This window comes from Nicotiana sylvestris, chromosome 7 (assembly GCF_000393655.2).
Source record: "Nicotiana sylvestris chromosome 7, ASM39365v2, whole genome shotgun sequence".
Classification (NCBI taxonomy): domain Eukaryota; kingdom Viridiplantae; phylum Streptophyta; class Magnoliopsida; order Solanales; family Solanaceae; genus Nicotiana; species Nicotiana sylvestris.
Genome location: NC_091063.1, coordinates 132,083,151 through 132,155,239, shown reverse-complemented (window position 1 = coordinate 132,155,239; position 72,089 = coordinate 132,083,151). Strand labels below are relative to the sequence as shown.

The 72,089-nt window shown below is 38.8% G+C and overlaps 3 protein-coding genes and 1 non-coding gene across 16 annotated transcripts; 2 read left to right on the top strand and 2 right to left on the bottom strand.

The window, feature by feature from the left end:
* Positions 1-1,742: 1,742 nt before the first annotated feature.
* Positions 1,743-6,405, top strand: LOC138873793 (uncharacterized). Its single transcript, XM_070152271.1, has 5 exons — positions 1,743-1,999; positions 2,654-2,941; positions 3,388-4,214; positions 4,819-5,032; positions 5,814-6,405. The coding sequence occupies exons 1-5, from the start codon at positions 1,743-1,745 to the stop codon at positions 6,403-6,405; spliced, it is 2,178 nt and encodes a 725-aa protein (XP_070008372.1).
* Positions 6,406-29,483: 23,078 nt separating this feature from the next.
* LOC104245318 (protein trichome birefringence-like 34) lies at positions 29,484-34,023 on the top strand. Its single transcript, XM_070150753.1, has 5 exons — positions 29,484-30,058; positions 30,933-31,110; positions 32,338-32,534; positions 32,716-32,874; positions 33,592-34,023. Exons 1-5 carry the CDS (start codon positions 29,580-29,582, stop codon positions 33,941-33,943), a joined length of 1,365 nt encoding a protein of 454 aa, XP_070006854.1. The 5' UTR covers positions 29,484-29,579; the 3' UTR covers positions 33,944-34,023.
* Positions 32,076-32,146, bottom strand: TRNAK-UUU (transfer RNA lysine (anticodon UUU)). Its single transcript has one exon. It is a non-coding gene; the product is annotated as a tRNA-Lys (tRNA).
* A 750-nt stretch (positions 34,024-34,773) lies between the features above and the next one.
* LOC104245317 (uncharacterized) lies at positions 34,774-54,838 on the bottom strand. Of its 13 annotated transcripts, none has more exons than XM_070150397.1 (7): positions 54,506-54,838; positions 54,296-54,430; positions 50,056-53,486; positions 49,444-49,633; positions 37,465-43,378; positions 35,131-35,464; positions 34,774-35,045 (listed from the first exon to the last, which is right to left on the bottom strand). In XM_070150397.1, exon 3 carries the CDS (start codon positions 52,666-52,668, stop codon positions 51,187-51,189), a length of 1,482 nt encoding a protein of 493 aa, XP_070006498.1. In that variant the 5' UTR covers positions 52,669-53,486; positions 54,296-54,430; positions 54,506-54,838; the 3' UTR covers positions 34,774-35,045; positions 35,131-35,464; positions 37,465-43,378; positions 49,444-49,633; positions 50,056-51,186. The 13 variants fall into 13 exon arrangements, 12 of the variants coding, with proteins under 12 accessions (XP_070006498.1, XP_070006501.1, XP_070006500.1 ...); XM_070150400.1 differs by having other exon boundaries at positions 35,131-35,194; XM_070150399.1 differs by lacking the exon at positions 37,465-43,378 and having other exon boundaries at positions 35,131-35,194; positions 35,260-35,521.
* Between the last annotated feature and the right edge of the window lie 17,251 nt (positions 54,839-72,089).

Sequence of the window (72,089 nt, the reverse complement as noted above, 5' to 3'; positions counted from 1 at the left end):
ATCCACAAAAATTGCAAATAATGAAAAGAAGTTATTTTGCTTTGAATTTATTGGAGTAATTCATATAAGGCAAAAATCACGTGCTCACAGAGGCATTGATGTATTCATGATTTTCATTCGAGTCTATATTTTTATTTTTCTTTGTCCGAGTCTGTTAGTCTGTTTTCAAGTCTGTATTTTCATCTTTCTGTTGGAGTCTGTTAGTCCCCCTTTTCGAGTCTGTAATTTTTATGATTAAATTCTATAGGATGAGTCATTGTAATCAAGATGTTTTTATTTTATGAAAATTTGAAAACCCCAAAAAATGTTTTTTATTTATTTTATCCTTATTCCCAGAACTACGTTTGGTCTGATTCATGTGGCATCATGATACGTAGGCAATCCCCATGGGATTCGATCATAACCGTGAAAAAAAAGGAAAAAAAAGATAGAAAACAAGAGAATTGTGGGAGGAAAGTAATAACAAAACAAGAGAGAAAATGAGGGGAAAAAAGAAAAACAAGAATCAAGCAAAGAAAAGCAGGAATGAAAAAAAAAAGAGAAGTTGAAAAATGAAAATTAGGGAAAGTCGGGATGACGCAAGCAACCGATCAAATGCATAATAGAAATGGTTAACTGCTTAGGTGCATTGCATCCCCAACGTGTGGTTGCCTATATGTTAAGCCCTAATCACTAACAAGCTTGTTGTTGATTCAGTCCAGCCAGGTGGTTAGTTTGTTTGGCATTCTGGCAACTCACCCGTACAACACCAGGTCTAAAGACAAGTTGATCATGGCTAACCAAGAACTGGATGCAAGTGTTATTGATCCGTCAAGAGAGGGGTAAGAGTCTGATGTTAATCTGAAAGAGGAGTTGTATAAGCTGAAACGCCAGATGACAGAGATGTACCAGGCATGGGTAAAAGGGCATCCACCACCATCCTACCCCGTCAACCCTGCTTTCATCTCGTCGTTGGCTCAATCCCAGGAACCTCCCACTGTTGATTCATCTCCAGGCTTTCCCATTTACCACCACTACCAAGGCACCACTTCCCAGAATCTACAAGCTCCACCACCCAAACCAGTCTCGTACCCTTCTCCACCAGCCACCCTTGTCTTTGTGGCACCCCCACCCGCTACACTCCATCGATCTTTCGGTGGCCTTTATTCCAGACCCAAGATAACCAATATTATCCCCCGGAGCCTACTTTCAAGGCCCCCAAACCTTACTCTTACACTCCTCATTTCGACCTCCCTGTTGAGACTGAGAAACCACCTAAAAATCCAGAACAGGAGGAGATGTTCAGGAAGGTTAGAAGCTAGGAACAATCATTCAAAAATATGCAGGGATTAGGAGGCCAGGTGAGCGTGGCCTACAAAGATTTGTATCTATTTCCTGATGTTCAGTTGTCGGTGGGATTTAAGATGCCAAAGTTTGACTTGTATGATGGGCACGGAGACCCGGTGGCCCACTTGATAGGACTCTGCAGTAAAATGAGAGGAGCCGGCTGGAAAGAGGAGCTATTGATGACATACTTTAACTAGAGCCTGAGTGGCTCGGCATTGGAGTGGTACACTCGTCAGGATCACAGCAGATGGTATACCTGGGACAATTTGGCCGAAGCATTCGCCCGTCATTTCCAGTACAACATTGAGATTGTTCCAGATCGTTTGTATTTGACTAAGATTGAGAAGCAACCTAGTGAAAAATTCATAGAATATGGTTTTCGATGGAGAGAACAAGCGGCAAGAGTCAACCCTCCGATGGAGGAGAGTGAAATGGTGGAGTACTTTTTGCAGGCTTTAGAGCCCACCTACTTTGGCCATCTGATATCAAACATAGGCAAGTCGTTCAATGAGGTAGTGAAGATGGGTGGCATGGTGGAAGAAGGGCTTAAATCAAGCAAAATCATGAGCTACTTGGCTATCAAAACAACTACCCAAGCCATTCAGAACGGTACTGGGGGAGTGATTGGAAAGAAGAAGAAAGAAGATGTGGCAACAATTGATTCAGGATCATGGTTTGGAAGGGCCCGTCATACCAATATACCCAGCCTCGACCCCATCACCGAACCTACAACCAAACCCCATATAATCCGTCCCAATACTACTTCCCATCACCAGACCCTCATATTTCTGTCCACCATGCCCAAACATATACTCAACCTCCTGCCTATGCATAATGGCGTGCCCCAGCCCCACAAAATACCTACCCAGCTCCACAAAATGTTTACCCACCCCACGAGCCTACCGAAACCCTACCGGCCCAGGTTTCCGACCCAATCCAGCATTTAAAAACGAGAGGATGCAGCGGAAGAAAACCTTTACCCCGTTGGGGGAGTCTTATACCAGTTTATTCCACGATTGAGGCAATTGGATATGCTGAGGCCAATTGAGTCGAAATTGACAAACCCTCCTCCAAAGAATCTTGATTATTCTGTAAGTTGTGAATATTGTTCTGGTACCCCGGGGCATGATACGGAGAAGTGCTGACACTTGAAAAATGCCATCCAGGAGCTCATTAACACAAACCGGATTAAAGTCCAAACTCCGGAGGCACCTAACATCAACCAGAACTCACTACCAACCCATCAGGAGACAAACATGATTGAGATAGTACATAAGGGAGGGGAGCCCAAGAATCCTTCATAGACTGTCATGATGATTTGGTCCAGTGAAATCAAGTCAGTCAAAAAACCAACGGTTGAAGGATCAGTGAACAAGTTGAGCATGACAAGCGGTGAACCTTCTATGGTAGCTAAGAAAGGATCCCCAAGTGATGTTATAGCAAAGCAAGAAAAGTCAAAAGTGGTTTTTCCAGGAGTGGCCAACAAGCCTATCATAATTGTGGAGGGTGCCCGTACGGATCCCATCATCATCAAGCCTGTAACCCAGTTGCCGGTAATCAGCACCAAGGCCATCCCATGGAACTATGAACGGGTGATATTGACCTATAAGGGAAAGTAAGTGAAAGAAGAAGTCAATGAGGCCCAGGGATTAACTCGTTTGGGGAGATGCTTGCCCCGGAAGAGTTAAGGAAGGCTAAAACATCCAGAGATAACCCAGTTCTAGTGAAGAAAGCAGTGACTGAAGAAGAGGCGGAGGAGTTTCTGAGAAAAATAAAGGTACAAGATTATTCCATCGTGGAGCAGTTGAGAAAGACGCCTGCTCAGATTTCATTATTGTCATTTTTAATCCATTCAGATGAGCATCGTCGTGCCCTGATGAAAATTCTGAACGAGGCTCACATTCCCGACAAAATTTCAGTGAACCATTTGGAAAAGATCGCCAACAAAATATTTGAGGTGAATAGGGTCACGTTCTCTGATGATGAGTTGCCTGTGGAAGGTACTGAACACAACAGAGCTCTTTATCTTACAATAAAATGTGAAGATTTTGTGGTTACCAGGGTATTAGTTGACAATGGGTCTAGTGCAAACATCTGCCCACTCTCTACTCTAAACAAGTTGAAAGTTGATGATGAAAGGATTCACAAAAACAGCATATGCATTCGAGGTTTTGATGGTGGAGGAAAAGACTTGGTCGGTGATATAGTGCTTGAGTTGACAATGGGACTGGTGGAATTCACTATGGAGTTCCAGGTGTTGGACGTGGCCGTCTCCTACAATTTACTGTTAGGTCGCCCTTGGATTCATGCCACTAAAGCACTCTCGTCCACTCTACACCAGATGGTCAAGTTCGAATGGGATAGGCTGGAGATCGTCGTACATGGCGAAGATAATTTGTGTGCTCACAGTGATGGCTCTGTCCCATTCATTAAGGCTGAAGATGAAAAAGGGCCCTGGGTCTATCAGGTTTTTGAAATAGTGCCGGTCGAGAAAGTTCCAGAAGGTAAATGTGTTCCAACTCTAAAGATAACCTCCGCATCAGTCATGGTGGCCTTTGAAATGCTGAAAAATGGCTTCGTGCCCGGTAAAGGTCTGGGTGCATCTCTGCAGGGTATCATACAGCCAGTGTCCCTCCCTGAGAATTTGGGTACGTTTGGTCTTGGATTCAAACCTACAACGACAGATGTGAGAAGGGCTAAAAGGTTGAAACAGAAGGCGTGGGCACTTCCAAAGCTTGTTTCACGTCTCTCCAGGTCTTTTGTCAAGCCCGGTGCCAGGAAACGCCCAGAGATGACAGTTCCGAATTCTATGGTTGACATTGATGAGGAGTTAATTGAAAAGTTCCAGAGGTTGTTTGATGATGTGAACATGGTGGAAGTTGGAGAAGGTTCTAGCAAAGCGGACGTGCAGTTCGTCGGGCCGAATGCAAAGCTTAACAATTGGAAGGCTACTCCTCTCCCTACCAGAAAGGAGTCTTGGTAGTTTGTTTTGTTTTCCTTTCTATCTGGGTCATTTCAAGGTTGTGACCTGGATTTTTATTTTTCGTTTGTTGATGTACAAACCATGTTATCCTTTATTTTCAATGAAATATAATTTCCCTTTTCTATCATTCCTGATAGTTTTTGTTTTTCTTTTATTCTTTGTACAGTTCTTTTTATGCTGGTTTCAATAACATGACATGCATGAGGAATCTTCGGCCCAATCTTAAAAGTCAATCTAATTCTGAAACAATAATCCAAGAAATAGAGTGTGACGATGAATCAAAATATGACAAGGATGAGGCCTTTGAAGAGATTAGTAAGGAATTAAGTCATTTTGAAGAAAAACCCAAGCCTACCTGAATGATACAGAAGCAATCAATCTAGGGGATCCAGATAATGTCAGAGAAACCAAGATAAGTGTCCATCTTGAACTGTAAATCAGGGAAGAAAAAATTAAAGCACTGTTTGAGTATAAGGATATTTTTGCATGGTCATATGATGACATGCCAGGCTTGAGTACCGATTTGGTGGTCCACAAATTGCCGATCGACCCAGCTTTCCTGCCCGTCAAGCAGAAGTTGAGAAAATTCAAAACTGACATGAGTGTGAAGATTAAAGAAGAGGTCACAAAGCAGCTTGATGCAAAGGTTATTCAGGTCACGCGATATCACACGTGGTTAGCCAATGTTGTGCCTGTTCCAAAGAAAGACGGTAAGACCAGAGTGTGTGTTGATTACTGTGATCTCAACAAGGCAAGTCCAAAAGACAACTTCCCACTGCCAAATATCCACATTTTGATTGATAATTGTGCCAAGTATGAGATTGGGTCTTTTGTGGACTGCTATGCGGGGTATCATCAGATTTTAATGGATGATGAAGAAGAGGAGAAAACGGCATTCATCACGCCGTGGGGAACATATTGCTACCGGGTCATGCCTTTTGATTTGAAAAATGCCGGGGCAACTTACATGAGGGCAATGACAACCATATTCCATGACATGATATATAAGGAGATCGAGGTTTACATGGATGATGTGATCATAAAGTCCAAGAAGCATTCTGACCACGTCAGAGATTTGAGAAAGTTTTTTCAAAGGCTCCGCAGGTACAATCTCAAACTCAATCCTGCAAAGTGCGCATTTGGTGTTCCATCGGGGAAATTGTTGGGATTCATAGGCAGTCGACGAGGTATTGAATTGGATCCGTCAAAGATCAAGGCTATCCAGGAATTGCTACCGCCAAAGAACAAGACCGAGGTGATGAGTCTGTTAGGGAGGCTAAACTACATCAGTAGGTTTATTGCTCAGCTCACGACAACTTGTGAGCCCATCTTTAAGCTGCTAAAGAAGGATGTTGCGGTCAAATGGACTGATGAGTGTTAGGAAGCATTTGTAAAGATAAAGGGGTATTTGTCAAACCCACCTGTGTTGTTTCCGCCAGAACCTGGGATACCTTTGATTCTTTATTTGACAGTCCTGAATTCATTTGGATGTGTATTGGGTCAGCATGACATCACCGACAGGAAAGAGCAAGGCATCTATTATCTTAGCAAAAAAGTTCACATCGTATGAGGTTAAGTATACTCCCCTTGAGAGGACTAGTTGTGCCCTGACTTGGGTAGCACAGAAGTTGAAGCATTACTTATCATCCTATACTACTTACCTCATCTCTCGCCTGGATCCTTTGAAGTATATCTTTCAGAAGTCCATGCCCACAGGAATGCTTGCAAAGTGGCAGATCTTGCTCACGGAGTTTGACATTTTATATGTGACTCGGACAGCAATGAAAGCCCAAGCTTTGGCTGATCACTTGGCCGAAAACCCGGTAGATGAAGAATATGAACCTTTGAGGACTTACTTCCCTGATAAAGAGGTAATGCATATCGACAAGGTCGAAAAAGAGGAAAAGCCCGGTTGGAAACTCTTCTTTGATGGGGCCGCTAACATGAAAGGTGTTGGGATAGGGGCAGTGCTTATTTCTAAAAAAAGGCATCACTACCCTGTTACAGCTCAGCTTCGATTTTACTATACCTACAACATGGCTGAATACGAAGCATGCATTCTAGGTTTGAGGCTAGCTGTAGATATGGGAATCTAGGAAGTCTTGGTCTTAGGAGACTCGGACCTTCTAGTGCATCAGATTCAAGGAGAATGGGAGACGCGGGATTTAAATCTTATACCGTATCAACAATGTTTGCATGATCTTTGTCAACGGTTTCGATCAATAGAATTCAGGCACATTCCAAGGATCCATAATAAGGTTGTCGATACTTTGGCTACCTTGGCGTCGATGTTACATTATCCAGATAAGGCTTATGTTGACCCTTTGCATATTCAAGTCCGCGATCAGTATGCTTACTGCAATATGGTTGAGGAGGAAATTGATGGTGAACCATGGTTCCATGACATCAGGGAGTATATCAGGATGGGGGTGTATCCAGTACAAGCCACAGGTGATCAAAAGAGAACAATTCGTCATTTGGCAAGTGGATTTTTCTTCAATGGAGGAGTTTTGTACAAAAGGACTCCAGATCTTGGTTTGTTAAGATGCATAGATGCTAGAGAAGCCACGGCTATCATGACCGAAGTACATTCTGGGGTTTGCAGACCGCATATGAGTGGGTATGTTCTGGCAAAGAAGATTCTCCGAGTAGGTTATTATTGGCTCACCATGGAGCGGGATTGTATTAGTTTTGTGCGCAAATGTCATTAATGCCAAGTACACGGAGATTTGATTCATTCTTTGCCATCTAAATTACACACAATGTACGCACCATGGCCCTTTGTTGCTTGGGGTATGGATGTCATTAGACCAATTGAGCCAGCAGCATCCAATGGGCATAGGTTCATTCTGGTAGCCATTGACTATTTCACTAAGTGGGTTGAAGCTAAAACATTCAAATCTGTGACCAAGAAGGCAGTGGTCGATTTTGTTCATTCAAATATCATATGTCGGTTCGGAATCCCAAAGGTGATCATCAAAGATAATGGTGCTAATCTTAACAGCCATCTGATGAAAGAAGTGTGTCAATGGTTTAAGATTACGCATCGTAATTCCACCCCATACCGCCCCAAGGCGAATGGAGTAGTCGAGGTAGCCAACAAGAACATAAAGAAGATACTTCGAAAAATGGTGTTGGGTTATTGCACTACTATTTGCACTTTAGTAGGTGCAACTCCCTATTTGTTGGTATATGGCACAGAAGTAGTGATACCCGCGGAGGATAAAATTCCATCCCTTCGGATTGTTGCTGAAGCCGAAATTGATAATGTTGAGTGGGTCAAAACCCATCTGGAGCAATTAAGTTTGATTGATGAGAAAATATGGGCAGCAGTATGCCACGGCCAGTTGTAGCAAAAGAGGATGGCAAGAGCATACAACAAGAAGGTGTTTCCCCAGAAATTTGAAGTGGGTCAGCAAGTATTAAAACGCATCCTTCCACATCAGGCTGAAGCAAAAGGCAAATTCGCCCCAAATTGGTAGGGGCCGTTCATCATAACGAGAGTGTTGTCCAATGGTGTTTTGTATTTAACAGATATAGAAGGCAAATGTGTAGATATGACTATCAATTCTAATGCGGTCAAAAGATATTATGTATGATTTCTTTGGTTTAAATTGTGTTGTTTGTACTTGGCATGTTTTGAAGATTGGAATGACGAAGGCATTTTGTTCTGTTATCTAAACACTTTATCCTTTGTTACCCCTTTGAGCTTTATTTATTTCCTTTCATACCCCTCTTTTGGAATCAGTATCAAAGTTCAGAAGCACGAGCGCAAAGGGTTAGTAAAGAATAAAAAGAGAAAAGAAAAGAGAAAAGAGAAGGAAAAGAATGGAAAAAAGTGAAAAAAGGAGAGAAAAAAAAGAAAATAAAAGAAAAGGAAAAGAGAGAAAGAAAAGAAAATAGAAAAATCACAACAACAAAGTAATTCCTATGATATTAACTATGTTCGACCTGATTCCTTTTAAGGATACGTAGGCAGCCTCACGGTTCGGTCCCATCAAAATAAAAATTTAAAAAGTCCCCAAATAAAGAAATTGGGGTAGAAAGTTGTGGTTGTTGTAAGAAATCTGATTCCAAAAGTTGTAATTTTGAACCCATTCAAGTTGTTTTGAGCCTTTATGATACCCTTTCTTTCTAAACCTATCCAAAAGCCCACATTACGGTCTAATTCAAACCAGTCTTCGAGAGATGCCGAGTCGAGTAAGTAGAGGTGACTCATATCAGGGGCAACACTACGTGCTGATTAAAAAAATGAAAAATGAGAGAGTCTTATTGGTGAAAACCCCCATGGGCACTGTAAGGCGATGGGAAGCTGAGAGAAATTAAAATGAGAAAATCTTATTGGTGAAAACCCTCACGGGCACCGTAAGGCGACAGTGAGTTGAGAGATGAACAAATGAGAGAGATTTGTTGGTGAAAACCCTTCAGGGCACCGCAATCCGAATAAGTTTGTTGACTTGGCAAGGGAGTTAGATCATGGGAACCACAGGCATAAAAGTGCGAAGACTAAAAGAAGATTGGTTGAACAGGCTGGGATGATTAATCCGAAATGCATGTCATGATCATTGGTACCAACTGCTCCACTTAGATAAGTCTCTTTCCCTTTTCTCTTTCAAACATGTCATCCAGTTTTGGATTTTCCTCTTTATTCCTAACTCTCAAAGTCATTGCATTTCATTTCTTTGGGTTTATTTCTCTAAGGTTTTTCAAAATGTCAGCCTTGTTTAAGCAAGAAAGAAAGGATTTAAAAGCTTACTACCAAACCTCCAAATTGCACAAAGCAAAGTGCGGTCAAAGCATTCCAGAGATAGCATGATGTAAAGTGGGAAATAAGGTGTCAGTGAAAGTTCCATTGGTCGAATGGTTAGTAATCTTGTGGGAGATACAGAGGTTCAGGTAGAAGGGTCGGAAATGTAAAACAACGGTTTGGGTGTAAAGCGCTCGGTTCATCCAAGGTCCTGCGGTAGAGAGTTAGTCAGAAAGTCAAATAGTTCTTGGCCAGTTCAAGGCAACCAGTCAAAGCAAAGCACGGCAGCAGAGAGGCCACCTTTAGCAAGAATACCACAAACTAGCCACCATATTTTAAACTGACAAGATTTTTCTTTGATTTGAAACAGGGGCAGAAAATTTCGTTTGTTTCAAAGAAACCCTCCGTGAGGAAAGCAAGTACCAGACAGGTTCGACCGTAAATTCTCAGGACCCTCCTGGATAATGGGATTTAATTTGAAGTTCTCAGGACCCTCCTGGATAGTGGGACTTAGTTAAAATTCAAAACATTCATGAGTAACAAGATCTAGCATAAGCTCCACTTGATAAAATATAAGTTGGTTTTGAAGTTTTCATTCTTAGGACGAGACTCAATTGGAAATTTTCAGGACCCTCCTGGATAATGGGATTTAGTTTAAGACCTTCATAGATAACAAGATTTAGCAGAAGTCATACCTTTAGAAAATATAAGTTAGCTTTAAAACTATCATTTTTCTAGGAGTTTTTAGGACCCTCCTGGATAATGGGATCTAGCTTTCAAATTCTAAGAGATATTTGGTAACATGGTTCAATTAACACTCACGGATGTGCCAAGCTACCAAATTGGGGCAGAAAATTTTCTTTGTTTTGTCTATTCTGTTGTAATCAGGTGCCCACCTGGAGAGCGAGGGAAAACAACACGAGTTTTGAGAATAGAAAGCAGTCCAGGGTCAAGCAATCAAGCACCCACCTGGAGAACAAAGGGAAAACAAATCAAGTTCCGAGGAAAGGCGGTTAAAGTATTGGTAATCAGGAACCCAACTGGAGAACAAAGGGAAAAACAATTCAAGTATTGGTAATCAGGAGCTCACCTGGAGAACAAAGAGAGAGCGATTCAAGTGTTGGTAATCAGGAGCCCACCTGGAGAACAAAGAGAGAGCGATTCAAGTGTTGGTAATTAGGAGCCCACCTGGAGAACAAAGGGAAAAGCAATTCAAGTGTCGGTAATTAGGAGCCCACCTGGAGAACAAAGGGAAAAGCAATTCAAGCATCGGTAATCAGGAGCTCACCTGGAGAACAAAGGGAAAGCAATTCAAGTGTTGGTAATCAGGAGCCCACCTGGAGAACAAAGGGAAGCAGTGTAAGTTTCAAGGAAAAGCAGTGCAAATGTTGGTAATCAGGATGCCCACCTGGAGAAAAAAGGGAAGCAGTTCGAGTTTCGAGGAAAAACCGTATAAATATTGGTAATCAGGAGACCACCTGAAGAAAAAAGGGAAAGAAGCAAGATTCAAAGCAAGACGGTGTAAGTTCGGCAATCAGGCGCCCACCTGGAAAACAAAGGGAAAACAAGTCAAGTGTCGGCCGAAAGGAAGATAATTCAAATGTTGGTAATCAGGCGCCCACCTGGAGAACAGAGGGAAAGCAGCAATGTTCAAAGGAAGATGGCTCAAGTTCAGCAATAAGGCGCCCTCCTGGAGAACTAAGGTAAAGCACCTCATAATACAACCCAAGTCAGCAACAAAGGAATTTCACTTGGAGAGTACAAGTCAACAGAGCAACAGAAACTGCACGATCAAGTTTGAAGATATAGATAGGACTCTTGTAATTCATAGATCATAAGTTTATCTCGCTTATTTTATTATGTCTAGGTGTAATAAGGGGTTCAACAAGCAGTAGCAGCAGCAGCAACAGTGAAATCACGGCTTCCTGGTAGTCCCAACTACCGAAAATTTCCGAACTACACTGACTTGATTTTTTTATAGCCAAGGATATGTAGGCAACCTTGGAAGCAGAGTGCAGTCAAATCTTTCAAAAATGCTTCCCACGGAGTATTCAAACGGGCAAAAATCGCTCGTATCCGCTCACTTTATCTTTGTACGAAAACTCGTCGTGTTTCCGAGCAAAGAGGGGTAGCTGTGAGAATGTTATTTTTTTCCTATATGAATTACTTCCATAAATTCAAGAAAATAAATTTTTCCCATTATTTGGAATTTTATAGATTTTTTGTAGAAATTTTATTAATTATTTGCATTTTTGTGCATTTTTAATTTCCATTAAAAGTCAAAAATACCAAAATATCACGCATTGCATTTAGGATTTATTTTTACATTCTTAGGTTAATTAGTAAATTAGTCGTTTTATAAAAATGAAAAATCACAAAAACTGGTTCATTTTTGCATTTTTATCCTTTTAATGTTAAGTTAGCAATTTCTTCTTTTAATTTAGGAGTAATTAAAAGATTTTAATTTTTGTTAATTAAGTAATTAAAAAATACCTTAGTAGGTAATTAACTTAATTTTGCAGTTTTTTTAGCTTTAGAGTTTAATTTTTGTTAATTGAAAAGGAAAAGAAAACAAGTGGAAAAAAAAAGAAAATAAAAGTGAGGGGAAAATGAAAAGGGTTGTTCTTTTTTTAAAAGAAACCAATTGGGCCAATGGGTTGTTAAGTCCAAATCCCTTCCTAGTCGTCCAAATTTCCCCTAGCCCAAAGACACGCCCGCCCGTCTGCCCCCTAACTCGACCCAGCCTCAAATATACACACGCAAATACAGAGCCCTAATCTCTCAAGATCTCAAATGATGCCTCATTGTTCAATCGTCTCTCTCGCCCAAACCAAGCCCAAATTCAGTCCAAATTCAGGCGAGTGAATCCAAACCTGCACCACGCATCTCTCCCATCTCTCCTCCTGCCATAGGTGTAACGATTTTTGACACCAAAAATTCCCCCTCCTCTCACTCGCCCGATTTTGAACGATAGTACGCGATTGGAAGGTTCTAGAGGACGATCGTTGGATGAGTGTGAGGCATTGGATTGATTTCACTCAATCTGAGCCCCACATTCATCAGGTGTTCGTTTTCAAAAAGGGACCTCATCCGACTTTGAGGGCAGAAATTTTGGGAATTATTCGGAGGATTTTTTTTTGGAGAGGATTTTGGAAAAGGATTTGAGTGAGATTTCGGAAGAAAGTTAAAATTAGGGTTCGAGATTTTTCTTCTTCATTTTTTTATTGTTCTTTTATTTCTAATACTAGAACAACAAAAAAATCACTGAGTGTTCTGTTATTTCATTTCATGTCGATTATTGTTTAAAATTTTTCTAAATCTCTAGATTCATTCTTCTTCATTTCGACTCTGGATTTTGGTTTAAGAATGGAAGTAATTTGAGAAGTTCTAGGTTGTTGCTACTTGAGGGTTGACTTTCAGCTGCTATTTGCTTCGTTTTGGTCGATTTCAGTGTTGTATTAATTCAGTCTCTTAATTCCAGGTTCATTTCTTTTCTTCCATTTAGTTCCCGTTGTGAATCGATCTCTGAATGAAATATAAAATGTGCTGAAGTAAAATGATACCTGAGATTTGTGTGGTTATCTTGGTTTCGTTTTGCTGCTCTGTTCTTCTTGTTTTCAGCTTCTTCCATGATTTCACATGTGTGCTAACGAATGTCCATATAATCCTCTGGCCTCAGAATTGGTTGTTTACCAGTCGAATAAGTTTGAATGGCTCGTGTATTTGTGAAGTTTCATGCTTGTTTGTGTACTAGGTGCCAATCAGTCGAGTTAGGAGTAGTTTTGTTCATACCTTAATACTGAAATGTACAGACTATCTTGACACTAGTTTTCCAATCAGTTTGCATTCTCTGTTTACTTGTTCCTATTCCCAGTGATTTGTTTTTCATCTTTGAATAAGATTGGATCATCTCAGCTCTAAAACACTGATTTCCTTTAGTTAGATGGAGAAAACGTGGTAGCTTTCTGCTTCTCTGTAGATTCTGTGTAAATTTTCTTACTCAAGACGGGATTGAATTGGGATTTTGTTAGTGTATTGTTGTTTTTGCTAAGCTACTTATCCATATAATTTTACACTCGAAGGAGAATCGATATGCTGAAGAGAAAATCAATCCATGAATTAGGTTTAGCGATTGCTTCTTGGTTCCTTGTTCATTCTTAGAGCCACAGATTTCTTTTAGTATCGAACACATAGCTGGTGAATGTGTGCTTGGATCTCGTACTACTGCAGCATTACCATGATGAGTTTTGCGCTTGGCTGCTTGAATCTGCCAAACCTTGGTATAGCTTAAATGTGATGAGCCTTAAAACAGACCTGCCTAGTCTCATTTAAAGTTTTCAGGCAAAATAAGTTCACTGTTCTTGTTTGATATTTGTTCAAATTAAGGGAATCTGGATTCAAGTGTCGGGGTGTTTTTTTTATAAAACCGGTGCATCCATTGGTGATTGACAAGAGTTCTTGTTATATCCTAAATTTGTGGTAGCTGCAAATATGTTGAAACGTTGAATGAGTTTTTTTAGTTGGTCTATAATAGAGGTGAGCATCGCTTATCCATATGCTATCAAATATTGTCCATGTGTGAGATATTTCTTTGTAATAACCTAAGATTTCAAGATCTATGATTACTAGTTCATTCACTAGCTTAAAAAATGAAATCATCGTTACAAAATTATTATTGCTTCTACTAAATAGATGCCTGCTTTTATGAAGAAAGTTTGATTCCCTTTTAATCAAAAACCATGGAGTTCTGTTTCATTTTTGGGTTTGCAGAGTAGAAAGGGCACGTCATTTTCCTAATAAGAAAACCAGAAAAGCAGATGATTGTGCAAAATTCTGCTTTGTTTATTTATTGCTTTGAGAGTCAGCTATGTTTTCGTTTGAATTCAAAGACAAGTCTTTCTAGTTTTTTCTTGGGTTTGTGTTTTCTTTAAGTTTAAAATTGTGCTTTAGGATTGAAATCTTAAAAAGAGGCATTCGGTTGTGCACCTTCTTGACTCTCATGGCTAAGGTACAACCATTTTAGGATAATAGAATTGTGAATCTCGTAGTTTGCTTTAGGCTCGTCATTAAAACATCACGACTACGGGTACGGTTCCCGTGACGTAGTTGTGACACTAAATTTCGAATTAGCTTTAAATATGAATAAACTAATTCATTTAGTTGAATAGTTTTGAGGCGTGTCATTCATACATTTGAATCATATAACCTATGGCCCTCACATAAATACAAAAATTACTATAGGAAAATGCCTTGAACTTTCATAGTTTGCTTTAGGCGTGTCAATTAAATAATTGTCATGGATGCGGGTACGGTTCCCGTGATGTGGTCGTGACACTTAATTTCTAAAAAGTCGGGGGTACATTTATGTGATCCGGCCACAATTCCTTTTTGTTAATAAAATAAACATGTTTTGGATCGTGGGTATGGTTCCCGTATCATGTAATCAAATAATTAATTGTATAAGAATTGGATTATTAAAAGCGGTTCTTAAAAAAGTGTTTTAAAATGCACAGAGGTTTCAAAGATGTTTTAAAATCAGATAAATAGGCCAATAATAACAGTTGAGTGATCGTGCTAGAACTACAGAACTCGAGAATGCTTAACACCTTCTCCCGGGTTAACAAAATTCCTTACCCGGATTTCTGTGTTCGTGGACTGTAAAACAGAGTCAATCTTTCCTCGATTCGAGATTTAAACTGGTGACTTAGGACACCATAAACTAGCACAAGTGGCGACTCTGACTCTTAAATAATAATCCCGTTTCGATTGTCACTTGAATTGGAAAAAAACTCCCTTATACCCTTTCGGAGTTAGTAAAAAAGAGGTGTGAAAATTGGTGATTCGGATCTTCTGGTACATCAGTTTCAAAGAGAATGGGCTATGAAAAACACCAAGATACTACATACTTGTATCATGTGCAAGATTTGATGAAGAGGTTCACAAAGATAGAATTCAAGCATGTGCCCAGAATTCAAAATGAATTTGCAGACGAACTGACCACCTCGTCATCAATGATACAACATCCAGACAAGAATTTCATCGATCCCATCCCAGTGAGGATCCATAATCAACCGGCTTACTGTGCTCATATTGAAGAAAAAACGGATGGAAAACTTATGATTCCACGACATCAAGGAATATTTGGCAAAAGGAGAATACCCAGAACAGGCAAACCATACTCAAAAACGCACACTGCATAGGCTATCCAATCATTTCTTCCAAAGCGGAGGAATTTTGTCTAGGAGAATGCCCGATCTATGACTATTAAGGTGTGTTGACGCAAAAGAGGCTTCCAAATTGCTCAAGGAGATACATGCCGGAACCTGCGGTCCACACATGAATGATTTTGTTGTAGCCAAAAAGATACTCAGAGCTGGTTATTTTTGGATGACCATGGAACCAGATTGCATCTGGTACGTCCAAAAATGCCACCAATGCCAGATACATGCAGACATGATAAAGGTACCACCAAATGAACTCAATGCAACAAGTGCACCTTGGCCTTTTGCTGCCTGGGGAATGGATATCATCGGTCCGATCGATCCCACTGCTTCAAACGGACACCAGTTTATTTTAGTGGCCATCAATTACTTCACAAAATGAGTGGAGGTTTCATCTTATAAAGTTGTAACCAAGAAAGTCGTCGCAGATTTTATCAGGGATCGTATTGTTTGTCAATTCGGGGTTCTCAAGTCCATCATCATTGATAATGACACCAATCTCAACAGTGATCTAATGAAAGCCATATGTGAAACCTTCAAAATCAAGCATAAAAACTCTACAGCATACATGCCTCAAACGAACAGAGCTGTGGAAGTTGCCAAGAAGATACTAAGGAAGATGGTAGAAAATCAGAAATGATGGCACGAGAAGTTACTCTTTTCCCTATTGGGGTACCATACCACAGTCCGCATATCAATTGGGGCAACTCCCTATTTACTGGTTTATGGTACCAAAGCTATTATTACAACCGAGGTAGAAATTCCTTCTTTAAGGATCATACAAGAAGCCAAACTCAGTGATACAGAATGGATATGGAGCCGCAATGAGCAACTAGCCTTCATAGATGGAAAAAGAAGGAATGTAGTATGTCACGGTTAGCTTTATCAGAATAGAATGTCCAAAGCTTTCAACAAAAGGGTCAAACCAAGACAATTCGCACCGAGGCAGCTGGTGCTGAAGCGGATCTTCCCACATCAGGATGAAGCCAAAGGGAAATTTTCACCCAACTGGAAAGGTCCCTACATGGTTCACAGGGTACTAATAAGAGGAGCACTCATACTTGCAAAAATGGACGGAAAAGTTTGACCAAAACCTATCAATTCAGATGCAGTCAAGAGATACTATGTTTAGATCGTTTGCCTTCCTTCATCTGATATAACTGAACTACGCTTGACCTAATTCCCGTTTAAGAGGGGATACGTAGGCAGCCCTGTGGGTTCAGTCACATCTTAATAAAATCTTCATTTCCCCAGAACCAGAAACTGGGGCGGAATTTTGAGGAGGACACTCAAAATTCCTAAACAAGTTCAGTCAACGCCATCATATGCAAGACAGTCACAAATTAATTAAGTCACCGGGGCAGAATTTTGAGGAGGACTCTCAAAATTCTAATGCAAGGAAGTTGCGATGTCTCTAAAAGTGTTACAATCATTAGTTCACCTAATTTACCTAATATTATTTACCACTATGTTTCATAAAATGATTCTATAAATGCACATTTTCAAAAACTTTATTTCTGTGATAGCCAGGTGTTACCCAGGGTAACTCGAATAGGGTGTTTAGAGCAAAGCAAAGCAAAACAAGCAGACAAAGGCACGAACCAACCTCCCCGCAAAACTTACGATCCTTCTTTAAATGCAGGGACAATGAATCACTACAAGTACGTACGCCTTAAAACATTCATAACAATCGGACCGCCAAGCGCAAATATATCCCCAGCTAAGAAATATTCTACTCTTATTTGCTATTTGTTCACTGTATAAGGCTAAGCATTGCTTTCTCTTTGCATGAGACTAAGTCCTATCTCAAATCTTGCATGAGGCTAAGCTCTGCCTCTATATTTGCATAAGGCTAAGCATTGCCTTCTCCTGTATGAGACTAAGCCTTGTCTCAAATCTTGCATGAGGCTAAGTCCTACCTCCATATTTGCATAAGGCTAAGCATTGCCTTCTCTCTGCATGAGACTAAGCCTTGTCTCAAATCTTGCATAAGTCTAAGACCCGCCTCCATATTTGCACAAGGCTAAGCATTGCCTTCTCTCTGCATGAGACTAAGCCCTGTCTCAAATCTTGCATGAAGCTAAGCCCTACCTCCATATTTGCATAAGTCTAAGCATTGCCTTCTCTCTGCATGAGATTAAGACTTTTCTCAAATCTTGCATGAGGCTAAGCCCTACCTCCATATTTGTGTAAGGATAAGCATTGCCTTCCCTCTAAGAGAGCCTTGTCTCAAATCTTGCATGAGGCTAAGCCCTGCCTCCCTTTTCTTGCATGAGACTAAGCATTGTCTCCCTTTCTTGCATGAGGCTAAGCCCTGCCTCCCTATTTGCATAAGGCTAAGCATTGCCTTCCCTTGCATGAGACTAAGCATTGTCTCCCTTTCTTGCATGAGGCTAAGCCCTACCTCCCTATTTGCATAAGGCTAATCACTACCTTCCGTTGCATGAGACTAAGCATTGTCTACCTTTCTTGCATGAGGTTAAGCCCTACCTCCCTATTTGCGTAAGGCTAAGCACTGCCTTCCACTGTATGAGACTAAGCATTGTCTCCTCTCCTTGCATGAGGCTAAGCCTTGCCTCCCCAACTATATAAGGCTAAGCTCTGCCTTTCCTTGTCTAGTGTTGAATGTTACACTATCTGAAACCTAGCACTATTTTACCTTTTCCAGGGCTATGCTCTATCCCGATTCTATGAAAGACTAAGCTTTGTCTTGTTTGCTTATATGATCCATCATCATGTCTCTATCTGAAGGCATCATAGTCCAAAGGCATCATTCTCATAGCCTAAAGATACCATGTCATGTCCTGAGGATCTCTCAGTACTTCACATCATTATTCAAAGGCGTCATGGTTCAGAGGCACCATTTTCATGGCCCGAGAACATCATTTCATAGCCTGGGAATCCCCCATCTCAAGATTCATGGCCCAGGACGTCATGGTCTAAGGACGTCATCCTCTCTGTCCAAAGACAACCTTCATGGTCCAATGGGAACTTGGAACATGTTTAAATTCCTGCAGTAGTTTATACACTTGCATGCATCGTGTTTTAAGTTTTGCAGGAAATCCAGGAGGTAGCCGTTCTTCAAACAGGAGCAACTATTGCTCTGGTTTCCACTCATACCATTTTTATATTGTTGTTATCTCAAACATAACTGATTCTCATCAATTACTCACCTTTACCCCATGACCGTTCAGATACTTGACCTGTGATACATCCGTTATGCTTCAGACTCATATTCATAACTTCGCATAAACCCATCTGATACTATCCTCCCCAAAAGGAACCCTTTCCAAAATATACAATCATTCCTATAACATTTCCATCAGTTTCATTCACCATTGGGTCCAGAACTACACATGGTCTGATTCCTGTAAAACCAGCGATATGTAAGCAACTCAGAGACCAGGGTGCGGCCTATATTTTTCAAACATCCCATTCGGCCAAAATAGGTCATCATTTCTTTATCCGACAACTCTTTCATCCTTCCCAGGTAAAGAGGGGCAGTTGTTAATACTCAATTTTTCCCTCATATATTTTAAATATGCATATATATTTTTAAAAAATAGTGCACATGTATTTACAAACATGCACAAGTATTTCTATAATTTTTAAAGCTTTATATCAAGTTATTTCTGCATTTTTTTATTATACAAATATCCAATAATTATCCCTCATATAATTTTTATGATGATTTAGTCATCTAAATTTATCATTTAAACCCTTATAGTGCTTAAATATTTTTATTGTATTTTTATAATTACATTTGCTAGAATTGCATATTTTGCAATAATAGCCCATATATATGCATAATTATATTATCTATACAGAAAATGACTTTTTATATTTTTTATAATGTTAAGTAATTATTTTAAATCATTTTTAGGCACAAATGATATTTTTGTTCTTTTATTAATTATTTTTATAAATTATTTTACTGATTTAATTGGGTATTTAAAATCTAGCCCTTATTAATCGATTTTTGGACCTAGCCCAATTATATATACCAGCCCAAATACCCACTAACCCGGACCCATACCATTTAAAACCCGACCCAGAACCCTTGAATCAGGACCGTTGATCTCCGAAATCAATAGTCCGCAATCGCCCAGCCCTTTTTAATATACCAAACGCCCCTAACCCTAATTCATTCGCCCAAACCCACTGCCTCTGTATTCTGTCATCTCCTCTCCTCACCCTCTTAAAACCCTACCGCTGTAACCCTAATTCCCCCTTCGATTTCAACCAGATATGGAATCAACCATGGATTCCCTTACCTTATTGGTTTCTCCTCACCATTGGCTACTCGTCTATGACCCTATTTAGTTGCTTGCCTAACATGGCAAGCAAATCTTGTCAAAATCAAACTAAATCGGTTCAGCTCTTTGATTTCTGTGGCTATTCCGTCTATATTCATCTCTGAGTCTTTGTGAGTAACAAACGTGTTCATATCTTTTTTGATTCTTACTTACCCCAAATAAGGGTTTCAAATCCTCTTTGATTTGAACCAAATCTGGTTCAAACTCTATTTTTTTAAAAATATTTTCTTCATCTATATTTGCTCTATTATTTGTGGATATGTTGATTTTTACCGATTCTGTGATTTACTTGAATCTAGGGTGTCAAACCTTTTCTTTTACTTGAATTAAAACTGATTCGACTATGAGTTTCCTTTAATAAACTCCTTTATATGTTTATTTGGTACAAATCTATGTTATTTTCTTTTACTCTTACTGGTTTGAGTGTCTTACCTTAAAAGAAGGGTTTCAGATCTTTCTCTAGTCTGATTCTTTATTACTTTTGAATAAACCTCCGTCTATGGTCATTATACATAGTATATGATTTTTTTGCCCTTGTTTCTCTGCCGATTTTATGGTTTACCTAAAACTAGGGTTTGAGACTTTTACTCATTTCTTTCTCGTATAGTACTGATTTTTCCTTATTTGTTCACTCTACCTTGTTCCTTTATTTCTTCTCCTTGTTTGCTGATTGATAATTGATTTTATATGATATTTACCTTATTTTGAGTGGTACTTGCCTGATTACGCATTAATTGACTGTTATACTATTTGTCCCTAAACTAGACTTCAAATTGATCCTGGAATTATTTCTTTACCTTATTTTGATCTAGTACTTGACTATTGATTGATTCCATATAATGCTTTCCCTAAATTAAGTGGTACTAGCCTGATTTTATGCCATTATGTCATGTTAATTGATTGAAGTCGATTGTGAAGTTATTCTCATGCCTTATTTGTGTAGGACTGATGCATTACCTTATTTGTCTACCTCATTGAGTATTATTTAAACCCTTCCTCTTTCCCCCTTTAGGATAACGAACTCTCATATTCTCACTACTAAACTTAAGCTCTCTCTCTTGCTCCTGTTCTGATTTCTGTACTAAGTGGCTATTATTTGGCCGGCTGAAAGTCAAGGCCAAATTGTTCTGGAACTTAACTGCTACTGCATCTTTACTTTCTTTCTTCTCAACTAGCATTCCCTAAACTTCGCAATTCTTTTCTCTATGTATTGTTTGATTAACATGTTTCAATTCCTGGCATGATTCTGTCCTTCATCTGGTTGTCTAATAATACAATTAACTTACGACTAAGGCATTTAGAATAACAAGAATCCTCTCATAAGTTAGTTTAAGGTTTGATTTGTTTGTCAGCTTTATACCTGTTCTGAACTCTAAGCATGTAATCAAGTATGTTTGTACTTAACTCATATGTCCTATCTATTCAATTCAAATGTCTTCTGCCTAATTGCTTCTGTGACTGAGCCATGATTGTTTCAAATGCTAGCATAAGTATTTAGCTTAATCAGACTTCACCCTATTTTAATTGTATGCTGAACCTGAACTTTGTTTGTTTCTTGGAGCAGTTCTGCCTGCAAACTCTATATTCCGAACTTTATCCCTTCTAAAACTTTAAAGTATTTCAAAACTCACCCCTACCCCTTATGCACTGACTTTCCAAACTCCTACTCTTAGTCATTTAGGTTCTCACATCCCCAGTGTGAGCACTGCCTAGGGTCTCTGAGACTCCTTTGAACTCTGACACATTGGGGTTGGTTTTCTTATGAATTCTATGTTGAATGTGTGGTTCTGGTGTGAGCATTGCCCGGGTTCCCTGAGGCTCTTTGGGAACTTTGACACACTAGAAGCATGGTTTAATGTGTTGTGAATGGATCACTCCTATTGCTTCATAGTTGTTGTGCTTGAAGGCATGGTTCCTAGGTTTAGATTGGGCCTATAAAGACTCTCTATAGTGCAATTATTACTATTATGTAATTTATTCATTATGGGCTGTAATAATGTGATAATCTCTTTAATAAACAGATCTGGGTTTATTAGTAAAAGATGGGGGGAGTTTCTATATCTTTGCTTGAAACTCGGGTAGAAATCCTGCCTATACGTTTATTGGGTTAATTATGTGAATGTTACTACTCGTTTAGAGATCTTGCCTATAGAATGTTTTTTGATTGTTTGTGACTCTGCATTTTCACATTTTTGGCATACTAGAGACACTTCCTATAGGTTTTTTTTTAATTCTGCATTAGAAATCCATGTTTATAGGATCCACATATATTTCCAATCTCAATGTGTATTAGTGATCATGTATATAGGATCTTATTTGTGTGAATTAATAAACTTTCCTGGCAATTTGCTTAAAATTCCGCCCACATGTGATTAATAGATTTCATGTGCCTATAGGAATAAAAGGAATCAGTTTCAAAACCTAGAAATTATGTCTATAAGATTCAAACTAATAGATGTAATGCTTGTAGGGTGAAATCAGTTTGTAAACTTAGAGATCATGTTTATAGGAGTTTAGGTCAAGTCAACACTTAGAAATCATGTCCATATGAGTTAAATTAATTCTGCAAATTAGAAAGTATGCATATAGGATCTAAAGAGATAAAACCTGTCTTTACGAGTTACAATCAGTAATTCGCTTAGAAACCGTGTTATAGGTATATAATTAACAGTTGTAGATACCATGGCTATAGGACTCTGTTAATCACTTAGGCAAATCTGTAGGGTTATTAATGATTCTGGGGTCTAAAACTATGATATCTTATTGCCTGAAAGTGCCCAGATTCAAGGCTTAATAAAATCAGTAGGCAAATTGATGGGTCCCGATGCTCGCCTTAATAAACTGCTTCTTTATATTCTATTCTCCTCATCTAGATATCCTGCCTATAGGATCCTAAATTAACAAGTTTGTTGATTTAATTGTGTGCATTTGTTGTCTACTTGTGGAGGTCAATGTGAGCCCCTATTTGTTCTTTACATGAAATCCTATCTGAATTTTTTTTTGTCGCCTAGATTTTCTCATTTTAAGCAACATAGGTCAGTCTAGAACCATCCAAAATAGAGGTCCTAAATACCTCCAGGACCATAAGTAAGGGACGGGTAGTGCACGCATAGGGTATTATTTATAATCAATTATTGCGCTTAAGTAACAACTTAAAGATAGTAAAAGGGTAGTAAAGGAAATGATAACACATGCGCTAATGCTATGAGTAAAACCACGACTTGAGGGAGTTGCAAAGCATTGCATGGAATGATCCTATAAGCTAAAAAACTTAGGACCGCCCGCTATACTCTTGTGTAAAAATAAGTTGAATATTGTGTCTGTCCAAATTATTTTCTCCCCTTTTAAGACTAATTCGCTTAATTTAAGTTTGTCCGGACCCACCGTTGTGGACCTCGAGGGGTTCCTAACACCTTTCCCTCAAGTTAATTTTGAGCTCTTACCCGATCTCTAGTGATATAAACTGGTTATATAGGTTAATTGCTCTAGGTGCCCTAACGCACCTTAATCCGTTAGGTGGCGACTCTTTCAAATCCAATTCCCTACTGTCACGGAAAGGAGTTGTCCAAGAAAATGTCGAAACCCAATTTCACGAGAAAAAGGGGGCGCGACAACATGGACCCACAACAAAAGACCAATTTCCAAATTAGTCTTGAGGACAACCTTGTTCAAGATTATAACGTAATCCTCCAAAATGAACAAGATTTTTGGAAACTAAAATCAAGAGTCCAATGGATAAATAATGGGGATGCTACTACAAAATTCTCCCACCTTTCAGCTATCCAGAGAAGTAGGAAAAATAGAATACTAGGACTTAACGACACTGTGGGCAACTAGACTTTTGACACCAAAGGAATTCATGATATTATTATTAAACACTTCTCAAACATCTACACAACAGAACTGGAATCATACAGATATTTGACGCCCTCTAACCCAAGCCGACAAAATATCCTCTCAGAATAGTATAAAACAATTCTCATTATGCCTCTCTCAATAACTGAAATTACACTTTCAAACCTCTAAAGGCCCCTGGTCTAGATGGTATACACCCAATCTTCTTTTAAAAATATTGGACAAACACACAAGCAACTATCCCACATACTTGTACTCAAGCATTTACTATCCTATCAATACCTCTAGACTCAAAATATATTCCAATATAGGCCCCGTAAGTCTTTGTAACACAGTTTATAAAACTATAACAAAAATCATCGTAAACTGTATTTGCCCTTTCCTCAATAATATTATCAGTCCTAATCAATGTAGCTTTATTTCAGGAAGAAGAGCAACTGACAATGCAATAATTATCCAAAAAGAAATTCACTCTTTCAAAAGTTGTACAGGTCAGACTGGGAAGATGATGCTAAAAATTGACCTTGAAAAGGGGGCCTTGCTAATCCTAATTCTCGTCAATGCTCGAAAAGGAGGCCTTGCTGGCCCGGCGATTGAGCTTGAATAGTCCCCCTCGAAAAATCCAGGGACTGTATAAACGGAGTAGATGGTTGAGGGTAAACTGAGAGGATTCGGTATGGTTCACAAAATAACAAAAGAGGATCATGATCCTCCAAAGAGACGGGTGGATTTGCCTGAGGCACACCTCATACCTCTTATAGAAGGCCAAAATCATCGGGTCTACCGGGCCCAGCATGAAGGGGTTAGTGTAAACACTTAAGTACCCCTCCACATGGGTAGTAAAATTATCCTTGGGCCAGGGGACTACTACGTCCTTGCCCTCCCATTTACAATCCTCTCGGACTGTAAGCAGAACATCTTCGGTAATAGAGCATATATCTACATGCTCCTTCGCCCTGGTCTTCTTTGGATGAGGCTTTCTCGACACTGAAGTCGTCTGCGATTAAAGAACCCCTGATATGAAGTTTTTCATGGGAGGCTCGGGAGAAGCCACCTTGGAAGCAGCCACCTCGGCATATGTGGCCGGGTGGGAAGACGAAGAGCCAGCCTACTGAGGAAACGACTTGGAGGTTTTAGCCATTACTATCTGAGATAGCTTGAATATTTATAAAAAAGGTTTGAAGGCTGAAGAAAAGAGTATAAAGACTTGAAGGTAGGATGACGATCTGGGTAAGAACCTGATAACAATTATGAGGATTTGAAGATCAAAAATGAAGATATGAAGGTTTGAAAGAGTTGGTAATAGCTAGAATATTCAAAGGTGGATGCTTGATCGAAAAGTGAAAAAAGAGCAAAAGGTAGAATCTTTTATAGGGGAAGTAAGCGACGCTTTGCATTCGGAGGAGACCAGCCCATGGTTGACACGTGTCCGAAGTCAGAACGACAAGACTGATGGGACGTTTCGACTTCTTCGTCGCCTCGATTGTAACGTATGAAGGAAGGAACCGGGTAACATCTATTGTTTCTTATCGTTTAGGCAGACCTACTCTTTAAGAAACGAGAGGATCATCTGTATATGGGTAAATCGGGGCTAATGAGCACCTCGATTTCCTGGATGGGGCAAACGAAGCAAGGACATAGCTACATGGAATCGGAATCGGAGCTAGGTACCTCTCGTACTACGACCCGAACGAAGCGCTTATTATCAGAGCCATCTAGACAACGCCCTCTATATTTGGTTCGAGCTCCAAGACCTCGGAAAGCATTATCAAACGATTGCACACGACTAACGAAGGATCATGATATCCGCGCCCAACCAGATATCACGGTATGGATCTCAGCTCGTATCGACAGCAGATCAGTGATTAGCGAAAAAGAAGACTTTTACATTTCTTCGAATTGAACTAGGGATGAAAACCTCATATATAAAGAGGGTGATTTTTATTCAATAGGGGGTGGTAACACGCATATCAAGGCAATATAAATTTGTTTTCCTGCTTCTGAGTTAATCAAAAGTTCTTATTTTGCTCATAGTTCTTCACATATAATTTGGCTCCGAATCGAGGGCAAAACAACAGCTAAGCTTAGATTCGAGCCCGGAGTCAACATCACAACTGGTTTGGTTATTTATTTTACCTTTAATTCGCTTGTCTAACATTATTGATCATTTGTATTAAATTAATCCACATATTCTTAAAACCACTTCCCGCGGAACACCTCCCACGGAGATCCGGCAATAAATAAGGCCAAAAATATACATATCATATAAAATCACATTTCACACGGGTTCCGTGCCTAATTTTTTTGTTAAAATGTTGACTAATAATTTAACAACATATTTTACTGAATTGACACAAAACGTACGTATTTTTAGGAGAATTAAGAAAACAGCAGATGTAGTTTGTTAACTGATCCTACACGTGATTCATTCATTATCTTTATATACAGGTACTTCCCAAGTACGGTAGACTGTTTTATTTATATTTCTTCCTTTTGTGGGGAGGGTTGGTGGTGGCAAGGTCGGATTCACAATGTTAGTGGCTCACACGTGGGATGAACGTTAGGGCAGTTTAGATTTAGATTGAATATGAAAATTTTAGTTTGAATTTTTGATTTTCAGATTAAAAAATGACAATATAAATTCAATCCAAATAATTTTGAATTGGATCGAATTATTTAAGTTCGGTTTCAGATTAATTAGTTTGGATATTTTGAATCTTCAAGTTTGAGCCAATAAGTTGAGTAGTTTCTTCTTTTTACAAAAAAATAAACACTCAAATGAAATATTCATGTTAAATTGCTTTAATGGTTCCTCATTCTTACCGCACTCATTCAAATAAAGTATTCGTGCAAGTAATAAAACCATTAGCAAGGTTATACAACAAAAATATTAATAAGACCGATAAAAATTAACAATAGTAAAATCACATCCAAATACTTACAGTTACATAGCATTAATATTGAATATATGAGCTAATGTCTAATTGGTACGGTGTTGGACGTATTAGTACTGGCATTTGAGCTAATATCTAATGCAATATAAGGTCTAAAAATTTTAGATTTCCGAATATCCAAAAATCTAAAGTACCAAATCTAACATCCAATATAATCTGAAATCCAAAAAATTTAAAAATCAAAACTTAAACTCAATTCGTGATCTAAAAATTCAAGAAATTCGGATTTCTATTTGTATTTCAAGTTTGCCCAAACTATGCCCACCTCTACTTACGTGAATACAATAATTTTTGCCCAAATTATATATATATATGTAAAAAATTTACTAAATATTTATAAGGATTTAACTATAAACTCTGTTATTATTATATAAATTAACTCGAAATTGTTGTAGGAATTATAAACTTTAAATTCCGAATTCGACTATGGGAAGGGTGGAATTGGAGGTAGGGTACTAATAGAGAAAATTAATTATGGTCAAAAGGAGCCTTCACGTCAGCACTAATCTGGATTTAGAGATATTACCTACTCCTCACCTAATCCATGTGCCTTCCAGATAGTTCATTCGTTAACAATCAATTATAGAATCATTGGTGACCAAGCAATTTGGTTTTCTGTGCCTAAAACAACCCTCTAATTTTGGCACTAAACTAAGTTTAATTGTCTAATTATTATCCTATCATTAGGGTTATATATAGGTCGGGTTGGTTCGGATTTTACAATTACCAAATCAAACCAATTGTGTCGGATTATTAAATCTAAAGACCAAACCAAACCAATAAAACTCGGGTTCTTCACTCTCGGTTTTTCTCGAGTTTTCTCGAGTTTTCGGGTTATTCGAGCTTTTTCGGGGTTTTTTCCGGTAAAATTTTCGTAGAACAAAACAAATAATTATGCTCAAAATATTTCTTTAGTCCTAGTAAGATACAACTATATAAAGTATTTTCCAAGAAAATAATACAAAATATGAGATATGTCATGGCATTATCCTAAAATATTCAACAATAAAATTATGAAATATAAAATTGCTAATTAAAAAGCCATAATAAAAATAAACATAATCTAAGAGTACTAAGTCATGCTAAAATAAGTAGACTAATAAGGTATTATTAAACACATGAATAAACGCCAAAGAAAAAATAAAAATATCTAAATTATTGCAAAACAAAAAATAAATATTCAATACATTCTCGTTCGTAGTATTGAATTAAATTTCTTTTGTTAGCATTAGTATTGATTTGATTTTGGTTTGGGCTTTTGTTAGCACTATTTAATTTACTAATTTTAATGGCTATAAAACTTATTGGAACATTCAAAAGTTCTAAGTCCAACCTTGAAATAATACCTCAAAAAATAAAATTATAAAATCTTTTAAGAAATATTTATAAATTACATCACAATAAGTATATTTATATATTAAATATATCTAAAATTTCTATATATATAATGTCGGATTAGTTTGGTTTCGGTTTGACTTTCTTTAGTTAAAACCAAACCAAACCAATTATGGTCGGGTTTTTTTTTTCCGACACCAAACTAAATCAAACCAACCCATAATCGGATTTTTTTCTCGGTTTGACTCGGATTATCGGGTTGGTGTGGTTTGTCGGTTTCCTTTGTACACTCCTACCTATCACCAGAGGCGGAGTCAGGATTTCGAGCTTATGGGTTCGGAATTCTAATCGTTAAAAGTTATTGGGTTCTAAATTAATCATTTATACATATTTTGTAAGACAAACACAAGGTTCGAATCAAAGTTATTAGGTTCGGCCGAACCCGATCCCAACACTCTACCTCCGCCACTGCCTGTCACGTTACGAAAAATAGCTTAACCAGAAAATTTAAATCCTATGAGCTCGATATTTTTAGCTCAGCTTAATTCCAAAGGTTAGTGCATTGCCAAACTTGGCCTCAAACATTCCCAATAGATAAAACAAGAATATGCCTTCTTTGTATATGCTGCCGGTGTAAAATATTTTGCATTATCAGATTACGTAAAAATAATTATCTTGTTTACAATAAATAGAATTAGTAAAATAAAAATAAATCAGATTATTAATTACAACAGGTTAAAATACCCTGATGTATAAATTTGTTTCACTTTTTATGCATATAGGTTAAATCCCTAGAACAAAAAAAGAAATGATAAATCATGTTCACAGCAACACTGCTGTAGTTCGCTATTAAAAACTTCCTTTTCTTATTCTGATGCTCCTTTTCGATTTTTATGATTAACTTTTCGTTATTATGATGAAACTTCATAAAGAAGAGACCAAATAACAAATCTAATTTTTATATTTGGTGAACGTAGTTCGACTAAGCTTAAAAAAAAGAAAAAGTTACTAGTTTGAACTTTAGGATCAATAATTCACGAACGAAACTTTCTCACTTGATATTCCTTTAACTCTATAGTATCAGCTTTCTTTTATGTTGACATATACTCTGAGAAATTCGAACAAAAAAAAATGTTACCTTCAATATAATGGATATAATATTCTTCTCTTTTGTGAAGCCTCAGATATGGAGAGTATTTGTTTTCGCCCCAAGATATGGCGTTGATCTTGATTATTTGGAAGGACACAATTTTGATCCGCCATCTTAGTTTTATACCCTTTATATAAATTTCACAGCTTAGACAAACCTTTATTCTTTAAATTTCATTAAAGAAAAGATGCTGGTAATTTCTTTTTATTTGTCTATAGTCTAAACCTTGATAGTTAGCTAGACTTATATGATATTTTTATTGGTGAGAAATAGTAAATATCAGATAAAATAGTTGAGGTGCGCGCGCAAATTGGCCCGAACACCACCATTTTAAACAAAAAATTAGACTGACCTTCAGTCATGAACATAAATTAGTAATCACAAAAGAGACAACTAGAGGCGCAGTAGTGTATTTGTCCACCCTAGAACAATATTCTATCGCCCTATAAATTTCTTATCTTCATTTATATATTTTTTCATGGGCAATTTCGTAAATTTGGGAAAACATGACTTTGAAGTAACTTGACCAGCTTGCTTTAGCTGAACTACCAAGAATGCAGTTCCACTTACTCCAAATATCCCAATTGTTCATCATTTAACAAACCTTGAAAGTTCATTCTCACCAAACCCACTTCTACTAATCCCTCAAACAAATATTTTCATAACTATTTTAGAGCATAATAAAAACAACAATGGAAGAACAAAAAATTTCCTACTCCTTCACCACATTGAAGAACAAAATTAATAACTTTTTCATGGCTAAAGCTCACCAGTTACTTGTTTCAGTTCCAGGAAATACTGGTACGGCCATTTGGGATATCAAATGCAGCTTCCATTCTCTCATTGTTCTTTTAATTGTTTCGCTCGTGGCCGGAGTTGTTTACTTGAGTGGAGAGAGTGGCCGGTTCTTGTTTGAAGATAACAGTAATAGTAATAGCAGTAGTGACAATAATTTGGCTATAGGAAGTCATGAAAATGATGATTTAGTGTCATCTTCAGATAAGTGTAATTTGTTTTCTGGTAAGTGGGTTTTTGATAACAAGTCGTATCCACTATACAAGGAACAGGATTGTAAGTTTATGTCTGATCAGTTAGCTTGCCAGAAGTTTGGAAGAAAGGACTTGGACTACCAACATTGGAGGTGGCAACCTCATCAGTGTGATATCCCAAGGTTCTTTTTTTTTTTTTTTAATACAATTCTTCCTTTATTTTCTTTCTTTCCTATATCCACAGAAAATGAGACTTTTCCTCTCATATGCGGAGCTAGAATTTTAGGAAATACGCCTTATTAGGTTCTGGATAAATTATATATATATATATATATATATATATATATATATATATATATATATATATATTAAGTGGATATTTTAATATAAAAATACGATATTTGAGCCAAAATTATTAGATTTTGCTGAACCCGTAAGAATGATAACTTCATCCACGTTTCCTCTTAATGTTATTATTAAATAATTTCGCCTATATATGAGAGTTCCATAGAGTATAATAAGAGGATGGCCCGAGTAAAAATAGTTAACTATGAAGTAGAAATGATATAATCACCCCCCTACTAATTCAGATTGAAGCATAGCTAATACTATGTTACTCCATTACGCTGTTCCTATTTTCACATGCAAAAAAAGAGCTTAATAACAGAGAAAGGATTTAATTATATATAGTGACAAGTGTAAAGAATTTTTACACTATTGATACTTTAGCCTGTTGTACCAAGTAACTAAACTGTCCTATTTTCCACGTGACTTGTTAGTATATTTCTTTTTATATTATTGATGTTTAAAAGTTAAACTCGTTGAAGAATAGGGAAAACACATGGGAGTGGCATTACGAAGTATATATGACTTATTAAAGACTATTCTCAATGGAACGAGATAGACATGTCTTTTTGTTTTTTTTTCTGTTCAGTTTGATCCCTTTTTTGAAAAAAAATATATATGCAAGTGATCATGATATGCATTCTTTTTTCTTTGGTATTTTGGATATAGCTTTTTTGAGCTTTTGGTGGAATGTTTTTCGTCTTAAAAAAGGTTCAATGCCACAGCATTATTGGAGAATCTGAGGAATAAAAGGCTTGTGTTCGTGGGAGATTCATTGAACAGAGGCCAATGGGTTTCCATGGTTTGCTTGATAGATACAGCAGTTCAATCTTCTCTTAAATCCATGCACTACAGATACAACGCTTCCTTGATCATTTTCAAAGTTAAAGTAAGTGAGAATAAAAAAATCCATTCTTCTCCAATTCTTAACTTTAAATGAACTGCCAAAATTTGCAAGTTTCACATGTTATTTTGTCAATTTTATTTGGTTTCTCATCCTGTATTTGTAATCTACATTGGGCTTGACTAATACGGATTGGCGTCGTATAAGGCCTCCTTAAGGGGAGAAGTGCTCTTGATCAAGATTTTTTCTATATTTCCATAGCACCCGAGACCTTTGGTTAAAGAGGGATAAATCCTATCTATCCCATCATAAATTTGAGACATTGTTTGGTTTGGTTAATAACTCAATAACTGCCAAGATTTGCAAGTTTCGATGTTGTTTTGTTAGGTTAATAATTCATATTTATGTATTTTGTTAGATCAACAACATTCTTTTAGCGGTGAGAGTCAATATCAACGGACAAAGTAAAATTTATAAGAAGGATAATGAAAGTTTTTAGCCATTACATAAAGCACCTTAATGTTTACCCCATAAAGAAAAGCTTAAGATTAATGCTTTGTTTGTCCTATTTTACATGTCATAAGCTTACTTTTATTGTCTGACCAACTCTTATGACCAAAATTTAACCTTAATTCTTCAGACTTTAGAAGTTCACACTTATCAAAAACAGATAGAAATCCTATCGAATGATTAAGTTTGATAATCAGATTTAATAGTTGACTGTGCAGTCAACTTAGTTCATGCATGTTAATTTGAGGTAGGAGTGTCTAATTGTTGCTCATAATCTGTTTCTCATTAATTTATACCTACTATGGTAAAAATTTTGCCTTTTAAATCAAGAATGTGTTAGAGAGGGCCAATATGCACCTACTTGATATATTTAATTCCTTAAGAAAAATTTACACCAAAATGATCGTCTATATCATTGGTCGGATAAGTACAAAAAAGAAAAAAAAAAAAAAAAAAGGTTGCCCCGAATATGCATGGGGTCGGGAAGGGCCAGATAAAAGCGCCGTCTGTGGGATCGAACCCACGACCACGTGGTTAAAAGCCACGCGCTCTACCACTGAGCTAAGAAGGCTGGTTAATTAATTAACTGAGTAACTTGAAAAATAACACAAAATATTTTACTAGAAGAGAGAAATTATATTCTCTCTCTCTCTATATATATATATATATATTTAGTTAAATATTTTAAATTTTATATATGAAGGTGATCTATCGGATACATACTAATCTAAAGGTAAAAATTTATCCGCATTGTAAATGCAGGATTACAATGCAACAATAGAATTCTATTGGGAACCATTATTGGTGGAATCAAACTCAGATGACCCAGTGCACCATCGTCTCCCTGAGAGAATTGTTAGAGCAAATGCCATTGAAAAGCATGGTAGCCGTTGGACCAATGCTGATTTTATTGTCTTCAACACTTACCTTTGGTGGAGACGCCCCCATATCAAAGTCTTGTGAGTAAATTTAAAATTTAACTTATATAAACTGGCAGTCTAAATTTTTTATTATTATTAGTGTATCTATACCTGGTTATAGCATATGATCTTGCGTATCTTATTTCCAAGGGTAGTCACTAGTCAACCATCAAAATAACTAATAAGCAGTACTTATGATCATTATTATTCATCATCTCAGGTGGGGTTCATTTGAGAGGTCTGATGGAATTTACAAGGAAGTAAAAATGTTACGAAGCTATGAAATGGCCTTGAAGACTTGGGCCGACTGGCTGGAAATCCATGTCAATCGCTCCAAAACCCAATTGTTCTTCATGAGCATGTCGCCAGTTCATGAAAGGTAATCTCAAGACACTCTCGCCCTTCAATTTTTTTATTTTTTATAACCGTAGTGTCTGAATCAACTTATAACCGTAGTGTCTGAATCAACTTGCATGTGTCCTTCAATTATTTTAAACTTTATGCTTTACCTTTTCTCATATAATGAAAGCCAAGTAGATCACAGCTATGTTGCACGAACTCTCTAAAATGTAGTCACACCCGTGTCGGATCCTTCAAAAATGCACTATTTTTGGAGGATCCGACACGTATCCGGCCACATTTTCGGAGAGTCCGAGCAACATTGGATCACAGTGTCTATAGTTTTGCATTCAAGAATGTTTTAAGTGAGACCTGTTGGATTCATGGTCCTCATTAAATATGCTCCCCTATCAAAAGTTGCTGTATTCTACTTCAACATGATCGCCTCTTTTATTCTCTAAAACACTTATAACCCGATTTGACCAATCTTATAAACTTACTAAAACATCCTCATAGACCAAAGGTTCGTTTATTCGCCCCAACACTGGAAATCCCAATTATCAGCAATATCAGGTGATATTTTAGGTGTTTACTCACATTTTAGGCGCAAAACCAGAAATTTCGTTAAGGGCATTCAAAATTTAATACTATATATATACGTATGAAAAAATATACATACACAGTATATATGCATTTTTAGACAAAGAGTATTAAACTAACCACCCTTTACTGTATGTCGCTCCGCCACTGATTACAGGGCTGAAGAATGGGGCAAAGCAAAAGGTGAAAATTGTTACAGTGAGACAGAGCAAATACAAGAAGAGGGATACCAAGGAAATGGATCAGATCCAAAGATGATGAAAATAGTGGAATCAACTATGCATGAACTTAAACATAGAGGATTGAATGTTCACTTACTCAACATAACACAGTTATCAGAGTACAGAAAAGAAGGCCACCCTTCTATTTATAGGAAACAATGGGACTCTCTAACTGAAGAACAGATTGCAAATCCAAATAGTTATGCAGATTGTATACATTGGTGTCTTCCTGGAGTTCCTGATGTTTGGAATGAGCTTCTCTATACTTATATTTTTAATAATTACTGAGAGTTAAAGAAATTGGGGAATTTGTAAAGTTTTTTCTTTTACCTTTTTACCAAAAGAATCAACAATGGTTTCTTTATTTAGCCCAAATGACTTGAACCTGGACCAAACGGTTGTAGGTGGGGCTGTTTTTATTCTTTTTCTGTGTCCCTCTCTCTCTCTCTCTCTCTTTTTTTTTTTGAATTTTGTTTAAATCCAAAATTGTAAGTGGTCTACTTGGCAATTGTATATAAGTGACAAACTGACAATTGCTATAAGATTTTTCTCTTTCTTTAAGAAACCAACTTTTTTAATTTGAGAAAATGCAGTACCCTTCATTTATTTAGATTTCTATTTGGATTTCATGGTCGACTCTTCAGTTATACTTCTTATTTACAATTCTTTTCTTTTCTGTCGAAAGTTATTTTTTCCAAAATTTATTGGATATATTAAGAAAAAAAAGACTATTCTAGTTTATTCAGAATTGTCTGTAGTGTCTAGTTAAGGGAAGCCAGATGAAGGTGACAGTAAATAGGCCAATATATACTGTAATTGCTTTGTCAGGAAAACTCAATTTTGACTAGTGCATGGGTTATGTGATACACTCAAGTCATAGTGGTTACAAAATCAATATTCCAAAAACTATATGATTGTGCCCAAAATTTCCCAAAATAATGCAAAAACAAACCGGCAAACACATCACTGTTTCAGCTTGGTGCAAAATAAGAGAAACACCGCAGCTTCAACATTTGAGTTTTACTGAACAGTACAACACTCAGTTTTCATTAATCAGGAATGTTGTGTAGTGCGTTGAAGACATAATGGCCTTATTGTTCTGGATGAATACATGCAAAGACCATAAGAGGAGAAGTTCTATTTATAAAGGATGCAGTAATAATAATACAGACCGAGAAGTCTTGTTTTAGAGTTGAATAACAGGATTTTCTGAACGTTTTATATATAAATGTCATTAGAAGATAGAAGCTGATCCATACACATAAGTTGCTTCCAGAAAATAAGAGGTCCTATATTGGTTGCTATGAGGGAAGTCATATACTGTAAGTAGTTTACAGCATCTGCATACTGCTGCCCCACAAAAACAACCACTGCAGCAATATCAAACTCCCTAAGTGAACCCAAGCAACAAAATAAGTGAACAGAGAGTTCAGGAACACAAGTATTGACTCCAATATATTACCACAAAAACTCACCTGGACATAGGAACTTCGTGCAATTACACAATAATGGAATTGATTGGCGAGGACGAAAAAGGGCCTGCAGGAACAGGTATCAGATGCATAAATTTGTGCAGTAAAAGCATGATAGCAGCAGATACTTACTCAAAACGCTCAACCGCCAGAGGAGACAAAGACAGCGTTTGGCGGTGGAGCCTTTTCGTTGGCCCAAGTAAAGATTAGTTTTGAAGACTGACAAAGGAACTCAGGATGAACCAGGTCCATCCCTCAGGTGCACAAAATCGGGCAGATTCGAGCATGTGGGTTGCACGTGGAGGAGATAAGCTTAACTTGGTGTATTTAATATCTCCTGATCGAAAAGGTTGCATAATTGATAAGGAGAAGGACTCCTTAATCAAAGAGAACACTATCCAAGATAGGGAAGGAGTTAGAAGTTGAAATTCGGCGGAGTTTTCGACACTATTTTGACATTGGTTATTTTAAAAAAATAAATAAATAAATAAATAGTTGTCTCCCTACACTGCTATTTTTTTTAAATAAGTATTTTCAGAAACCGGTCAACATGCAAGTCTGCAGCAAATAAATGTGCAAAACAAACAGGATGCAGCAGGATGGTCTTTTTTCATTTCGGGTTGCTTGTCCTAGACGGACCCAACCCCTGTGTTGAGTCCCCTATATCAAATGCAACATGATGCAAATAAGTGTTCCTACTAGGGATCCGGCATGAGGTTTTGTTATACTAGGTTCATCCTGGGTATATGTTTTAGACTGTGTACCCGAGCGGACAACTCGAGTCGAGGAGGGGGCTACGTACCGGGGACCCGCGAGATCGTCCGACTTTGTAACTTGTCCGACCTCTTTCTTATTTCAGGGTATGACACTAACAGAATAGGGAGTCATGACCAGCAAGCTCTTCCCCGGAGGTAAGAAGAGAAGGGTTTCGGCATAGTTTATATTCAATTCAGATAATATCAAAGCGGTAAAAGACAACATTTAGCACGTTATGCCCAAACAGGTAATAAAGATCAGATAATAAAGCCAAATATAACAATTATTCTAAGCTCGAATTCTTGAACCCTGAACCAGAGATTCTGGGTTCTAATCCCCAGCAGAGTCGCCAGAGCTGTCACACCTCCTTTTGCGCGCCCGCCCCGAAGGATAAATGCGCGAGGGAGTTTTTCCAATTTAAGTGACAATATTCGAAATGAGATTATTTATTTAATTCAGAGTCGCCACTTGGGAAAGGTTTGGCTTTTGGTGTCCCAAGTCACCGGTTTATCTTGAATCCCAATTCGAGGAAAATATTCGACTTTCCAAATGAAGTCTGCGAACCAGAAATTCTAAGTAAGGAATTCTGTTGACCCGAGGGAAGGTGTTAGGCACCCCCGAATCCCGTGGTTCTAGCACGGTCGCTTAAATTGTTGTAATGGCTAAATATCTGATTTTAATACATATTATAATTTATGTGCTTTTATCAACTTTAAACCGCTTTTATTATTATTTTTTTTTAATAGAATTGCAACGTCGTGAAAATGCATCTCGAACCACGTCGCAATCAATGCACCCGTGGTTGTTAATACATTCCGACTCCGTTGAGATTTGGATTTGGGTCACATAAATGCACACCCAAATTTAGGAGATTTGGTATCGCAACTATGCCACGGGAACCGTTCCCATAGCCACGATAATTTATTAATCGCGCTTAAAGCAAACTACGAATATACAATTATTTTTCTAAACTACTTTGAGATTATTGCAAAGCCGAGAGTTATGGAATTATTGGGGTAAAAGTGATATAATGTAGATTTTTATTCTTTACCCAGTTTGTATTTGAGCCCGAATCATAATCCTTGCTATGACTTATTAAATCTAAAAGCCCAAAATCTCATTCATCTCACTTTAAATTTAAAAGATCCAATGGCTCTAATATACCATAGTTTCTTTAGCGTAAGGCTCCATTTTTTAGTTTTTATTAGATAACTATAATAATTTTGAACTTAAAGCCATATATTGTTTCATGAAACAAGAAATTAAAATAATTGAACACTAGAAACATAACATCAACTAAGGAATAAAATGCTAACATAAAAATTGTTTTTTTTTTAAAAAAAAGAACTTCCTTTAAAATAATGACTTATTTACGTTCAAGTCTAACATGGATTTCTCAAATCATATTAATCTAACAACATAGGTGAGAAGCTAATTATTTAGTGACTTGAGAAACTAATTCTAATCAAACACACATAAATCAAAACAGAAACAAAAGAAATAATAATGAAACATTTAAACAGATCTAAATCAAAACTGAAACATTCATCTAATGCAAACAAGAATTTAGAGGAAATGAACCTTTGATATGAATATTCTATCAACAGACTGAGAAGACAACCTTCTTCATGAAATGAATACAGCTCAACAATCGTTACTCCAAAACGAAATAAAGCCAAGCAAAACCATACGGACTAGAAGGAGACTCAAACGGAAACCCGGACTAGCGACTTCGATCGGCGACGAAAATCCAAACGCATCTGTTCCGATTTCTTTTAGCCGATTTCAGCAGATCTTTTGGCTCATTTTGGGTGGTGTCAGGGGTGGATTTTATTGCTGTTTGCAATAGGTTTTTGCTGCTATTTTAGAGGTCGTTTTGACTAAAAAAACGGAGCTATTTTCAAGCTTGTTTTGATATTTTTTGAACGGATTTTTGATGGCTGAATTACTGGAGCTTCAAGGCTGGTCTTGATGGTGAAAAGGTCATTGTTTTCTGGTTTGAGAAGAAAGAAAGAAGGAGATCCGTTGGGGAGGGGGTGTTCTGCCCGTGTATACCCACGGTATATCGAGTGTATATCGAAGGTATACTCTGTCAGCGTTTTTGGGAGGGTAAGTGTATTTGGAGAAAAAATGGGTAGATGAGAGAGGTGGGGAGCTCCCCTTGCTGCCCTAGGACCGTGTGTGTGTTGAAGAAGCTTAAGAAATGAGGAAAAGGGGGAGAGGTAAAAGTTGTCTTGTTGTTGGAGTGTAACATGGGTGAGTTGGAAAGGGATAAAGTGAGAGGGGGCAAGGAAAAATGGGGGACAAAAGAAGGTGGGATGGGAATATGGGAATAGTGGGATGAGGGACCGGTGTGGGGGCGAGGGAAAGTGAAAGTGAGGTATTGACGAGATAAGTGGGAAAAGTGGGAATAAATTCAAATAGGGTCAAAAATTAGGTGTCAACAGCTGCCCCTCTTTGCTCGGAAACACGAAGAGTTTTCGGGCAAAGATAAAGTGAACCATGTGACTAATTTTTGACCATATCGTTATTCAAAAGAGGAAGAAAAATAAAGGAAAGGCGCAACCAAGTCCTGGTTTTGGATGGCCTACATATCCCGGGTTATAAGGAAATCAGGTCAGGTGTAGTTCAGAAGTGAATGGGGCGATGAAGTGCCGAGGTTGAGAGCCGCGCGAGGTTCCGTCAAAGTTCCGGTTCGATGTCCTGTTTTACATAAAATCAAAATTAAAAAGACTAACTAAGCCTATCAGCTACGAGTTACAAGATTCCTATTTATAAATCTTTTGAAGCTTGATCTTGAGTCTTGGATAGGTCTTGCTGCAGACTGCGATCTGAATCTTGATGCTTGTTAGCTATAGGTGTTGATTCTTTCCTCAGCTTGGATCAAGGCGGGACATGCGAAAACTTGTAACTTCAAACGTATCTTGAGCAGTCCGCATCTTTCTCCACTTCAATATTATGAATTCATTTCTTTTTTTTGTTCTTTTCTTCTTTTCTTTATTATGGACTGAGATTCATTCCATCAGTCATCTTGTACCTTGTGTTTCGAGGGCAACCTGCTCAAACATCAAAACAAACAAACAAACAAACGAAATTTTCTGCCCCAGTTTTCACTAGGAAAATTTCGTGAGTTAATTGCCATACAAATCTACAGAATTGATGAGGGGATTGGAAACCTCAAGCCTAAAAGGCGCAACTCAGGGATTGGGGCCCTAATGTGTGCAAAAGGCAAAATGCTCAAATCAGGGATTGGAGCCCTAATATTGGCTAAAAAAGGAAAACCGCTTGACTCTGGGATTGGAGCCCTAATGTCGGTTAAAGAAAACTTGCTCAACTCAGGGATTGGAGCCCTAATGTCGGCTAAAAGAAAATCGCTCAACTCAGGGATTGGAGCCCTAATGTTGGCTAAAGGAAACTTGTTCAACTCAGGGATTGGAGCCCTAATGTCGGCTAAAGGAGACTCGCTCAACTCAGGGATTGGAGCCCTAATGTCGGCTAAAGAAAAATTGCTCAACTCAGGGATTGGAGCCCTAATGTCGGCTAAAAGAAAATTGCTCAATTCAGGGATTGGAGCCCTAATGTCGGCTAAAGGAAAATTGCTCAACTCAGGGATTGGAGCCCTAATGTCGGCAAAAGGAAACTCGCTCAACTTAGGGATTGGAGCCCTAAATTGGGAGGATTGCCAGGTTATGCCGGAAAACTGATCGGGTTATGCCAGGAGAAAAGGAAAAAGGGCTCCTGGGTTATGCCAGGGAGGTTCACGGGTTATGCCGTGAAGAAAAGAGGTCCCCGGGTTATGCCGGGGAGGAAAGAAAAAGGGGCCCTGGGTTATGCCGGGGAAGTCATCGGGTTGTGCCGGAAAAGGGAAAGAGTCCTCGGGTTATGTCGGGGAGTCATCGGGTTATGCCGAAAAAGGGAAAGAGTCCTCGGGTTATGCCGGGGAAGTCATCGGGTTATGCTGGAAAGGAAAAAAGTCCTCGGGTTATGCCGGGGAAGTCATCGGGTTGTGCCAAAAAAGGGAAAGAGTCCTCGGGTTATGCCGGGGAAGTCATCGGGTTGTGCCGGAAAAGGGAAAGAGTCCTCGGGTTATGCCGGGGAGTCATTGGGTTATGCCGAAAAGGGAAAGAGTCCTCGGGTTATGCCGGGGAAGTCATCGGGTTATGCCGGAAAAGGGAAAGAGTCATCGGGTTATGCCGGGGAAGTCATCGGGTTATGCCGGAAAAGGGAAAGAGTCCTCGAGTTATGCCGGAGAAGTCATCGGGTTATGCCGAAAAAGGGAAAGAGTCCTCGGGTTATGCTGGGGAGTCATCGGGTTATGCCGAAAAGGGATTGAGTCCTCGGGTTATGCCGGGGAAGTCATCGGGTTATACCGGAAAATGGAAAGAGTCCTCAGGTTATGCAGGGGAAGTCATCGGGTTATGCCGGAAAAAAGGAAAAGGTCCCTGGGTGATGCTAGGGAGGCCCACGGGTTATGCCGGTAATCAACTAGGGAATGGGACCCTTTTTAAGAAAAATGAGTAAAAATGCAGGAAAGAATTGGGAGGAGACTTCCCTTTTGGGTTGATTATTGCAGCATATCTATTTCTAACCCTTGCGCATTTCCTTTTGGCTGCACCTGCCTTTTGCATGGTTGCACCTGCTTCTTGTGCGGTTTGTGCATTTTTTTTTCTTTTGGTTGCACCTGCTTCTTGCACAGTTGCTTTGGATTGCACCTGTTTCAATTTTTCAAACAAAGAACAATTATTAGTTTGAAACTGTGATCGGTTTTGTGGCCTTCATTATTTTTCTTGGTCCCAGCCTCATTTCTGTTGAGAAACTTCGCCATTGATTGGCTTCAAAGGCGACCCCTTTTCAAACTGATAAGACTCAGATTTTAGGATTTCATGATGATTCGCCCGTGTAAGGCTTTGGTTCTTCCATCTCACTCTGCTTGGGGATTTGGAGGTAATCAAACGTCATGATCAGTCAGGATTGGACTGACGCATCACTGAGGCTGGGTATTTTCTTTGACTCTTGCCAGGCGGGGCCCTGTGAAACCGGTCCTGCCACCTTTTCTTTGTAATTGTTACGGAATCAGAGTTAAACCGAAAAGGATTCAAAGAAAACTATGCAAAAGGCAAGCATATGAGTTTAAAGAGAAGTGTCCCTTTCGGGGGAAAAGAAGGACTTATCTGGGGTGCATGCTGGCTTCAAACTGACATGACATGCTTCTTGGACTGGATGCCCGACCCACACCAAACTCCAGCTTCTCATGAACCTATTGATCCGTGTTTCCAAACCAGAGAACCTTTCCAGGACTTTTAGTGATGAAGTATCCTCTTTTCGGCCGACAACGCCTTTGCGGGTTTTCCCTAATCGACCTCTCTCATTTCTCTTCTTACCGTCGCCCGATAGTGCTCTTTACGAGTTTTCACCAAGCGGACTCTCTCATTTTTGATTTCTCTACTCCCGTCGCCTCATGGTGCCCGAAGGTTTTCACCGATAAGACTCTCTCATTTTATTTCTCTCAATTTGACTTGTATCAGATTCCAACAATGACGTTTTCCACTTTCCTGTCTTTGCCAATTGATCAGAAGGACTTGGACAAGGTCTTTGGGGTAAAATGATTTTGGGCGGAACTACAACTTTGGAACCTTTTCGGCGGTCTCATGGCCGAACCATTATATCATCTGCTCCAGTTTCAATCTTTGGAGGAATTGGGATTTTTCTTTTGGTGTGACTGAACCTCAGAGAGAGGCTGCCTACGTATCCTCTCGGAATCAAGTCAAACGTAGTTCAGGCCAATCATTTTTTTTTGTTTTTTTTTTCTTCTTTTTTTCTTTTTTCGGAGCATCAGGGATTTTTGATCCTCAAACCTAAATGCAGTGGCTAATCGCGTGAGACTTAACTTTTCCAACTTTATTTTGCCTTTGTAGGCCTTTCTTTTCTGTCTTCTTTCTTCCAACTTCAATTTTAGAGCATTTGGGGGTACCTTGGTTTCTTCAACTTCGCTGAGGCGATTAGCCATGTGAAACTCAACCCTTTCAACTTCAATTGCCTTTATAGGCGCTTTAATTCTATCTTCTCCTTCCAAGAGTGTTGATTCCTGAGCATCGGCCGCCATGGCCAGTCGAGGTCGACTTGATACACCTGCTGAGGCTGGGTGCCTTTTGCACATTAGCGTGTATCAAATGAAAGCCCTGTAAATCAGTCTTGCCATCCTTTCTTTGTCTTGGTTTTGGAAGAGTGTTAGACTAAAAAGGATCCAAAGAGAAACAAATAATTGAATGGAGAATGAGTTTAAAACTAGAAGTGTCCCTTTCGGGGAAAGTAGAGAAGGACTTATCTGGAGTACATGCGGACTTCAATGAACATGACATGCCTTTTGGACTGGATGTCTGATCTGTGTAAACCGTCTGACTCTCAAAAATTCATCACAACTTTGCCTTGAATACCGAGGAACCTTGCCAGGACTTTGTTGATGCCGATGGCTGTGAGGATCTTATTTTTGATCATGGGCGCCCTTTGTGGGTTTTCACGAGCGGGCATTTTTCATCTCATTTCTTACCATCTCCTTATAGTGCCCGTGTGGGTTTTCACTAAAAAGACTCTCATTTGATTTCCTCTGCTTACCGTCGCCTTATAGTGCCCGTGTGGGTTTTCACCAATAAAGCTCTCTCATTTTATTCCTCTCATTTTGTTGTATCAGACCCAAATAACTCCATCCTCCCATTTTGAACCGCTTTGCCGATTGATCAGAAGGACTTGAACAAGGTTTGGGGTGAAAAGAATTTGGATTGAACTACAACTTTGGAACCTTTTGGGCGGGATCATTGTTGAACCGTTATAACTTCTGCCCCAGTTTCACTTTTGGGGGACTTTGGATTTTTATTTTGGTGTGACTGAACCCCAAGGAGAGGTTGCCTACGTATCCTTTCGGTATCAAGTCAAACATAGTTCAGGCCAATCATTTGTTTTTGGATTTTTTTTTCTGATTTGCTTTTGTTTTTCACTTTCTTCTTCCCTTCCGTTTTTTTTTCATCATTTTTCTTTTTCATTTCAATTTCTTTCTTTTTTACTTTATTTTATTTTTCAATAATACTTTCAGGTTCCAAAGAGGGTAATCAAAGAAGAGTAACCAGCTCAAATGGGTTTGCAAAGGGTTGATAATGTTTGGGTAGCGAGAATGAAAGCCTTCGTCATCTCAACCGAAAAATATTAGAACTATATGTAGGATCCAACATAGTACCTTTTGACTGCATTTGCATTGACAGTTATTTCAAGGGTATTTCCTTCGATGTGTCCCAAGTACAACGCACTCTTTTGGCAGTACTCTTGTTGCAATATATGTACCTTTCCAATCTGGACCCAATTTTCTTTCAACTTTTCTAACTCTTTGTTTTATTTTCTTAAACGTATTCCTCATTGCGACCCAATTCTTGATTCATTCTTTCGAGGTCTGACAGAGTTTTAAGATCCGGGCATGAAGTCCACAAGCATGTCATATTATTGAAATCTGCATTTAACAGAACTAAAAGAGAATGAGAAAATTGACAAGATTTAAGAAAAGAGACATTCCGGGAAAATGAAATATCAATTTCATTTGATTTTTTTGATTTTTTTTTTATCTTTTTTTTTAAAAATTTTTGAAGATAGAAGGGTTTACATCGGAAAGTAAGACAATAAAGTAAAACATCTGGATCACACCCTGAGATAATCCAGATGCAGAAAGGATAGCAAGACTGGCTACCGAGACTCCCGTCTGATGGGGAACTTTCAGGCTTGGCAATCGTTTTTTGGCTTTTCTTCTGTCTCGACAATGGCTGCAATAGCCTTCAGTGCCGGATCAAATTCCTCAGCTTCACAGATCATTCTATCTATTGGCCCGTTTGTGAGAGTAGACAGGGGAATGTTCATCATATTAGGAACCTTTTCGTCCCGGAGAACGATTCTTTCAGCTTCAATCAAGCCTTCAACTGCCATTTTGAGGGTCCAATGACCAACAGTCCTTTGTACCGTGCCCCACTGCTCCAGAGTGGTATTCACATCTAGTATCAGCTCGATGCGGGGAGGGGGACTCGGTGTTTGGCCGATTTGGGGCCACTAGCTGCAGCAGACTTCGCCTGACTAGCTTTTGGAACAAGCCTGAGTATGATTCACCAATAGGGGTGAACTGATTCCTTTTGAAAGACTCTCTTGGGTGAGGATTGTACTGAGGACATTTGATTGGGGACTATATGGAGCTTGGTAAGGATGGGCATTTCTGGGAGGTGGAGCTCAGTTTTGTGTATAATGTTGTGGCCGCGTGCAAGGCTGCATGTTCATCACCGCATACCAACAAAACCAATCACCTGAACAGAACCTGGCTAATTTACTTACACACACACAACCTTGTTAGTTTTGAGGCATTTAACATATAGGAAATCGCACGTTGGGATGCAATGCACCTAAATAGTTAAACGCTTTTACCATGTGTTTGAACGGGTTGCATGTTTCATCCCGGCCTTAAACTAGCCCTCTTCACTATGTACCTCTTTTCTTTTATTCCTGCCTCTCTTTAACCACTCTTGATCTTGTTTTGCCGCTCTTTTATTTTTTGCACTCTCTTTTTTTCTTTTTTTATTTTTATTTTGTCACTCTTTTTCCTTTTTTTCTATTTTTTCTTTTCTCTTTTTCACTCAATTTTCTTTCTCCTTTTCTTTCAGTTTATTTTTCACTCAATTTATTTTATAGCTATGATCGAATCCGATGGAGATTGCCTACGTATCATGACCCCGCATGAATCAGATTTTGCGTAGTTCGGGACAAACAAGTGCAAAAAATAAAGATACAAGTGTTCATTTTGCATTGTGCTCATCCTACACATTTATTAAGGTGATTTAAACAAAAAATGATTTGACTCGAAAAATGATTTGACTACTTTTTGGGAAAGAGAGATCCGAGCTTCGAACACGGCCTTTCAGCACTTCGGGGATGAAGATTTTAAGGTTGTGCAGGCTAATCGACCCAAACTCTAAAAGATGATCGAAAGTGGCCGTTTATGCAAAGTAAGCCTCCCGCCGTCCCTTTCGGGAACATTTGGCTATTTTTGACAAAACAGTCACTTGATTTATTTATGACTCTCTTTTTTCAGAGTAGTCACCCGACATGGGGAACACGGCCTCACAGAGCCTCAGGGACGAGGATCCTAAGGCCATTGGGCAATTTGGTCAAAAAAATGACCAAAAATGGCTGTTTATACAAAGTCAGCCTTCCGGCGTCCCTTTCGGGAACATTCGGCTATTCTTGACAAAACGGCATCACCCGACTCATTTATGACGAAATTAAAATTCTAACATTTTGGCTATTTCTAAAAAGGGGAGGTTGGACCCGATGAGGGTTGCTTACGTATCTCATACCCTGTGAGAATCAAACCGGCGTAGTTCGGGCGATTGTGAATAGAGTAAGTAAACTCTTTTTTTTTCTTTTTGGAATAATTTTTTTTTTTAAAAAAAATACTTTAAAAGAATAAAGGTTTTTTTTTGGATTTTTCTAAAAAACATGCTTTAAAAGAAGAAAAGGTTTTTTTTTTTGAATTTTTGAATTTGACTCTATTTTTATTTTTGAAAGAAAGACTTCTAAAAATTCCTTTTCTTTTGATTGGAATTTGAGAATTTTAGAAGTAAAAAAAAGAAAATATTTTTGTTTGAATTTTCATTTGTTCTCTCTTTTTCTAAATAAGAAAGAAAATATTTTCTTTTGATTTTGGCTGTCGCCTCTGAATTTTCGAAAGAGGCACTTTTAAGAAAATATTTTGGATTTTCGAGTTTTTTTTGTTGTTGTTTGTTTTTAAATTTACAAAAGTAATGAAAATAGTTTTGGACTTTAATTTTTAATTCTATGACATTTATGAAAGAAAGACTTTTAAAGAAGGAAAGTCTTTAAAAGAACGAATATATATTGATTCTCTTTTTTTCTGATTTTTTTTGATTTTTTGGGAAAAATACTTCAAAATAAAGGAAACCCGTATTTTTGATTTTTTTTTTAGATTTTATTATTATTTTTTTTCTTTTTTTTCTTTTTCCGTATGAAATACTTCAGAAAGAAGAAAACTACCTTTTTTTTTAGTTTTGAAAACTTCTTCTTTTTTGAATTTTCTAAGGAAAGATTTCTAAAGAAAGAACTAATGAAAAATATTTTGGATTTTTTGAAAATTGGGGTCGGAACCGATGAGGTTTGCCTACGTATCTCACATCCGGTGAGAATCAGACCCGTAGTTCGGTCAGATAAAACAAACTTCTCTTGAAAAACAAGACTCTTTTTTCATTAGCAAGCAAAACCATTTTTTTTTAAAAAAAAACGACTCTTTGTGTATTTTCTTTTTCAACAAACTATTTAAAAATGAAACTTTTCTCTTTTTTCTTTTATTATTTACCTTCTTCATTTTCTCGATCAATAAACAACCATTTTTTAACAAATTCTTCTTTTTTTCATTTTTTCTAAAAATTCGGCGGAGTTTTCGACACTATTTTGACATTGGTTGTTTTTAAAAAAAAATAAAAATAAATAAATAGTTGTCTCCCTACACTGCTATTTTTTTTCAATAAGTATTTTCAGAAACCGGTCAACATGCAAGTCTGCAGCAAATAAATGTGCAAAACAAACAGGATGCAGCAGGATGGTCTTTTTTCATTTCGGGTTGCTTGTCCTAGACGGACCCAACCCCTGTGTTGAGTCCCCTATGTCAAATGCAACATGATGCAAATAAGCGTTCCTACTAGGGATCCGGCATGAGGCTTTGTTATACTAGGTTCATCCTGGGTATATGTTTTAGACTGTGTACTCGAGCGGACAACTCGAGTCGAGGAGGGGGCTACGTACCGGGGACCCGCGAGATCGTCCGACTTTGTAACTTGTCCGACCTCTTTCTTATTTCAGGGTATGACACTAACAGAATAGGGAGTCTTGACCAGCAAGCTCCTCCCCGGAGGTAAGAAGAGAAGGGTTTCGGCATAGTTTATATACAATTCAGATAATATCAAAGCGGTAAAAGACAACATTTAGCACGTTATGCCCAAACAGGTAATAAAGATCAGATAATAAAGCCAAATATAACAATTATTCTAAGCTCGAATTCTTGAACCCTGAACCAGAGATTCTGGGTTCTAATCCCCAACAGAGTCGCCAGAGCTGTCACACCTCCTTTTGCGCGCCCGCCCCGAAGGATAAATGCGCGAGGGAGTTTTTCCAATTTAAGTGACAATATTCGAAATGAGATTATTTATTTAATTCAGAGTCGCCACTTGGGAAAGGTTTGGCTTTTGGTGTCCCAAGTCACCGGTTTATCTTGAATCCCAATTCGAGGAAAATATTCGACTTTCCAAATGAAGTCTGCGAACCAGAAATTCTAAGTAAGGAATTCTGTTGACCCGAGGGAAGGTGTTAGGCACCCCCGAATCCCGTGGTTCTAGCACGGTCGCTTAAATTGTTGTAATGGCTAAATATCTGATTTTAATACATATTATAATTTATGTGCTTTTATCAACTTTAAACCGCTTTTATTATTATTATTTTTTAATAGAATTGCAACGTCGTGAAAATGCATCTTGAACCACGTCGCAATCAATGCACCCGTGGTTGTTAATACATTCCGACTCCGTTGAGATTTGGATTTGGGTCACATAAATGCACACCCAAATTTAGGAGATTTGGTATCGCAACTATGCCACGGGAACCGTTCCCATAGCCACGATAATTTATTAATCGCGCTTAAAGCAAACTACGAATATACAATTATTTTTCTAAACTACTTTGAGATTATTGCAAAGCCGAGAGTTATGGAATTATTGGGGTAAAAGTGATATAATGTAGATTTTTATTCTTTACCCAGTTTGTATTTGAGCCCGAATCATAATCCTTGCTATGACTTATTAAATCTAAAAGCCCAAAATCTCATTCATCTCACTTTAAATTTAAAAGATCCAATGGCTCTAATATACCATAGTTTCTTTAGCGTAAGGCTCCATTTTTTAGTTTTTATTAGATAACTATAATAATTTTGAACTTAAAGCCATATATTGTTTCATGAAACAAGAAATTAAAATAATTGAACACTAGAAACATAACTTCAACTAAGGAATAAAATGCTAACATAAAAATTGTTTTTTTTTAAAAACAAAAGAACTTCCTTTAAAATAATGACTTATTTACGTTCAAGTCTAACATGGATTTCTCAAATCATATTAATCTAACAACATAGGTGAGAAGCTAATTATTTAGTGACTTGAGAAACTAATTCTAATCAAACACACATAAATCAAAACAGAAACAAAAGAAATAATAATGAAACATTTAAACAGATCTAAATCAAAACTGAAACATTCATCTAATGCAAACAAGAATTTAGAGGAAATGAACCTTTGATATGAATATTCTATCAATAGACTGAGAAGACAACCTTCTTCATGAAATGGATACAGCTCAACAATCGTTACTCCAAAACGAAATAAAGCCAAGCAAAACCATACGGACTAGAAGGAGACTCAAACGGAAACCCGGACTAGCGACTTCGACCGGCGACGAAAATCCAAACGCATCTGTTCCGATTTCTTTTAGCCGATTTCAGCAGATCTTTTGGTTCATTTTGGGTGGTGTCAGGGGTGGATTTTATGGCTGTTTGCAACAGGTTTTTGCTGCTATTTTAGAGGTCGTTTTGACTAAAAAAACGGAGCTATTTTCAAGCTTGTTTTGATGTGTTTTGAACGGATTTTTGATGGTTCAATTACTGGAGCTTCAAGGCTGGTCTTGATGGTGAAAAGGTCATTGTTTTCTGGTTTGAGAAGAAAGAAAGAAGGAGATCCGTTGGGGAGGGGGTGTTCTACCCGTGTATACCCACGGTATATCGAGTGTATATCGAAGGTATACTCTGTCCGCGTTTTTGGGAGGGTGAGTGTATTTGGAGAAAAAATGGGTAGAGGAGAGAGTTGGGGAGCTCCCCTTGCTGCCCTATGACCGTGTGTGTGTTGAAGAAGCTTAAGAAATGAGGAAAAAGGGGAGAGGTAAAAGTTGTCTTGTTGTTGGAGTGTAACATGGGTGAGTTGGAAAGGGATAAAGTGAGAGGGGACAAGGAAAAATGGGGGACAAAAGAAGGTGGAATGGGAATATGGGAATAGTGGGATGAGGGACCGGTGTGGGGGCGAGGGAAAGTGAAAGTGAGGTATTGACGAGATAAGTGGGAAAAGTGGAAATAAATTCAAATAGGGTCAAAAATTAGGTGTCAACAACAAGTACAGACATGATTATGCTTATTGATCAAACCGTGGATGTAAGTAAAAGTAGCAGATACAAGTGGCGGTGACTCTTAACAATGTCAAAACTGTATGGCGAGGATATAACCAAATCATTTTCGTAGGCTTTGACACAAGCCATCAAAGACACACGGATGCATAGGTCAATGGGTATTATTACTCACATTAACTGGTTCATTTTGATAATTGTAGCTATTCTAACGCCCAATAATTTTCCAAACGTACTTGAAAAGAAGTTTATACAAAATTACTCTTTAAAAAATATATTGAATGGAGACGGAGAAAACAAACGTACTGAATGGAAGCTCCTGATCGAGACAGCATCTACCAAAAAGACTATATTCCAATGCAACCTGAGCAAGAATTATCACTGAACACATAATTTTCAGCAGTGTCTGGACTCATCCTTCTCACTTCTTTTATTTCAAAAAGATTCATCAGGCAGGTTCTCTAGCTGGTACTCCACAGAACATAACAAGTATCAGCTGCCAAAAACAAATTCATCAATTAGCAAATCAAAATATTCTGGTCCAAATTAACACCTTGCTTCCCAGATATCCTTCATAAACAATCCTGCCACGTGGAATGGATATCTAGCAGAAACCTATCCTTTTTGAGAGGGTAACTTTATGCTAAATTTGATAACTCTAGTTAAATGATATCAAACATGTCAACAAAAGAGCCATAACTAAGGAGTCTATCTATAAACTTCAACTTCACCGTTAGCAGCTGTAACAAACTAAGAGTGGACGACTCTCTTTCAATAGAACTGATCGATTATATTGAACATTAAACTGGAATTACAAAGCAAACACTAACTAGAGTAGGGAAGATTGCAACAGAACAAAGAAGAAAGGGGATGAGAAAGACCGATACAAAATTGGAGATGGGAAGATACTAGAAATACCTTTGCACATAATTCCCGATAGCCTACTGATAGTGTTACCATATACTATTTGACGAATACAAAGTGCCCTCAGCCTGGATCCCAGAGTAACCTTTGTGAAGGCCTGGCCCAATTGCTTCTTCTCGGCCCAATATTAATTTGTGTGACATCCTTGTCAGTATCCATATTGGGGTGGGCTAGATTATTCATAACAATACCCTCCTCCTCAATAAGAACCTTGTCCTCAAGGTTCGAGTACATCAATACTAATGAGGAAAGACAATTGATATATGTTTGGGTTTCACACGGTAAAGAACATTTTGAATTATCCAGCACAAGAAATCCCAACACCACCAAAGGAATTGATGCAATCCTTCTGGAGATATCAACTAAATCAAAAATATGACTTGCATAATATGCAGTAGCGGTAATCCATCCAAATTGATGAAATATACTCAATATCACTTCCACTACAAGAGAACGTGCATATTTCCTTTGAAATAATTCAAGCATCTTAGCCATTGAGAGCATTTGAAGGACTTCTTTGTATATTAAAACTGCAGCAACTTCTATGGATATGTTGGAATTCTTTTCCCTAGGAGACATTGGTATGAAAAATAGGTGGAGCAGCTGTATTATAAATGTGGCATCCTTGTCTTCTTGGTCACTCTTTTGAAGGAACCTGACAGTGGCAACATTGAACAAGGAATCCAAAGTGACATGAGCATTGCAAACGATCTCTCCCCTTGGTCTGCGAGTAACTAGCTTGAATAAGCAGAAAACATGCTGAAATTTCTGGTCCGCCACCCAGTAAACTCCCCCGCTAGCCAAGGGAACCAAAAAACCAATTGCAATATACAGACCATTCCAACTAGCAGCTTCCGGGGCGTCAACAATAGCCACAACAGGTGCACTTAGCAGTTTGGATCGAGATAGTAACGCAAAATCAAAGGTACAACCAACACCACCACTCTGTAAAGAAAGCATAACATTGGCAGCAGTTCCTTTCCAACATAGAGGACCATAAACGGTAGGTAGCTGAACATTGGGTCCCGGATCATAGGGGTAAAGGCCAAAGCGTTGACTCGCAACAACCTGCCTAAATAGCCATGCGTCCTTACATATTGCAAGAATAAGAACAACACATGATGTTTATTTTCCCTCACTATAAACCCAATCACCCCACAGTGTAGCTATTGGATCATAAATAGAAAGAACACTACTATTTGTAAACATATTCAGGTCTACAGCAAAGGCTATAGGGATATCATGTATACCAGGATCAAATGGAAGATTTGGAAAGGTGAGATAAACAACGAAACCTGCTGGCGAAGAAGAATATAGTTGCAGATTCACCCTCCACATAAAATTGATGTTTGGGGAAAGGCTTTCTAGAGGCTTTGTGATAATATAGCACCCAAAATAAGCAGGAGAACTCACCGTCGTCAATTTGGTTTGCCTTCGTGCATCTATCAATTGGTTCCCCATTGCCTGCTCCAAAACCTCGCATTCATTTTTTGCAGACACAATAAATTCGGAGATTCTCACCTTGACTTTATCCGAATGAAGTTCTTTTACTGGGAGGCCTTGCGCATACTTCATGAAAAATTTATCCAGATGTTGATTTTCAATATTCTCCGGTACCCCGAAACATTTATCAAGATACATGGTATTAAAGGACTCAACATCCAATTCGATTCCACCTAATTGCCCCAAATTATACGACTTTGCAAATAAACAACTACATCCCTTTTTAATTGCTTCAGATAGTGTGTGTGCATATGATGCAGAACTTAAAGGAATATGAAGAAGAGATGCGTAACCTGAAACAATGATAAGTTCCCGCCCTGTGTCGAACCACTTGTCCACAGAACTAGAAGTTGGTAGTCCAATAATTCTTGCATCCTTAGCCCAAGTATTAGAGTGTGGTACCAGTGAAAGTACTTGACAGGAAAACCTTAAGGTGTCTGCCAACGGGCAATTGATTCCGTTAATTAGCGCGGTGCTATGTTTAACCTTAAACTCATATTTAGCAAAAGAAATCAGAAATGAAGTCATATCGATAATATGACTAGGCAACTCGCATATATCATTTTGGGAATTGTCAGCAAGCACATTGTCGTCCTCTGAGTTTCCATCATCCAAATCATAGTCATCAGAGAGTACCTTGGTGCAGCACTTATGCCCCATTTTCTCGAACACCTGGGTGGCAATCTTCATTGAATCTTCAATGCCCATGTCGATTTCCCTATCGGTAATGTCAGCAAGCACCTTGCAGACATAGTTCCATGAATATTCCTCCTCATCAATATTAACTTCCAGTGGTGTATCCACATCAAAATTGCCACCGGTTGAAACTATTGAGGAAGTAAAATCAGTGGGGTTCAAAGTATTACCAATCAGGGATTCTAACATCTCAAGAGGGACCTCGGAATTGTCAATAGGACTTAAGTTGCCATCATCCAAATCAAAAGCAATCTTCAATTCTGTGACCTCATCTGGTTTTGCATTGTCTAAATTAGATTCCATTGCAGCAGGAAGGGCTTCTGGTATAGATATAGGTCCGACGCTACTGGAGTCAAAACAGGCCACACTCTCTCCCGAACTTGCGAAGCTCCGTTGTCGAAATCGCATAAGTAATTTCTCCTTGAAATGGTTCCAATCATAGAATTGTTTGTTACGATGTAGCCAATCGATTCAAATGAGGGCATCGCCTTGAAGGTAGAAGTAAGGTAGAGGTAACCAATATTCTTGAGAGAAACCAAGGAAGGTGAAGTACCGCTCGGCCCGAGAAACCCATCCCTCTGGGTTGCCGCCGCTGAATTTATCTAAAACCACCGCTGCCATTGGAGTTCGAATCGATGAAAGCACCAATGTAACAAACTAAGAGTGGACGACTCTCTTTCAATAGAACTGATCGATTATATTGAACATTAAACTGGAATTACAAAGCAAACACTAACTAGAGTAGGGAAGATTGCAACAGAACTAAGAAGAAAGGGGATGAGAAAGACTAATACAGCAGCACTGGAGTTGTTACTTTTGAGAGGGGTGACTAGTTTGGCACCTCGAATGGAGAAACAACACTTCCCCTTCCAGGTTTCCTCTTGTCACCCAAGTTCTGGTTTCTATCTGCAGATCCTGCTCCAATGTCATTTGAGATATCCACCATTGGACCCCTAGAAGGCCTTTCTAGCAATTAAGGTTTTGAAGGGATGTCATTTTCTCCAAGGTTGGATGTTGCTCAGCTCTTGTTGAATGGCTCTCCATGCTGAGGATACCATGGTCCAGCCTACTGATCATGCTTTCTTTGGCCATAGCATCAAAGTTCTTCATCAAATTACTTGCAGGAGCGAGATTCTCCATTTTAATTGAAGACTTCTTATGATACAAAATTTGATCTCAATGGGGATGTAAAAAGGATTGAGGAGCCACTGCATGCCTTTTGCTGCCTATAAGAGGGAAACAGAAGAATTTGACTTCAATTCCTTGTAAAGTTCAGAGCAATAAATTTTTGGTCCTTTGAAAAGAAATCAATGGATCAACCACAACATTTTCATCTACAAGACACCCCAGCTCTAGATCTCGAAGCACACTCTTTGCACGTTTTACTACCTCACAGGAAACTGATATTGATCTACCACCAGCAGTATGTAAAAAATAAAAAAAGATTCTGTTGCATCAGCCATCAAGAGCATTTCCTGAGCCTTTCTGGAAGGCAGAATCGTGAAAACAAAAACTCTTCTTTCTTTGAATTCCTTGGCCTACACAATAATTTATTTATTTTGATAATGCATATCCAGACCAATCAAAAAGTCAAGAAACGTAAATAAGACTCACGTAGTCCACTATTTCAAAAAGTAGAACTTTGTATTCCACTGAATAATGCAATATTCTTATTAGGTCAACTACTGATTCAACGTTGACTCATTTCTTCTTATGTACTTAAGCTAGAATATTGAAACACGCAAAACTAATCCAGAATTTGAACTTTATCAGTTATCATTTAATTTACTAGGCTTGAAAATAATGATTTATACTTATTTAGTGAGTAATATTTTAACACATATAGTGTCTGAGTCAAAACTATTGGGTTCGGATCAACAGGTAGTTACACTTTACATCCAAACTAGCATAATTAAAGACCATTTTTCGAAACTTGTGTTAAGTTAATTAATACGAGAACATACCATTCCAGCAAAATCAAAAGAAAAGAAGGAATTCGATATAAGAAACTATTATGAAGGATAAAATGTGACACCTGTACCAGAAACATCATTGTCTTCATCACGAAGGATCGAAAGAGTTGTCGATACCGCGGGCTGCTTCACCGCCACAGGCTTCCCTGTTATTTTCGCGTACTTGTATCACTAATTCCCCGCTAATTGTGAACGTCCTGGTTCACAAAGGTGATTAATATCATGCAAGTATTGAAAATTTATGGATATGTAGACGAAGAAAAAATAATTACCTTGACGTAAGAGATCAGCCATGGATTAGACCAGCCGAGGAGCTAGGGCTAAGCTCGGCTAGGTTCTTCAATGGTTAGATTAGGGTATCTTCGTCGGAGATTTTCCATCGGAAATCATACCCGCGACGGAATACAACTGCCACGTCTGCATGTCCGGCAATTTGTGATTTAACGGGTGTTAAACTGTTAATTGATGAAGAGGCACGCTGAATTTTGTACGGAAAAAGGAAAATTTTGATTCTGTTACACCAGCACCAATCAAACTGCATTTGTCATAGATCATGGGCTAGGTCGAGCTGAGCTTGGCCAGCCCATAGTATCATAAACGTGACATTTGCATCTTACCCACTTTACAATTAAAATTACACTCACTTTACACAATATTTACAAGCCTATCACTTTAGGATCAACTTTAGAGTTATCGGGTTCGAAGTTTACAAAAATTAGTCTAAAGTACAATACATTTAAGATTAATTAAGTCTAAAGTGAAAAATTATATTTAAGATGTACTTAAGGCCAAATAGGTATAAATTGTAATAAATATTTTCATACACTTAAGGTCAAATAGGTCTGAAGTGAAAAGATTGCACTTCAGATATACTTTGTCACGACCCAAGTTCGCCCTCCGTGAACTGTCGTGACGGCACATAGTCTCTCTATGACTAGGTAAGCCTAACAATTGCGGAAAAAGAAACAAAATGCGGAAAAACTAATAAAACTGAAGATAAGCAAATATAGAAACGTTTAAGATGTCGCTCGACATATACTAATACAAGATCTCCAAAATTGAACAACTTCTCAAAACTCAGAATCTCATGAAATCACAAGCTGTTGAATAACTACAAGTGTCTAACTCCAGAATGTCTAAACAAAAGTAAATACTGAAGGGCTAATACTGTAAGAGAGAATGGAAAGGGACATCTCGATCTGCAGACGCTGCAGATATACCTCGAAGTCTCTAGAGAATCGTCTCGCCTCAAGGGTAGTAGGGCTGAGTCGAAATATCTGGATCTGCACATGAAAAACATGCGTAGAAAGGGCATGAGTACACCACAGCGGTAATTAGTAAGTGTCAAGCCTAACCTCGGTCGAGTAGTGACGAGGAAGGGAAGGGCCCGAGGATCTCTTAGTATCCTCAATATATGTGCCGGGGATCTCTTGGTATCCTGAGGATCTCTTAGTATCCCCAACATATGTGCTGGGGATCTCTTGGTATCCTATACTACAGTCCAAATCAATATATGTGCAAGGGGATCTACCGGAATACAAATTTTAGTCCCAAAGTAAACATGCTGGGAGATCTCCTGGGATACCGTCCCGTAGTCCCAAAGTAAACACACAACAGCAACACAGAAAATATTCAGTTCAATCCAAATTTCATAACAAGGTAAACAGGTATTTCTAACCTAGCATGTTGCACATAATTCAAATAGAGCAGTTTGAGCAAGTAAAGCAATTAAGTCAATTAGACATGCTTCCCTAAGCTAATAGTAGGCTTAACTTGCAAGTAGTATAAACAGGAAAGAAAACACAGTTATAGTTACTTAATGAAAATATAATTTTCAACAATTAGCACAAGTACACACTCGTCACCTCACGTACAAGGCATCTCAAATATCAACAATACCAAATCCTAAGGGAAGTTCCCCCCCCCCCACAAGGTTAGGCAAGCCACTTACCTCGAACCGGCTAAAAAATCAACTCGAAACTACGCTCTTGCCACGAGTACTTGACTCCAAGTGGCCCAAATCTACTCAAATCAATTGCATAATGCAAATATAACTTCAAGTAACTAATTCCACTAATTAATTCGAAGTTAACACGCGAAATTAAGAAAATTGCCGAAAAAGCCCTCTGGCCTACGTCTCGGAATCGGGTAAAAGTTACGAATTATGAATCCTCATTCACTCATGAGTCTAACTATACCAAAAGTATCCAAATTCGATGTCAAATCCCCAATTAAAACTCGAAAATTAGGTCTAAGAACTTTTCCAAAATTTTCCCGATTTCTCACCCCAAATCTGAAATTAGATGATGAATTCATGATTAGATTAATAGGTTATAAGCAAAAAGGAGTTAAAAATCATTACCAGCAAACTCCCTCCGAAAATCTCTCCAAAATTCGTCTCCTACCAAGCTCCCAATTCAATTTTGTAATATGAACTCAAAACCCTCGATTTTGAAGTTTATGTTCTGCCCAGACGCGTCCTTAATCGCAATCGCAGAAGCTTCCATGCGATCGCGAAGAGCAACTTCGCTGGCTCCCAGATTCACCCTATGCGAATGCGATAATCCTTACACGAACGCGATGTTTCCGTTGCTCAGCTCTACGCAATCGCGGTTGACCTCACGCGATCGCAAAGAGCAACTTCCAAACCCTCAGCTGCCTCACTTCTTCCTCTTCGCAAACACGGCGTAGCCCATACGTTCGCGATTCAACTTCTGCCATTATTACGCATTCGCACTCCCCTTCCCGCGATTGCGTAGAACAAAATCCCCTCTGCCTCATCCAAGCCTTCATGATCGCGAGCCTCCTCACGTGATCGCGATGAAGAAAAGTGTATAACAAAAACCAGCAAAAATCTAATCCTTCTCCAAGTACAAAAATGGTCCGTTGAGCATCCTAAACATACCCGAGGCCTCCGAGACCTCAACTAAACATGCCAACCAATCCTAAAACACCATTCAAACTTGTTCCAACCTTGGGAAAGCTCAAAACAACATCAAAATACCAATTTAACATCGGATTCAAGCCTTAGAACTCCAAAAACTCTCAAATTACGCTTTCGATCAAAAAGTCTATCAAACCTAGTCCGAATAACCTAAAATTTTGCAAGCACGTCACATTCAACACTACGGAGCTACTCCAACTTCCGAAATTCCATTCCGACCCCGATATCAAAATCTCACTATCGAATAGGAAACTTCAAAAATTTCAACTTTCGGCATTTCAAGCCTAAATAATCTGTGGACCTCCAAAACACAATTCGAACACGCCCCTAAGACAGAAATCACCCAACGGAGCTAACGAAATTCCATTCCGAGGCCATCTTCACACTGCTCTAACTATGGTCCAAATTCTAAAGCTTAAGCTCTCTTCTAGGGACTAAGTGTCCCAAAACACTCCGATATTCTCAACCAAACATCCCGACAAATCAAAATAGCAGAAACAAATACGGGGAAAGCAGTTAATAGGGGATCGGGGCATTAATTCTTAAAATGACCGGCGGGGTCGTTACATCCTCCTACACTTGAACATTTGTTCGTCCTCGAACGAGCATAGAGACATACCTGAAGTAGTGAAAAGATGAGGGTAACGGCTGCGCATATTCTGCTCGGTCTCCCAGGTCGCCTCCTCAACCGGCTAACCTCGCCACTGAACCTCCACTGATGCAATGTTCTTTGACATCAGCTTTTGAACCTACCTGTCCAATATAGCCATTGGCTCCTCAATATAAGATAGATCCTTATCCAACTGGACTGAACTGAAATCCAACACGTGCGACAGATCACTGTGATACTTTCGGAGCATCGAAACATCAAATACCGGATGAACTCCTGCCAAGCTGGGAGGTAAGGCAAGCTAATAAGTAACTTCCCCAATACGCCGCAATATCTCAAAAAAGGCCAATAGCAAGCTCATAAGTAACTTCCCCAATACGCCGCAATATCTCAAAAAAGGCCAATAAACCTCGGACTTAGTTTCCCTTTCTTCCCAAATCTCATAACGCCCTTCATAGGCGAAACCCGAAGCAAAACCCGCTCTCCAACCATATAGGAAATATCACGAACCTTCCGGTCCGCGTAACTCTTCTGTCTGGACTGGGCTATACGGAGTTTATCCCGAATCATCTTAACCTTCTCCAAAGCATCCTGAACGAAGTCTGTGCCCAATAATCTAGCCTCACCCGGCTCAAACCAACCCACCGGGGATCTACACCGCCTACCATATAAAGCCTCGTACGGTGCCATCTGAATGTTGGACTGATAGCTGTTGTACAGTGGCAAAAATTGATCCCAAAAACCTCCAAACTCCATCACACACGCACGGAGCATATCCTCAAGAATCTAAATAGTGCACTCGGACTGTCCGTCCGTCTAGAGGTGAAATGTTATGCTTAACTCCACCCGAGTACCTAACTCATGTTGTACGACCCTCCAAAATCGTGATGTGAACTGAGTACCTCTATCTGAAATGATGGAAACTAGAATACCATGCAGATAAAAAATCTCCCGGATATAAATCTCCGCTAATCGCTCCGAAGAATAGGTACTACACACAGGAATGAAGTGTGCGGACTTGGTTAGCCAATCCACAATCACCCAAATGGCATCAAACTTTCTCAAAGTCCGTGGGAGCCCAACTACGAACTCCATGGTGATCCGCTCCTACTTCCACTCTGGAATCTCTATCTGCTGAAGCAACCCTCCCGGTCTCTGGTGCTCTAACTTCACCTGCTGACAATTGAGGCACCGAGCTACAAACCCAACTATATCCTTCTTCATTCGCCTCCACCAATAGTGCTATCTCAAATCCTGGTACATCTTTGCGGCACCCAGATGAATAGAACACCGCGAACTATGGACCTCCTCTAGAATCAACTCCCTAAGCCCATCAACATTGGGTACACACACCCGACCCTACATCCTCTATACCCCGTCATGACCAATAGTCATATCTCTAGCATTGCCATACAGAACCTTGTCCTTGAGGACAAGCAAATGAGGGTCATCAAACTAACGCTCTCGGATACGATCAAACAAGGAAGACCGACAAACCACGCAAGCTAGAACCCGACTGGGCTCTGAAAGATCCAATCTCACAAACTGGCTGGATAAGGCCTGAACATCCATCGCCATGGGCCTCTCTGCTGTTGGTAAATAAGCCAAACTCCCCAAACTCTCTGCCCGACGACTCAAAGCATTGGCCACCACATTGGCCTTGCCTAGGTGATACAAAATAGTGATATCATAGTCCTTCAACAACTCTAACCACCTCCTCTAACGCAACTTAAGATCCTTCTGCTTGAACAGATGCTGCAAACTTCGGTGATCAGTAAAAATCTCACAAGGCACACTGTACAAATAATGACGCCAGATCTTCAAGGTGTAAACAATAGCAACTAACTCAAAATCACGGACATGATAATTCTTCTCATGTACCTTCAACTATCTGGACGTGTGGGAAATCACCCTACTGTCCTGCATCAATACTGCTCCAAGGCCAATCCTTGAGGCATCAGAATACACGGTATGAGACCTCGAACGTGTAGGCAATATCAAAACTGGGGTTGTAGTCAAAGCTGTCTTGAGCTTCTAAAAGCTCGCCTCACACTCTTCCATCCACTGGAATGGAGCACCTTCTGAGTCAGCCTGGCCTCAACAAATCGATGGTAATAACCCGCCAAGCTAAGAAAACTGCGGATCTCTGTAGCTGAGGATGGTCTGGGCCAACTCTGCACTGCTTCCACTTTCTTCGAATCCATCTTAATCCCCTCACTCGACACCATGTGGCCCAAGAATGCCACAGAATCCAACCAAAAGTCACATGTCGAGAACTTTACATATAACTTCTTTTCTCTCAAGGTCTGAAGCACTATCCTCAGGTACTGCTCATGATCTTCCCGACTCCAGGAGTATACCAGAATATCATCAATAAAGACAATGACGAACGAGTCAAGATATGGCCAGAAAACATTGTGCATCAAATGCATGATGGCTGCTGGGGGCATTGGTCAGCCCAAATGACATAACAAGGAACTCGTAATGACCATACCGAGTCCTGAAAGCAGTCTTCGGGATATCTGGCTCTCGAATCTTCAACTGATGGTAACCTGAACACAAGTCAATCTTAGAAAACACTCGTGCATCCTGTAGCTAGTCAAACAAATCATCAATATGAGGCAAAGGATAACGGTTCTTCACTGTAACTTTGTTCAACTGGCGATAATCAATGCACATACGCATAGAACCATCATTTTTCTTGACAAACAAGATAGGAATACCCCAAGGTGATACACTGGGCCGAATAAAACCCTTATCAAACAATTCCTCTAACTGATCCTTCAACTCCTTCAACTTAGGAGGGGACATACGATACAGAGGAATAGAAATAGGTTGAGTTCCCGGCAATAGATTAATGCCAAAATCAATATCTCTATCGGGCGTCATGATCGGAAGATCAGCTGGAAACACATTAGAAAAATCTCGTATTACTAAGACTGAATCATCTGTAGGGGTATCAATACCGACATCTCTCACACAAGCTAGATACACGTCACACCCCTTCTCAACCATACGCTGAGCTTTAAGTAATGAAATAACTCTATTGGAAGCATGATCTAAGGTACCCCTCCACTCTACTTGCGGTACACCTGGCATAGCCAGTGTTACAGTTTTGGCGTGACAATCAAGAATAGCATAATGGGGAGACAACCAGTCCATGCCCAAGATAACATCAGAATCTACCATGCTGAGCAATAATAAATCGGCTCTGGTCTCAAAACCACTAAGAGCAACCACACACGACTGATAAACGCGGTCCACACCAAGAGAATCTCCCACAGGAGTAGAAACATAAATAGGGGAACCCAAGGAATATCGATATACACCCAAATGCGGGGCAAAATAAGAAGATACATAAGAATAGGTGGAGCCTAGATTGAATAAAACCGACGCATCTCTATGACAAACCAGAACAATACCTATGATGATAGAATCGGAGGTGACAGCCTCAGTACTAGCAGGAAGGGCATGATATTTGGCCTGGCCTCCCCCTCTAGGGTGACCTCTACCTCCCCGACCTCCACCTCTACCTGGATGAGCAGGTGGGGTAGCAACTGGTGCTGTAACCATAGCCTGAGAACTCTGCGGGGCACGCTGTGGCTGAGAAGTTTGTGGAGGTGCACTCCTCCCAAGTCTAGGGCAATCCCTCACCACATGGAATGTGTCACCATACTCAAAATAAGCTCTGGGAGGATATGTTGCCTGTGACTGGATCGGGCCAGGTCTATTGGACTGACCTCTGAAGGCACCCCACGCAGGAGGCGCACTAGATACTAGAGGTGCATAATAAGGCTCATGAGGCCTTGGAGGAGCTGGAATACCACTGGCTGCTGGAAGAGCTAAATGAACGGAGCGACTCATATAACCCCTACCATGACGAACTGCAACTAAAGCACGGGCACCAGAATAGTGGCCCGATGCTCGAGACCTCTTGGTCTCCCTCTCCTCTCTATCCCGAGCATACATACCCTCCACTCTCCTAGCAATGCTCACCACCTGCAGATAAGAAATATCCATCTCCAACTAATGATCCATGCTAGACCTGATGTTGGGAATGAGCCCCTCAATAAATCGGCGAACCCTCTCGCGAACAGTAGAAACCAAAGCTGGTGCATGTCTAGCCAAGCTAGTAAAACAGACAGCATACTCCGAGACAGTCATAGCACCCTGGCGCTCAAACTCTGCGTGTCATGCGTCCTTGAGGCTCTGAGGAACATGCTCTCTCAGGAACATATCTGAAAACTGAGTCCAAGTCAGGGAAGCTGCCTCATTCGGACTGTCTAACTTATAAGTACGCCACCACTTATAGGTGACTCCTCGAAGCTGGAAGGTAGTGAAGGAAACCCCGCTCAATCCTGATATACCCATGGTACGGACCATACAGTGGCACTCATCTAGAAATCCTAGAGCATCATTTGATGCTAGACCACTGAATACAGGAGGCTTGTACTTCTTAAACCTCTCAAGTGTCAGCTGCTCATCCTCGGAAGCCGCTGCCCTGTCCTTGGGCTGATCTGGGGTTGCAGGCTGTAGAGGAATAATCTCAAGGACCTGATCAACATGCACTCTCTACTCAGGAGTACAGGCGACGGGAGTCTGTGCTCCTCCCCTAGCCTGAGATGTGGCTGCAGCAAGGGGAAGCAACCCTGCCTAAGCCAGAGTGGTGTACATGCTCATGAATTGTGCAAGAGTTTCCTGGAGAGCTGGAGTAGTAGTAGTAGTAGTAGTAGTAGTAGTAGTAGTAGTAGTAGTAGTAGTAGGCATATTAGGTGCCTGGACTCCGACTGGAACTGCTGGTGGCACCTTGGTGGCAGCTCGTGCGGGTGCTCTGGCTGCACCATGTACGCATCCTCGACCTCTACCCCGGCCCCAACCTCTAACGGCTCCAGTAGGGGGCGAAGGTGCCTGATCATCTCTGGTAGCACATGTCCTAACCTTCTGTGAGAGAATAGAAGACAGAAGTTTAGAATTGTGATGTCAAAAATCTCTCACGACAAGGAAATCAAATGAAGTGGAATTTTCCTAACAGTTACATAGCCTCTCGTAGATAAGTACAGACGTCTCTGTACCGATCCGCGAGACTCTAATAAATCGGCTTGTGATTCATGACTCCTATGAACCTAGAGCTCTGATACTAACTTGTCACGACCCAAGTTCGCCCTCTGTGAACTGTCATGACGGCACCTAGTCTCTACGACTAGGTAAGCCTAACAATTGGGGAAAAAGAAACAAAATGCGGAAAGACTAATAAAAACTGAAGATAAGCAAATATAAAAACGTTTAAGGTGTCGCTAGGCATATACTAATACAAGATCTACAAAACTGAACAATTTCCCAAAACCCAAAATCTCATGAAATGACAAGCTGTTGAATAACTACAAGTGTCTAACTCCAGAATGTCTAAACAAAAGTAAATACAGAAGGGCTAATACTGTAAGAGAGAATGGAAAGGGACTCCTCGGTCTGCGGACGCGGCAGATATACCTCGAAATCTTTGGAAAATCGCCCCCCTCAAGTGTAGTAGGGCTGAGTCGAAGTACTTGGATCTGCACATGAAAAATATTCTCAGAAAGGGCATGAGTACACCACATCGGTACTTAGTACGTGCCAAGTCTAACCTCGATCGAGTAGTGACGAGAAAGGTCAGGGCCCTACTGATTATAGCTAAAAAATGAGGCAAAATAGTATAGAATACGACAATATAATTAATTGCTATCCATATGAAGCAACACCGGATAATAAGAATAATGACAAATACAATAGAGAAAACATCATAGAAAGAATACAGCTCAACACAGAGATAACAACCAGGGATCTACTAGGATACCGTCTTGTAGTCCCAAATGTAAATACTCGGGGATCTCTCAGTATCCTAAGGATCTCTTAGTATCCTCAATATGCGTGCTGGGGATCTCTTAGTATCCTCAATATATGTGATGGGAATCTCTCAGTATCCCGAGGATCTCTTAGTATCCTCAACATATGTGATGGGGATCTCTTGGTATCCTGCACTACAGTCCAAATCAATATATGTGCAAGGGGATCTACTAGAATACAAATCCGTAGTCCCAAAGTAAACAAGCAGAGGGATCTCCCGGGATACCGTCCCGTAGTCCCAAAGTAAACACATAGCAGCAACACGGAAAATATTCAGTTCAATCCAAATTTCATAACAAGGTAAATAGGTATTTCTAACCTACCATGCTGCACATAATTCAAATAAAGCAGTTTGACCAAGTATAGCAATTAAGGCAATTAGACATGCTTCCTAAGCTAATAGTAGGCTTAAATTGCAAGTAGTATAAACAGGAAAGGAAACACAATTATAGTTACTTAATGAAAACATGATTTTCAACAATTAGCACAAGTACGCACTCGTCACCTCACTTACAAGGCATCTCAAATATCAACAATACCAAATCCTAAGGGGAGTTCCTCCACACAAGGTTAGGCAAACCACTTACCTCGAACCGACTCAAAAATCAACCCGAACCACGCTCTTGCCATGAGTACTCGACTCCAAGTGACCCAAATCTACTCAAATCAATTGTATAATGTAAATATAACTTCAAGTAACTAATTTCACTAATTAATTCGACGTTAACACGCGAAATTAAGAAAATTGCCAAAAAAGCCCCCCCGGGCCTACATCTAAGAATCGGGTAAAAGTTACCGATTATGAACCCTCATTCACTCACGAGTCTAACCATACCAAAATTATTCAAATCCGATGTCAAATCTCCAATCAAAACTCGAAAATTAGGTCTAAGAACTTTTTTAAAATTTTCCCAATTTCTCACCCCAAATCCGAAATTAGATAATGAATTCATGATTAGATTAATGGGTTATAAGCAAAAAGGAGTTATGAATTATTACCGCAAACTCCCTCCGAAAATCTCTCCAAAATTCGTTTCCTACCGAGCTCCCAATTTAAATTTGTGATATGAACTCAAAACCCTCGATTTTGAACTTTATGTTCTGCCCAAACACATCCTTAATCACGATCGCGGAAGCTTCCACACGATCGCGAAGAGCAACTACACTGGCTCTCAGATTCACCCTACACGAATGCGATAATCCTTACACGAACGTGATGCTTCCGCTGCTCAGCTCTGCCTCATTCAGGCCTTCACGATCGCGAGCCTCCTCACGCGATCGCGATGTAGAAAAGTCTGCAACAAAAACCAGCAAAAATCTGATCCTTCTCCAAGTCCAAAAATGGTCCGTTGAGCTCCTAAACACACCCGAGGCCTTCGAAACCTCAACCAAACATGCCAACCAATCCTAAAATACATTCAAACGTGTTCCAACCTTCGGAACGCTCAAAACAATATCAAAACACCAATTTAACATCGGATTCAAGCCTAAGAACTCCAAAAACTCTCAAATTACGCTTTCGATCAAAACGTCTATCAAACCTTGTCCGAATGACCTAAAATTTTGCAAGCACGTCACATTCAACACTACGGAGCTACTCCAACTTTTGGAATTCCATTCCGACTCTAATATCAAAATCACACTATCGAACAGGAAACTTCAAAAATTCAACTTTCAGCATTTCAAGCCTAAATAATCTACGGACCTCCAAAACACAATCTGAACACACCCCTAAGACCGAAATCACCCAACGGAGCTTCCGAGGCCGTCTTCACACTGCTCCGATTACGGTCCAAATTCTAAAGCTTAAGCTCTCTTTTAGGGACTAAGTGTCCCAAAACACTCCGAAACTCTCAACCAAATATCCCGGCCAATCAAAATAGCAGAAATAAACACGGGAAAACCATTAATAGGGGTTCAGGGCGTTAATTCTTAAAACGACCAGTCGGGTCATTACACACTTAGGGTCAATTTGAAAGCCACATGTAATTATTGGTTGTGTAATTATTAGAGTAGTAATTACATACCCTGGTAATTACATACTATTATCATTACAATGGTCTGTTTGTTTGTATAATGTAATTAGAGTGTAATTACCTATGTCATGTTTGATTGTACAAGTGTAATTACATAGACAAACCTTTTCAGATTAACAGGTAAATAATTTACTGTATGATGAATATGTATATTTATAATAGATATTAAATATTAAACATTATTAGTATATATTAAAATGCATATTCTTTTATAAAAGAATATATTAAATAAGCATAAAGTAATACATAATATCATAAAAAGTACAACATTTTTTTAATATAGATCCATTTTTTCTCTTTCCAATATAATAAACTATCACAATATGAAAACTGAATATGAAAAGAAATGATATTTGTGTGCATTAGTTATGAAATAGAAATGATCTGCCCAAGTTTAGAATTATTCTTCTACCCAAATTTCACCCTTCTAAAATTGAAAGGTCAAAAATTCCAATATTATAGCTCAAGGCAACATAAAGTTAAGAAAATAAAATAGTTCAATAAGGAATCAACTATCAAGAAAATATGAAATACGAAAGGGAAAAAAATTACTTGGAGTGATATTGTAGAGATGGTGTTGGGAAGAAGTAAAGTAAGAAATGATCTGCCCTTTTTTACATTTTTTATTTCCTATGAATAATATAATATTGAAAGAAAAAAAGGAATTGGAAAAGTTGCCTTGTAAGTACATCATTTAATTACACCCAATTCTTTATCCCCTCTTGAGAATTGGAGAGTGTAATTACTCCCTTCCAATTAACCCAATTCCTCACCAACCAAGTAATTACTTGGTCAAACAAATATGTCAAAGAGTGTACACATCCAATTACAACCAATTCCAATTCCAATGCGGCTTTCCAAACAAGATCTTAATGTGAAAAGGTTTGAAGTAAAAAAATTGCACTTTATATGTAACAACAACAACCCAGTATAATCCCACAAGTGGGGTCTGGGGAGAGTAGTGTATACGCAGACCTTACCCCTACCCCGAAGGGGTAAAGAGGTTGTTTCCGAAAGACAATTAAGGTCAAATAGGTCTGAAGTGCAACTAACATTTTCATACACTTAAGGCCAAATAGGTATGAAGTGCAAATTGCTCAGGAATAGAAACTTGTTCTTCGAATTTCAATAATTTAATACACGATTTAAAACCAAATGAGCTCAAATTTGAAACATAATCTCCAAATATCATCAAGAACAAATGACAGTCATCAATTTGTCAAAATACAATAAATCTAACAAACTCATTTTGTAATTAAGAAGAAGAAGAAGAAGAAGAAGAAGAAGAAAAAGAAGAATAAACCCTAAGCAGTAGTAAAAAATAAAGCGCCACAACAAATCACCACTGTAAAATACTATAAATCACCTTAAAACATGCTCACAAATACCATATAAATTCACCCTTACTTTTATTTTCACAGAAGAAGGGGAAAGGGAAAGGGAAGGGGAAGGAGAAGGAGAAGGATAACGAGGTCTGAAGTTGTCTATACTTTGGGTATTAGTTAAAATAAAAATAAAAAGTAGGTACATGTTAAATGGGGGCAACCAAATATGGCACCCCGTGAAATTTTTACATTAGTAATCTCATCACCCCAAATTCCCACCATATGAAGTCGTGATAGTACCTAGTCTCTAAGATTAGGTAAGCCTAACATACATTGAGAATTTAACAGAATTACAACTAAGATGATCAATTTAAACGGATAACATTCATAGTGAAACCAAAATGGTACAACAGTCACAATATCCTTAAAACCGATGGAACTGAGTCATAAGCTCTACTGAAGTATACTAAGAATCTCTAATATAATAGTGTTTGATAAGAAAGTAAACAGTAGTAAAGGCAATAACAGAAGGTGACTCCGAGGCTTGCAAGCATCAAGCAGGTATACCTCGAAGTCTTAGAAATATCTGATCCATCACTGGCGTCTGGCATGAGCAGATGTACCTAGATCTGCTAAAAATGTACAGAAACATAGCATGAGTACACGACATTAAACTTGGAGTAGTATTGATGCAGTATGGTAGGGTGATTGCCTACGTGTCTCGTCAATTGAAGGTCCATAAGAAGATTTACCATGTGCATAATTTGGAGCTAGCAACCATTGTTCACGCGCTCAGGATTTGGAGTTACTATCTATACGACATTCTATGCGAGGTCTACACCGACCATCGGAGTCTCCAATATCTGTTCAAGCAAAGGGATCTTAACTTGAGGCAGCGGAGATGGTTAGAGTTATTGAAAGACTATGATATCACCATATTATATCATTCGGGAAAGGCTAATGTAGTGGCCGATACTTTGAGTAGGAAGACAAAGAGCATAGGCAGTTTCGCATTTTTACCGGTATGGAGAGGCCATTAGCCATGGATTTTAAGGCTTTGGCTAATAGGTTCGTAAGGCTGGACATTTTGGAGTCGAGTAGGGTTTTTTCTTATATTATGGCTGTCGCACCTCCTCTTTCCGCCCCCGCGAGGGCGCAAGGGAGTTTTTTCCGATTAAAGGACAATCGAAACGTGATTTATTTATTTATTTCAGAGTCGCCACTTGGGAGATTTAGGGTGTCCCAAGTCACCAATTTTAATCCCGAATCGAGGAAAAGAATGACTCTGTATTACAGTCCGCGAACCAGAAATCCGGATAAGGAATTCTGTTAACCCGGGAGAAGGTGTTAGGCATTCCCGAGTTCCGTGGTTCTAGCACGGTCGCTCAACTGTTATATTCGGCTTGATTATCTGATTTTATACAAATATGAACTTATGTGCAAATTTTATCTTTTTACCGCTTTCATAATTATTATTATTATTTTTACAAGAATGTGAACATCGCTTAAAACACGTCTTTGGACTGCGTCACATGAAATGTACCCGCGACCCGGAACGTATTTTTATTCAATGTTTTGGGATTTGGATTTGGGTCGCATAAATGTGCACCCGTGTTTAGGAATGTATTATTATTAAAATCGTGCCTAAAGCGATTAGCGTATTATTATTTCTGGGTAAGACTGTGGAATTCACTAAACAGTCCATCCCGAATTCTAAATATTCAATTAAACATTTATTGAGGGCCCCGCAATTGGTGCATTTTATTGGGCGAGGCTCATCTCATTTTATTTTTTTAAAGGACAGTCCTAAAATGCCTACATTTTTCTCTTATTAAATTTGTCTCTACAAAATAAAAGAGAAAATATCTTAATTTATTTACATGCTACTACCTAGTTACATTATACTAGGTATGTTCTCAGTTTGTCAAATAAAAAAAAACTTAGCAATCTAATTTTAACCCTAGACCATTTACATGCTAAAATTAACCAATATTATTTAACTAAACAATATTCCTACCAAGTTCCTAAATGGACCATTCGTTTGATTTTTTTTTTTGACTAGGCGGAGTTACTACACCATTTATTTATTTATTAGGCAATATATAGATAGTTCATCCGTTAAGCTATCGTCGGATGTTCCACTGTATATATTAAATAGCTACATGATTCTGATTTTTTTGCAAGCTAAATAATTTGTACATACAAATAAAATTCAGAATATAATTAAAGCTAATTCAGAATTTCAACTCTTCATTTTTCGTATTCATGCTTCATATTCGGATTATAATAACCAGCTTTTCAGTTGTGTACCTGATATTGGAAGCAAAAGAAAATGAAGATGAGAATCAGCAGCAGTAATAACAATACAGCCCAGCAACAACAACCTAGCAACAGTAACAACCCAGTAACAGACCGGTGGAGTAGTAATCCCAAAACAAATGCTTCCAACTTTTATGAAACAACAACAATTAATGCTGATTTCAAACAATGAAAGAAAGCAAAAGATTTTTTTTTTAGTTTTTTTTTATTTGAAAGTTTAAATATTTTTTCGGAATTTTCTCTCTCTTAAATGTTCAACCCTTTTTTTTTCTCTCCCTTATTTTCAGATTCGTTTCTCTCTCGTTCTTATTCTCTGTCTGTGTATTTTCTTTTTTTTTTCTTCTCCCCTAATCTGATTTCAAGACTTCCTATATATAACCCATCCCATAAATCTTTCAATTAATTAAAATCAATACTTTTTCTTTACCCAACCCATTATCTTCCCACTCATCCCCATTACATTAAATAAACATATCATACCACCCCATTATATTTTGTCCCCCATGCCTAACATAAAATAATACAAGATTCCTCCCCATTATATTTTGTCCCCCATGCTTAACATAAAATAATGCAAGATTCCCCCCACTAAATTTTGTCTTGTCCCCCCTTTATATTAAATAACCATATCACAACTCACCCCATTTTATTTTGTCCCCCTTGCTTCAAATAAACAATTACAAAATGTACAATTCCTAAACTACCCCTCCGACCTTATTACAAATTACTATTTTACCCCCGAACGTACTACAAATTACCAAACTACCCCATCAGCTATAACACATCAATTAATCAAACTTAACCAAAATATAGACAATATGATTAATTTCTAACAATGTTCAAACAACAAATTTCATGAACATGATTTCTTCAACATTTCAACAACAAATCACATGAACATGATTTCTTCAACATTTCAACAACAAATCACATGAACACAAATTGAACAACAAAGAACAACTAAAATTTGATTGAACAATATTTTAGCAACAAACAATCCTATTTTCGGATTCAACAACAACAACAAACAAGTATATTTAGATTTCTAAATTCAATCATATTGAACTTAAAATCCACTCTAACAACATTACAACAAACAATTCTTATATTAAACTTTAAACAAGATTATGAGACCAATTCAAGAAATAATCATAAATGGTAAACAAGAAATCAAACTATACACATTTCGGATTCAAGATCAAACAAACATAATATGAACATGAATTAAATCTAAAAATAAAAACGACGGATTCAAATGATTAAAACCAACATACTTCCCTTATTACAACCAAATTCTTTTAGGCAAATGACAAAACAAAACCTAAGAAGAAACAATTATGAACTTAAACTTGAACTTAACAATATTAACAATTTCTAACAATACATAAACACATGAAACAAATTGAAGAAATAGTTAATTAAATTTCAATTTGAATCTAACAAACATCAAACTAACAAATATTCACTTAAACAATAATACAAACATGAAATGAATATGAAAACAACTAATTAAACTTCTATTTTGAAATCTGAAAATTAATTTAACAAACAACATGAACATGAACAAAACCAAAAATCAAATATCTAAGCATAGACATGAACAAAACAAACATTCGCCGATTTTAGATTCGAAAAATATCAAAATACGGACAAAATAAAACTCAAAAATCACTAACCGGATTGAAATGAAATATGTACGGACTGTTTCGTCAAACCTCGAATGGGAATAAATCTGTCCGGATTCAACGACGAACTCAACGATGAACTCACCTTCCTTGTAAACTTGACGAACTCAAAACTACGCTTGACGTCCTCGACTAAAACTCGACCAAACGAAATGGTCGAATCTTGTTTTGGGACTGAAGGCGACGAGAAGAAGAAAGCGTTGGACGCAACAACTGTTTGGACGCCATGAATGTGAGAGAGCAGAAGCAATGACGGACAGCCATGGACGTGAAAGAGCAGAACATGAAAGAGCAATGATGGACAGCCGTGGACAGCCATGGACAGCCATGGACAACCATGGACAACCATGGATGCCATGGACGTGAAAGAGCAGAAGCTGTATCCTGGACGGAAACAGAAGCAGCAGCACTGCTTGGACGCGGGCAGCAGCATGACACAATGGCGTCGACTTGCCGGTGAAGAAGGCGCGACGATGGATGTTGAAGGGATGGACTTCCGGCGGGCTAGGCGGCTGTCGCTACTGATTTTCAGTTAATTTTGGTGGGGTGCAACGATGCAGCTGGGGCAGTGAAGGAGATGAAGCAGTAGCAACATACAAAACATGGCATCCATGGCGATGGGTTTTCTTTCCATTTTGGTCGAGGGTTTTTCCGGCGAAGCAGCGGCGAAGCAGACGGGGAGGTCGACGTGGATGGTGGTGTTAAGGGCAGCCATGGACGAGCCTGAAGTTCTGAAGGTTAGGAGAAGAAGCCATGGGAGGTGTTCTTGAGTCTTTGGGAAGAAGAAAGCCAAAAGGGTGGGGGCGGATCGTTTTTTTTAGGTTTTTAAGGGTTTTTGTCTTCTTTTTGTTTTGTTTTGTTTTGTAAAATGTAAGACAAAGGGGTTTGGGTCTTTTGGGTTATGGAATGGGTCGACCCAGTTCGAAATGGACTGGGTCGAAGGGAAGATTGGGCCATTTTTTGGGCCTGTGGCTTGAAATCGAAGAAGAGGCCCAATTCCGACTTTCTTTATATTTTTGCTCTCTTTTCTTCTTTTATTTTTCTAAAACTAAATTAT

Coding starts and splice junctions, on each gene's coding strand:
- LOC138873793 (XM_070152271.1), top strand. CDS start 1,743: ATGGAGGAGAGTGAAATGGTGGAGTACTTTTTGCAGGCTTTAGAGCCC. Junction 2,942..3,387: donor ATATTGACCTATAAGGGAAA/GTAAGTGAAAGA, acceptor TGTGGTTACCAG/GGTATTAGTTGACAATGGGT. Junction 5,033..5,813: donor AAAGACGGTAAGACCAGAGT/GTGTGTTGATTA, acceptor GTATTGGGTCAG/CATGACATCACCGACAGGAA.
- LOC104245317 (XM_070150401.1), bottom strand. CDS start 52,668: ATGCGATTTCGACAACGGAGCTTCGCAAGTTCGGGAGAGAGTGTGGCC.
- LOC104245318 (XM_070150753.1), top strand. CDS start 29,580: ATGGAAGAACAAAAAATTTCCTACTCCTTCACCACATTGAAGAACAAA. Junction 30,059..30,932: donor CATCAGTGTGATATCCCAAG/GTTCTTTTTTTT, acceptor GTCTTAAAAAAG/GTTCAATGCCACAGCATTAT. Junction 32,535..32,715: donor CGCCCCCATATCAAAGTCTT/GTGAGTAAATTT, acceptor TCATCATCTCAG/GTGGGGTTCATTTGAGAGGT.